This window comes from Cetorhinus maximus, chromosome 21 (genome assembly GCF_964194155.1).
Source record: "Cetorhinus maximus chromosome 21, sCetMax3.hap1.1, whole genome shotgun sequence".
Taxonomy (NCBI): domain Eukaryota; kingdom Metazoa; phylum Chordata; class Chondrichthyes; order Lamniformes; family Cetorhinidae; genus Cetorhinus; species Cetorhinus maximus.
This window is the reverse complement of record NC_135899.1, coordinates 29,789,716-29,861,804: the sequence shown is the minus strand read 5'-3', so window position 1 is coordinate 29,861,804 and position 72,089 is coordinate 29,789,716. Positions and strand designations below refer to the sequence as shown.

Sequence of the window (72,089 nt, the reverse complement as noted above, 5' to 3'; positions counted from 1 at the left end):
TGACCAGCTGAATATTCTCATCATTTTCCGGTTTTTTATGATTAGATTCTCTCTTGGGTTCAGAGGAGAGATTTAGTAAAACGGTTCAATACTTTCTGGAGTTTAGAATAATAACTGATGAGGAGGAATTTCTTCATTCAGAACTTTATGAATCTTTGAAATTCTCTACCCCAGCGTGCTGGGAGCACTCAATATATTCAAAGTTGAGACCCATGGACTATTGAACACTGAGGAGTTTACAGGATATGGGAACAGTCTTTGGTTGATTCATCAGCCCGATTGGATGAATATTTAATTACACAGCGAGATAAAGAAGAGGGAAACAAAGAGAAAAACAGATAGACATTCAAAAAGCGTCAGATAAAGAATGCGAGACAGGGATACGCAACACAATTCTATCACTTCGTTAGGCGAAAGTGGCAAAGAGAAAATCTTCCTGAGAAATTAAGATCCAATCGGAAAGGAGGTCAGAAAGTAAAGAGCACACATAATAATAACACGCTAAAATAGATAAATTTCAATACAAGGAAATATGAGGTGAAGTTATGAGCTTTGGGAGGACTAATATGGGGAGTTAGTATACTATAGATGCGAGATTTTTGTAAAGTGGATATGATTATAGAGGCCTTGGTCTCCTTATACACGAAATTCATAATGTAGGCCGAAAATCATATTGGTTTATTGAGTTTGTAAATCTAGAAATAATGTATGAAAACAACGAGATCATGATCGAGCTTTAACATCTGTAGTTCGACCTTAGTAAGGAGTCTTGTGGTTAATGCTGGTCATCATTCTTCAGCAAAGACATTAGAAAGGACACTGAGGACGCTCAGTGGAAGGTTTTCAAGGATGAAATACTTCAGTTATGAGTAGTTGCTGGGGAAGTTAAAGTTGTTGTACTTCGAACATAGAAGATTAGAAGATGACCTACTACTGTTTTTCCATATGATGCGAGGTTTGGAGAGAGTAAACAGGGAAAATAGTCTTTCGGCGTGTAGGTCAATAACTATGGGTCGTGGATTCAAATTCATTGACAAAGAACAGGAGCAGAGATATCATTTTCACTCAGAGTTAGTGGGACCTAGAAGGCTGTACCTCAAAAGGGGAATACAACAATATCATTAATAATTTTAAAAGGGAATTGGAAATGTACTTGAAGACGACCAGCTAACAGCAGGACCAATAAATAAGCACAAACACACCAGCATGCACAAATGTGCCCGCACATACAGCCAGGCACATATAATTAGAGTGACTCAGACAAAGGGAGAGAGGACCAGAAAGAAGATTGCCATTAATTTGGCTGATTGTTGTTGTATACCTTGCAGAAAATCAGTTAAAAGACACAGATGAATAAGAATGAGAAGAACAAACGTTGTCAATTGAAATATCATTCAGCGTAAGGTATGATTAGCCCCAAAGGAACTTGATTTTTTTTGAAGAAGTAACCAGGAGTGTTGATGAGGGTAATGCGTTTGATGTGGCCTGCATGGGTTTTAGCAAGGCTTTTGATAAGGTCCACAATGGCAGGCTGATCAAGAAATTAAGAGCCCATGGGATCCAAGGCAAAGTGGCACGTTGAATGCAAAATTGGCTGAGAGGCAGGAAGCAGAGGGTGATGGTAGAGGGATATTTCTGTGACTTGAAATCTGTTTCCAGTGGGGTTCTGCACGGTTCGGTGCTGGAGTCCTTGCTGTTTGTGGTGTACATAAATGATTTGGATTTAAATGATAAAGAAGTTCTCGGATGACACGAAAATTGGTAGCCTGGTAAACAGTGAGGAGGATAGCCATAAACTGCAGGAGGATATCAATGGACTGGTCAGTTGGGCAGAGCAGTGGCAAATGGAATTCTACCTGGAAAATTGTGAGGTAATGCACTTGGGGAGGGCTAACATGGCAAGGGATTACCCTATGAATGCTAGGAACCTGGGAAATACTGAAGACCAGGGGGACGTTGGTGTGCATATCCACAGATCCCTGAAGGTAGCAGGGCAGGTAGATACGATGGTTAAGAAGGCATTCGGGACACTTGCCTTTCTTAGCCAAGGCATAGAATCCAAGAGCAGGGACATTATGCTGAAACAGCATAAAACGCTGGTTAGGCCACAACTGGAGTACTGCGTGCATTTCTGGTCGCCACATTATAGGAAGAATGCGATCGTACTGGAGAAGGTGCAGAGGAGATTTACCAGGATGGTGCCTGGGCCGTAGGGGTCTGAGCTATGAGGAAAGATTGGATAGGCCGGAACAAAAACAAAAATTGCTGGAAAAACTCAGCAGGTCCGACAGCATCTGTGGAGAGGAAGACAGAGTTAACCTTTCGAGTCCGAATGACTCTTCAGCGGAACATATTGTTATCAGAACGATTGTTTGAGTCAAAAACTCTGGTAACATTTAAGACGTATGTATATGTTCACTTGGATAGGCTGGGGTTGTTTTCTTTGGAGCAGCAAAGGTTGAGAGGCGACCTGATGGAGGCGTATAGGATTTCGAGGGGCATAGATAGGGTGGATAGGAAAGCACTTTTTTCATTAGTAGAGGGATCAATAATCAGGGGGCTTAAGGCAAAAGTTAGAGGGCTAAGAGGGGAGTTGAGGATACATTTTTTCACCGACAGGGTGGTGAGAGTCTGGAACTCACTGCCTGAAAGGGTGTTTGACTCAGAAACTCTCGTAACATTTAAGAAGTTTCTTATATATTCACTTGCGTTACCATAACCTCCAGGGCTCAGGGTGAAGCGCTGAAAAATAGGATTAGTGTAGTCAGATCTTTGTTGACCGGCGCGGGAACGATGGGCCGAATGGCCTCCATCTGTGCTGTAAACGCCTGTGAGCCTTGATTGAATTTGAAAAAGGAGACGCGTAGTCGGCAGGACTCGAACCTGCGCGGGGAGACCCCAATGGATTTCTAGTCCATCGCCTTAACCACTCGGCCACGACTACATGCTGCACATTAGCAAAATCATACTGCTCTTCACTCAAACCAACTCTCAGAAAGAGTTTTTTTTTCTTGATGCGATTTTGATTTCTTCGCTGGATATAACTGCATTTCGTCACTGCTGGTTACATCGATCTGTATTCTTTCATCATTTCGGCTAAATCTGATTTGATCCGAAAAGTTTTTTTTTCCCCTTCACTTCTAAATACGTTTATACACACCGCAGGTACACATAAATGCATTGGGAGATAACACATACACACACACACATATTACTTAACTTTCACATTGATACACGCAAGATCCATTTGCAAACATTACAACATTAATCATAAATATGTATATATATTGAGAACCTGCTGTAATCCAATCCCGAGATGCCACAATAGCTCGTTCGTGGCGCTGTGAGATGCAAGTTTTTGTTGATAGAAATTCTGAGGCAATCGATTTATATTATTCTATCATTACCGTATTCATTCCACAATTTGGATTTGAGAAACTGCCAACAAAAAGAGCTGGTGGATTTGATCCGATGGATCGAAAGAAACTGCTTCCTCAGACTGTGTGTGTATGTAGAACACAGGATGGGAATGCAATAAAAAGTAGATACAGAGCCAGCGAGTAATTATATGGGGAGTTGGAAAAAATAACATATATTCCAGGCACCAAATCAGGAATGGGCGTATTGTCTAGGTGATGCGACACGAGGAGCAAAGCGATTTGGGTCTCCAAGCATAAAACACACTAATTGCCAGTGCACATGCACGAAAAATCATTTTAAGATCTCAGTTTCCAGGCTGTCATATTCGAGGCACCACTTATTCCTACTAATAGATATTTAGACAACTCTCTCGAATAAGCTGCTGCAATTATGTAACCAAAATAGGGAAGATCAATGGCCAATAACTGTGGCAGAAGGACCCGGACCGTGTGACAGCTGTTTATGACTTCTTTTTAAAAATTGTTTATATTTCAGACTGCTGTACTTAATGTTTTTTTTGCCTTTTTTCTGTCTGTTTATGTTTTAATTCAAGATTAGTTCATTTACAATTTTTCTCCTTTTCGCAATTTTTTTCATATTTCAGCATATTGCAGTTTGTGCATTTAAAGGAAATTCTGGAAATCTTCACTGACAACGGCTCCTTTAATTGACAGCTCCCTCCCTCTCTCTCTCCCTCACTCTCTGTGCATCCCATAACACCACACGCCCCTCAAATGGTAGGCTCTTGCCGTCACTGAGCAGCGTTACCATAGCAACAAGCATTTGCCTTAGGGCCGATGATGATGGCGGCGGATTCGGTGCCAGGGCACTGTTTTGTGAAGGGGCGAAGCCAACAAAAGGGTTGGTGAAGACTGTTGAGAGAGTATTAAGAAGTATTTCAGCCCATTCTTCAGTTCCTCTCTGAATTTTCTTTGTGTCAGTGTATAGATGCAAGTGTTTGTTCAGGAACTTTGAAGCTGCAGCATAAATCCAACTTCTTTGGTGGAATCTTTCGGATTGTTGTAATATTTATCTCTGAGATAAATTATTGCCATCGGCCAGTTTGCTGAATGCACAACATACGTCATCCAGGCGAGGAAAATTGGGAAAAAGTATTCGCTTCAACACCAGTATATGGGGAAGCCCGGTATCGATTTGCGTTGATGTGCAAGCGTACGTGAGTTTCGACAGAAGAAAACGATCGGATGCTCTAAAGTTTAGTGGTAATGAATTTTACGAATTTGTTGTTGGAGGTGATGGAGGACAAGGCGGCGGGGTGGAGGGCGGGGGGGTGGGGGTGGGGCGGGGTGGGGGGGTGGGTGGCGGGCGGTGGTGGTGCAGTCTTTAAGAAGATTGCTGACAGTGGCAGATGAATGCTTTTGAGTTCAACATGTAAACCCGCGGAAATTGACGCTCAGGGGAATCTGAGTCTGGTTTCATGTTGCCCAGCACGAGCCACTTTTGCAGCGGTTATGCTCAAGCATGTTTCCTTTAGCCTTGTTAGGCAAATATCGGTCCAAAGCGTGACATTTAGTCGCTTGTGGGGTTGTAGAGATACCAGCGACGAACAGATGTTTCCCTGACATTTGATACTGTTTTGGCCTCTTTTGTGAGGAGTATATTTTCCCGCAACTTTAACTTTCTTTAACAATGTGAATTTGTTGTGGATTTTTTAAAAAATCATGTAGTGATCCAACCGTGAACTACAATGCATGTCCCAATGGGGATTTTACTTTATCGCTCTTAGATGGGGAAATAATGTGTGCTGGTGGTGTGTTCTCAGTCCATCAACCCAATGGCAAATTAAGTAGAGTAGATCATGTTATACATATGTTACTCGATTCTACATGCATTTTCCTCCTTTCCCCCCACATTTAAATTCAACTTTAATATTCTGTATGTCATACAAAATTATATATAATGTCGGTGACGATAATTTATATTTTACAGCCCTTCACTGGCCCACAAAGCTTCCAAGAATAAGGAAATCTGGGAATCTATAAACCCCTTTCCAGAAAGATTCCACTTACCGGCTGTTGACGTAGCTTCCCATTTAGAATCAAGAAATATGTTTTTCTTTCATTTATTCGCGGGATGTGGCGGGGCCAGCACGTCCCTAGTTGCCCTTGAGAAGGTGGTGGTGATCTGCCTGCTTGAACCGCTGCAGTCCACGTGGAGTAGGTACACCCACAGTGCTGTTAGGAAGGGGGTTCCAGGATTTTGACCCAGTGACAGTGAAGGAACGGTGACATATTCCCAAGTCAAAGTGATGAGTGACCTGGAGGAGAAATTCCAGCTGGTGGTGTTCCCATCTATCTGCTGCCCTTGTCTTTCTACGTGGTAGTGGTCGTGGGTTTGGAAGGTGCTGTCGAAGGAGCCTTGGTGAATTCCTGCAGTGCATCTTGCAGATGGTACACACTGCTACGACTGTGCGTCGGTGGTAGAGGGAGTGAACGTTTGTCATTGTGGTGCCAGTCAAGCGGGCTGCTTTGTCCTGGACAGTGTCAAGCTTCTTGAGTGTTGTGGGAGCTGCACGCATCCAGGCAAATGGGGAGCATTCCAACACACTCCTGACTTGTGCCTTGTAGATGGTGGGCAGGCTTTGGAGAGTCAGGAAGTGAGTTACTTGTCGCACGATTCCTAGCCTCTGACCTGTTCTTGTAGCCACAGTATTTATATGGCTAGTCCAGTTCAGTTTCTGGTCAATGGTACCCCCAGGATATTGAAAGTGGGGGTTTCAGTGATGGTAATGTCATTACCGGATGGTGACATAGCTTTCCATTTAGAATCAATAAATATGTTTTTTTATTCATTTACGGGATGCAGCTGCTCTCTGAATTTCCTTTGTGTCAGTCCATAGATACAACTCCGAAACTGCGCCATAAACCGAACTTCTTGGGTGAGGTATTTCAGATAGTTGTAACATTATTGCGTGTAATAAATATTTATCGCCTCCCAGTTTACCGAATGCGCAACATCCGTCATCCACAAGATTATGAAATTGGCAGAGTGAAAAGTAAAATAATGGATTTCCTCCGATACTTCATCTCTGAATCATTCTGATATTCACTGTTTCTCTGCAGCCCCTTACTGATTCTATCTGCCACTGTAATAGGACTAACAGTCAGAGTATTGAACAAAATAATTAAAATGATTCGCAATAGAGGTGTCATGAGGCTGTCGACCCACTCAAATGCCTTCGACCAGGGGGAAGTAAGGTAATCCGATTTTGGAACACAATGCCATGGCACACTGTCAATTATAAATGCTGCTTCATTAATGTAGTAAAATGGGACGTTTCTCAGGCAGCTCACCACAAGCACAACGACAATAACTATAGCCGCTGTTTTCTCGATGCAATATTTTGATTGTAGCTTCTGACAACAAATTGCTACATATCGATTAAAAGTGGAGGCGACAGTAAACCAGACAGAACAGACCAGGGCAACAAAGTACGCAGCACAATTTACAGTACACACAGGAGTCATGAACATGAAACTAATTGTCAAGTACATACTATTAATCTTCCGTAGTATCACATGGATGATAACAACGGTTAGATCGGCCGTTGCCATTGCGGCCAGATAGCGGTTGATGCATGTAGCGTGACCATATCTTCCCCGTGACAGGATCAGAATCGCCACGAGAAAACTAAAATATGCTTTGGGGCAATTGCAAAACATGTTTTTCAAAGGATCATCGAAAGTTAATTAAGAATGTTTTGAAATACCTGTTTTATCATTAATTAAATGTAAGTGTTACTTTGCAATGAACTGCTGATTGGTTTGCAGGGAAGTCCATGGAAAATTTAGAAATTTAAGTTGCAGGATTATGGAGATGCAAATAAAGTTAATACCAGATAGAGGCAAATGTGCAAAGCTAACAAATATTGTGGCATACGGGGTAATTTGTACATTCAAAGCAAAGGGATATCCTTTGATACTTGGTCAGCTTCACTCATACGGGCAAATCAACTCCGCCATCTTTGGTCCGTAAAACATGGAGAGCACTCTCATGCACCATTGAGTTGTGACCTGTGCAAGATGGAATGCGCATTCTCCCATTCTATTGGCATCATAGAATCAAAGATTAGCTACAGCACATAGCAGGCCATTTGGCTTGTCATGCTCATTCTAGCTCACTGTGAGGGCAGCCTATCTCGTCCCAGTTCCGACCTTTTCTCAATAACACTGCAAATCTTTTCTCTTCAGGCCATTGTCCGACTCCCTTTGAAAGCCGCATTTGAATTTGCCTCCACCGCACTCTCAGGCAATGAATTCCAAAACCTAAAGTGTGGTGCCTAGAATTGGACGCATACTCCAATTGAGGCTGAAAGATTTTTAGTAAAGGTGCACCATAACTTCCTTGCTTTTGTACTCTATCAAATACTTTCTCAACCTGCTCTGCCATCTCCAACGATTGGTGAGCAAGATCCCTTTGTTCCCGTCCATTTACAGAATTGTGGCATTCATTTCATGTTGTCTTCTCTCGTTCTTCCCACAGAAATCTATTTCTTCAAACGTTTCTACATGAAATTTTACCTGCCACGTGTTCGCCCTACCACGAGCCTGTATATGTCCCTGTGACGTCTATCCTTCTATCCTTCTTGTAAACCACAATGCGTCCAAGCTTTGTGCCATCTGAAAAAAATGTAATTGTGCCCTGCACATCCAAATCTAGGTCATACATATTTAACTGAAACTCCTTACGGGCCCTTGTTCTATAGCGCTCTCCACTTCGAAACACAACTGTTCAACTCAGCTCACTAATTCCTGTCACTCAGCCAAGTTCATATCAATGCTTCCACTGTCCCTTTTATTCCATGGGCTTCAACTTTTCCGTCAAGCCTAATACGTTGCACTTCACCACACGCCTTCTCGAAATCAATGTGTACCACATTAACCACTTAACACTCATCATCCTCCCTGTTACTTTAACAGGTTAGTTAAACACGAATTGCCTCTAACAAATCGCGATGGCTTTCATTAATTAATTCGCATTTGTCCAAATGATTTTTAATGCTATCCAGAGTTATCGTTCCTAAAAGCTTTCCCAATACCGAGGTTGAAGTGAATGGTATGTATTTGCTGTGCTTATCTTTTCATAAATCAAAACAGCAAGTGCTGGAAATACTCAGCAGTTCTGGCTGTATTTGTGGAGAGAGAATCAGTGTTTACACTTCCAGTCAAATATGTCTCATTTTCATGAAGAGATCTGTCATATTTGACTCAAAACATTAACTCTGTTGCCCTGCCCACAGATTTTGCCAGGCCTGCTGAGTATTTCCAACACTTTCAGTTGTTAGTTTTAGATTTTCAGCATCCAAAGTATGTTGCTTTCATTTTAGGGCTTATCCTTTCACACTCCCTTGTTGAACAAGGGATTACATTTGCAACTTTCCAGGCTTCAGGTACAAATCCTGTATCTAACGAGCATTGGAAGATCATGGTCAATGCCTCCAAAGTTTCCACCCCTATTTCCCTCAGTACTGTCTGAAAAACCTGATCCGGTCCTGGTGAACGAACAACTTTACATGCAGCCACCCTTTGTAATGTCTCCCCTTTATCAATTTGTAGTCCATGCAATTGTGGCAAAATTACCTTATTTTTCATGACAGCTTTCGCACCTTCGCCTCCCATTGTAAAGGCAAGCGTAACATACCCATTTAATGTTGCAGCCTTGCCCTCTGCCTCCATGAATAAATCCCCTTTTTGGTACCTAAGCAACCTTACCCCTCATTTTACCACCCTCTTACTATGAAACGACTTCATGATTATCTTTAAAATTGGCTGCTAGTCTGTCCTTGTGCACACTCTTTGCTGCTTTTACTTTCTTCGCATCCACTCTGAAATTTGAATATTCAGCCTTGTTCTCTTTTGTACCATCAATCTGACATCTATCCTTCGCCTTGTTTGTCGATTTCATCTTACTCTCTATCTCTTCCATAACCCTGGGAGATCTGGCTCCCCCCCCCCACCCCCCCCCCCCCACCCCCCACCCCCCACCACCCCACTGCCTTTCGCCCTCGTGGTAACTATACCCATGCTATTTCCGCATTAAAGGCATCATATTGCTCAATTGCAGTTCTTGCCTGCCATTTCTTTGATTCCAATTTTCCTGGACTAGTTGCTTTCTCACTCCCTTGAATCTGGCTCTTCCCCAAGATTTCAATATCCTGCAACAGCGTGAGCCCGGAGCCCGGACATACTATCACCCGATTTGCGCTGTCACTCAATGCCATAATTTAGACTTGCATGAACCAGAAATCAGAAACCTATTCACAGGAGAAAAGAGCACGTCAATCTCCCGCCACAAATGTATGCATTCAGTGGAATTAATTCAAACTTTTCCACAAGAGTGACAACTCGATTCGGAACCCTCTGGAATTTTCAAAGAAAATGAGGCAAGTTTCCTTCATACCACCTATGTATTAATCATTAAGTGGGTGAAGGAAGTAATGGAATATCTGGCGGGTATGACCACGTCGGATTGTACATCCACTTGAACCAGCTGCAAACAAAATCTAAGCTGGAATCAGGTCTAAGCAAGAAGCAAGATTTATGCAGTGACAGCAGATTTGAACAGGAAATAGTCTTAAAAAAACAATAATTATTAAACCCCCCGGCGGACACTGGTAGCTCACTGTACAACATCGGGACTTCAAACGTTACGAATTTATTTCAGATCTGATATCGGCACCACGTCTGTGGAGGAGTTGCTGCTATAAACATCGAACGGAGTATTGTTTAAAATTTGTTAGCAGTAACAATTAGAGGAACCATTGCTATTTCGATTGAGGAATCTCATTCAGAAAGCAACAGAATTACGTTATACTAAATTGATATCAACAGGGGAAAATACGATGAATGATCGCACATTAATATTCAATTTCTATTGCCTCGTTTCACTGTCTTACCGGGAATGCCAACTGCTGCAAGAACCGGGTAGTAAATTAGGCCGACCTGGTAAATGGCAGGGTATTCCATTTTTCCTGCAAAGCACTGATGTCGATTCTGCCAGGCAGAAGGCCATGGCCCTATGAATGTAAGAAGGTATTCAGAGGTAGTTATTATCGAGGGCCCTCCAAGGGTTGTCACCAGGGAATGTAAGCTTATTAGTTATATCTCACTTAGCAACCTGATTTAATGAATCGCTTTAACTCAAAGGATTTGTGTATTATTTTAATCATTCACGGGACATGGGCTTCGCTGGCTGGGCCAGCATTTATTGCCCATCCCTCGTTGCCCTTGCGCAGGTGGTGGTGAGCTGCCTTCTTGAACCGCTGCAGCCCATGTGGTGTAGGTACACCCACAATGTGGTTAGGAAGGGAGTTCCAGGATCTTGACCCAGAGACAGCGAAGGAATAGCGATATATTTCCAAGTCAGGATGATGAGTGACTTGGAGGGGAAATTCGAGGTCGTGGTGTTCCCATCTTTCTGCTGCCGATGTCTTCCTGGATGGTAGTGGTCGTGGGTTTGGAAGGTGCTGTTGAAGGAGCCTTGATGAATTCCTGCAGTGCACCTTGTAGATGGTACACAATGCTGCTACTGTGCGTCGGTGGTAGAGGGAGTGAATGTGTGTAGATGGGATGCCAATCAAGCGGGCTGCTTTGCCCTGGAAGGTGTCAAACTTCTTGAGTGTTGTGGGACCTGCACTCATCCAGGCAAGTGAGGAACATTACACTACACTCATGACTTGTGCCTTGTAGATAGTGGACAGGCTTTGGGGAGCCAGGAAGTGAGTTACTCGTCGCACGATTCCTTGCCTCTGACCTGCTCTCGTAGCCATAGTATTTATATGGCTAGTCCAGTTCAGCTTCTGGTCAGTGGTAACCCACAGGATATTGATAGTGGGGGATTCAGTGATGGTAATGCCATCGAACACCAGGGGGCGATGATTAGATTCTCTCTTGTTGGAGATGGTCATTGCCTGACACTTGTGTGGCGCGAACGTTACTTGCCAATTGTCAGGCCAAGCCTGGATATTGTCCAGATTTTGCTGCATTTGGAGATGGACTGCTTCAGGATCTGAGGAGTCGTGAACAGTGCTGAACATTGTGCAATCATCAGCGACATTCCCCTCTTCTGACCTTATGATGAGAGGACTGCCATTCATGAAGCTGCATAAGATGGCTGGGCCGAGGGCACGACCCCGAGGAGCTCCTGCTGTGCGGCCCTGGCGCTGAGATGACTGACTACCAACAACCACCACCATTTTCCTTTGTGCTAGATATGACTGCAACCAGAAGAGAGTTTTGCCCCTGATTCCTATTGACTCCAGTTTTGTTTGGGCTCCTTGATGCCACACTCAGTCAAATGCGGACTTGATGTCAAGTGCATTGATGTCATTCTCACCTCACCTCGGGTGTTCAGCATGTTTGAACCAAGGCTGTAATGAGGTCAGGAGCTGTGTAACCCTGGCGGAACCCAAACCCGGCGTCCGTGAGCAGGGTATTGCTAAGCAAGTGCCGCTTGATAGCACTGTTGATGACCCCTTCCATCACTTTACTGATGATCTAGAGTAGAGTGATAGTAGGTCGGGTTGGATTTGTGCTGTTTTTTTTTTATTACGTACAGGACATATCTGAGCAATTTTCCACATAGCCTGGTAGATGTCAGTGTTGTAGCTGTACTGGAGCATCTTAGCTAGGGGCACGGCAAATTCTGAAGCACAAGTCTTCAGTACTATTCCCGGAGTTATTGTCAGGCCCATAGCCCTTGCACTATCCAGTGCCGTCAGCCGTTTCTTGGTATCACGTGGAGTGAATCGAATTGGCTGACGACTGGCATTTGTGATGCAGAGAAACTCTGGAGGAGGCCGAGATGGATCATCCAGTCGGCACTTCTGGTTGAAGATTGTTGCATATTCTTCAGCCTTATCTTTTGCAATGATATGCTGGGCTCCTCCATCATTGAGGATGACGATACTTGTGGAGCGTCCTCCTCCAGTGAGTTGATTGATTGTCCACCACCATTCACAGGTGAATGTGGCAGGGTTGCAGAGCTTAGATCTGATCCCTTGATTGTGGGATCGCTTAGCTCTGTGTACCACTTGCTACTTATGCTGTTTGGCACACAAGTAGTCCTGGGTTATTGCTTCACCAGGTTGACACCTCATTTTTTGGTATGCCTGGTGATACACCTGGCAGCCACAGTGCGCGTGGGGAAGATATGAGGGTCAGGGGCGATGGGGAAAGAGGCACTGAATGGTGAAGGAGGCACTGCCTTTTCCAGCCAGAAGTCCGAGCAGGGCCGTCTGTGGGATTCACCCCAACGCCCAGGCCCCCGCCCCCGCTGCCAACCATGAACACTCCCACAGGCCCCTAAATTGAGGCCGGGCAGGACCTCCCTGCTAAATTACCCACCTTTTAGGGACAGGCGTGCTTCGGGACGGTAGAGGAAAGGTCACGCGGAAAATTCCACGGCTCCTCCCGCCTGTAAAGTGGCCGTAGCTCGCAGGCGACTGAATCATTGGTCGGGATTGTATTGGGTATCGGGGCAACTGGCTGGGAAAGAGATAGGCCGGGATCGGGATAATGCTGAATAATGAAAGGTGAAATTAAGGACCCCCTGCTGCTGGCCTTTGCCCTTCTTCCATCGCCCCCCCACCCCCCACCGCCGTCCCCCTCCCTCCCCCGCCGTGCGGAATGTCGTTACCTGCTTGGAAGCGGCCTCCCAGCGACTTTTAGGGATTCATTGGATTCGCAGTTTCCGTGTCCTTTAGATGGAGCTACAGCTCCGAAAGACTGACCCACAGCCCGAAGATATGGTTGGGCCTATCATCCGCGACTTAATTTTAAAATTCATCTTCGCTTCTCAAGGGCGCCTCCGTACTGAAGAGCCTCATGTTATCCATCCTTTCTCATGTACACACACCGCTCCGAGCGGAAATGCTTGAGATTTCAGAGCTGCCGGCTCAGCTTAGGGCCCAGCGGCAACAATGAACGATGCTCCTCCAGAGAAAAAAGAAACGTCGATATGATCGGCTGCCCATCAGTGCTGCATCGGGACGCGTATATACGGCCGAATTTCATGCACGCGACTGGATCGGAAATAGTGGTTGGGCGGGCGGGGTGGTGGTGGTGGTGGTGTTGGGGCAGATGCGTGGGTGCAGTGGACTCACGAGGGAGGACTCAACTCAGAATCCCGACGGCAGGAAGTAAGGAAGGAAGGAACGTAGCATTGCCTCTTAGAAGTATTGGGAAGTAGGTAGGTAAAAGTCTTATAAACCTGTATTCACATATCGCCGACTTGTATTAAATGTAGCCATTCAAATTAAATGAATGGCGCACGGGAATCCGTGCAGTCAGAAACCCAACCATTGAAAGGTGGCGGTTTTGAGCTGAGATCTTTGACTTTGAGAGCAAGGGTGGACAAAGTCTACCACCCTTCCATTACAGTGCGTTCTTCGTTCGAAAAGAGAGAGAATGAAGCTTTTTGACAAAGGAGAGGATCAATCTGAGGAGCTGAGGGACGGAGCCTTCAGTAGAATGTGAGGAGCTGAGAGGCGGAGACTTAACGGGAACGGCCAGCTCCGAGGAGCTGAGGAGAAAGTTCGGTAGTTTCCTTCCAAGGCAGCAGCCGAAAAGGGGGTGAACTCCATTTAACGCCTCCTGACTTCCATTTCAATCGCAGGTTTTTTTCCCCCTGCTATCACTTGCCTTGGTGCTTTTCTAACTTTTGCTGGTTGTGTTGAAAGGTCGTCGACTTGAAACGTGAACCCTATTTTTATCTCCATTGCTGCCGTCTGATCTCTAAGTATTTGCAGCCTTTTCTACTTTTATTATCGCGGTCTGAAAGGATGGCTGATCGTCTCTGGATGATTCAGCTATTGGCTGAATACCTACCGTACTGCTCCTTGGGCCATTGGCATGATTCCCATTTGGGAACTTATATTGGAATGGTTATGCGAGTGGTTTTAGATTGAAATCCCAGGCGAGCCCTCTGTGTTGTTTTTATTACCCCCAAGCCATAAATTGCTTTCGCTGAAATTTTTTGCTTTGTAAAAGTCGGATTGATTTATATCGGGAGTGGTTTGAGCCAGAGTACACAATGTAGGAGGTTTGCCAATGCAACACACGTGCAGAAATTGATTAATAGTTCTCAAGAATTTTTCACTCTTTATCTGTCCCTCTTTGTCACCTTAAACATGCAACTGCCAATCTCAACTGAATCATTTGTCACAACACAAGTGTTCTTATGACGCTTTCTGTGGGCAATGCAGTGTGCTGTTTCTTGTCGTTTCCTCGTTAGTATAGTGGTCAGTATCCCCGCCTGTCACGCGGGAGACCGGGGTTCAATTCCCCGACGGGGAGTTTGGGTGCCATTTTGTTAGAGTTGTGTTCGTATTTTTTTGCACCTTTATTTTAAAACAGCTGCCAAGAAAAGCACAGCATTATACAAATGCAAGAGGGGAACCTTGCTTTCTGAGATATGTGAGCAGAGATCAGTGCCATTTTAATGGATCAGGTTTGTCAACATGCAGCAGGCTGTAGTCGCGGCCGAGTGCTCAAGACGATGAAATGAAAATCCAGTCGAGTTTCACCACGCTGGTTCAAATTCTGTTAATTACATCCTTTTTTCGGATCAACTTGAAAATTCACTAAGTTCCTTTGGAATTAACCATGCCTGAACACACATTTCAAAAACGTCAGTTGCTTTCTCAATTTTATTCAGCCGCATGTTTCACGAAACTTCACAACACAAGAAATAAATCAGCCAAATTGATAACAGGCTTATTTTCTCTCTCTCTCTCCCCCGCTCTCTCTTTCCCTTTATTTATAAGTCACTCTATGTGTGCTTGCGTTTTTGTGTCTGCCTTGTGTGCACTGGATTTCTTTATGTTTGTGTGGGAATGTGCGATCCTGGCTGTGTGCATTGATTTTGTTTGTTGTTCGGCCGTGTGTTTGCAAGCTGCTAATCCTTTCCAACTCCGATTTAAATTTATTTATGAAATCGGCTTCCAGCATCTTTTCAAGTTGAGCGTTCCAGATCCCAGCAATTCTCCAACGGGAAATAAAAGGTTTGCCCCCATCCTCTCCAAAGCGTTTGCTGATGGCTTTGAATCTGTGACACTGACCTCCAGTTATTAACTGATTCGCCACATTTTCCCCCTATTTACTTGCTTTAAATCTCCTATTATCTAGAAAACCTCCATTAGGTCACCTCCTAATCTTTTCTGTTGGACGTACAACTGACCAAACGTTTCCAGCATTTCTTTATTACTTAAGTCCGTCATGCTTTCCCACCTTCCCAGCAAACACACTCTGTGCCTATTCCAATGTCTTCACATGTTTGTTGAAGAGTGGTGACCAGGATTAACTAAGGTCCAAATACAGATATTAATGTTCCAGCGTGATCCCTTTTCTTTTATATGGATTGCTCGACTTATCACGCCAAGTAACCGAGATGATTTTCCACATTATGAACTTTATGGATACGGACACTGTACGATCATTGTACTAAACCGTCCCATTTACAAGACACTGTATTTCTATATTAATCCTCTCTGAGTTTACGATTTCATACTTTCCGCATTGAATTCTATCTAATTTTTTATATGTTATATTTCTGTATATGTCTCATTCCTGAACTCCTTTCTGAGCGATTCGTTGTTTTTTATTCGGTTTCAGAAACGTACGGAACAAAGAGTGTGACGAGGGCTGAGTGCTCTGGGGAACGTGTCAACTCGAGAATTCGGTTCACAGGGGAAGGACTTGCACTTTTTAATACGTTTTCCAGCTTCCAGTGTCAGGTGAGGTTCTTCTTTTGTCCCCAAATTATTCCTTTAGGATGAAAAAATGTATGGCTCATTGAACAAGTAACTGGTTACGCTTAGAAAGGCATGATAGTGATGGTGGTGCACCGTCACCGCAGCATGCGGTGATTTGTGGAATCCATCATCGTCTCGAACAACCATACCTGCGTTAAATGTCTGCAGTTTGAGCAAATTCGGCTCAGAGTTGCTGAGCTCGAGTCTGAGTTGCAGACATGGAAGAGCATGAGGGAGGAGGGCGGGTGGAGACATGAACATTTTGTTCCGGGTGCCCCCATTTTTCTGAAGTCAGGTAAAGCTCCATAATGAGGCAATGGTCAGGGACAGCAGTTTGTGACTGCCAGTCTGACAGATTTCGGGAATCAGCATCTGGCAGATGCAGTAATGAGTGAGCCTTGGCCCTTGACTTTGACCAACACATACGAGGGGCTTTGTACCTTTGTGGGTGAGTTGATGGGGTACAGAGTGGATGAGCAACTGTCCATGCCACCATAGAGCTCGATGCTGTTCAATTGGGGGAAGCAAGAAGGAATGTGTTAGTAATAGGTTAGTGTACAGTCAGGGGGATAGATACCATTCTCTCAGCCACGATCGGAAGCACTGAAGGTTGTGTTTCCTGCCCAATGCCAGGGTTAAGGACTTCTCCTCGCGACTAGAGACGAACTTGGAGCGGTAGGGGGAGAATGTAATTGCTGTGGTCCAGATTGGAGCCAATGACATGGGTAGAAACAGGAATTATGTTCTGTTGCGAGATATTGAGAAATTCACATGGAAATTAAACTAACTGGGCCACGAGACAATTAACACAGGGTCAAACCGATTAGAAAATTGAACGTGCGGCTCAAAGAGTGGTGTGGGAAATAGAAAGGTTTCGATACATGGGCAACGGCACCAGCGTTCAGGGAAGAGTGAGATGTTCCATTATGATGGGCTCCGCTTAAATCGGGCTGGCACCATTGTCCTGGCGAATAAAAAGCCAAGTTGTTGAGATCTAATTACCGTTACAAAGGCATAATTACATGGTGTCAAAGGTTGGGAAATACATATTCCAGTGTACACGAGCTGTCAAAAAGACAGACATAACTACAAAGAATGAGGGGTAGCCATGATAGTAAAGAATGACGTAAGAACATTAGTGAGAAAAAAACTTGGCCCAGAACGTCAAGAAGTAGAAGCAGCATGATTGGAGATTAAGAATAACACGAGTAAGAAAACTCTGGTGAGAGTAGTTGGGTATAGCAACTTGAATAGTAGTTGTACAGTTGGATAGAACATTACACGAGAAATTATTAGAGCTTGTAAGAAAGGCAATGTAATGATTGTGTTGTGAACAACCGCAGCAGAAATCTGTCAAACTGCCCTTCGCATGGCCCAGATTTACATTATAAAGGGACACAGGCTTTTACAACAGCCATCCCTGTCTTGGAAGGGCACATGCTTTTACAAATCACAGCGCTGCATTGTAGGAAAAAATATTTACAAGTTCAAGCACTAAACCACATATAATCGGAACAACATTTCAGTACACAGATCTGTACAACACCAGGCACTCTCCTGTAAAGACAAAGACAGGCAAAACACCGAGCACTGCAACATTCAGCCTTGACCTGTAAGGACAAAGACATTTACAAACGCCAGCTCTGCACTGTAAAAACAGAATCCTGCTCAATTCCCTGAACTATTAGGACACAGATATTAACAGTACCTCAAGGCACTGTAACGACACTTTTGTAAAAAAAAATGCACCACACTCGAATGACCCAGCTATTTAAAGCCTCAGTACTGCACTGGGAGGATTCAGACCTGTAAATCTCCCAAGTGCTATGTTGTAAAAGTGCAAACTTTACAGCTTCCAGCAGTGTGCTGTAAGGGCACAGGGTCTCCAATGTAAAGGAAACCGCATTGGGTCTCTTCAATGAGAGACCAAACGCAGACTTCGGTCTGTCTGCAAGCATTACCCAGACCTCCCTGTCGCTTGCCATTTTAACACTCCACCCTGCTTTCTTGCCCACATGTCCGTCCTTGGCTTGCTGCATTGTTCCAGTGAAGCTCAACGCAAACTGAGGGAACAGCACCTCATCTTCTGACTAGGCACTTTACAGCCTTCCGGACTGAATATTGAATACAACAATTTTAGATCTTGACCTCCCTCCTCCATCCCCACCCCCCTTCCGTTTCTTCCCCCTCCTTTTTGTTTTTTTCCAATAATTTATATAGATTTTTCTTTTCCCACCTACTTGCATTATTTTTAAATGTATTCCACCCATCGTTTATTTCACCCCACCCTCACTAGAGCTACCTTGCTTGTCCTGCTCTCCACTCTTAATTAGCACATTCTTTTAGAAAATATCACCACCTTCAACACCTTTTTGTTCTTTTGTCTGTGACATCTTTTGGTTATCTCCTCCTATCACTGCTTGCATGTCCCAACAACCACGCCCCCCCCCTTCTCCCCCCCGCCTTCTCCCCCCTCCCCCCCCCCCCCCCCCCCCCCTTCTAAACCAGCTTATATTTCACCCCTTTCCTATTTTACTTAGTTCTGTTGAAGGGTCATGAGGACTCGAAACGTCAACTTTGCTCTTCTCCGCCGATGCTGCCAGACCTGCTGAGTTTTTCCAGGTATTTCTGTTTTTGTTTTGGATTTCCAGCATCCGCAGTTTTTTGTTTTTATATCTGAGTTAAAATACAGATCAGCCGTGACGTCTCAAAGGGCCGAATGGCTTACTGCTCTGTTTGTAACAACAACAGCAACATGGATTTATAACGCGCTTTTAACGCAGTAATGCATTTCAAGGCATTTCACAAAATATGACCCCAATTCACTAGGGCAGATGACCAAAATCATTTTTTATTATTATTCTTTCATGGGAAGTGGGCGTTGTCGGGAAGACCAGGGTTTGTTGTCTATCCCCAAATGCCCTTGAGAAGGAGTTGGTGAGCCCCATTTTCTACCGCTGCAGACCATCTGCTGCGGGCACACCTGCAATGATGTTAGGAAGTGAGTTCAAGGATTTTGATCCAGTGACAATGAAGGAGCGGCGATATTGTTCCAAGACAGGATTGTGTGTGTCTTTGTGGGGAACTTGTTGATGTTGGTGTTCCCATGCATCTGTTGTACCTGTCCTGCTCGATGGTAGAGGTTGCAGGTTTGGAAGGTGTTGAGGGGAAGCCTTGGTGAGTTCCTGCATCGGGTATTTAGCACTCACCACTCCTGGTGTACGACGGTGGTGAAGACAGTGAATGTTTGTGTTCGTGAGTGGGGAGCTGAGCAAGCGGACTGTTTCGTCCTGAATGGTGTCCAGCGTCCTGAGTGTTGTTTGAACTGTGTTATGTTGTGAACGGCGCTTTGGGTCACCCCGAAGTCGAATTCTTTTACTTTCTGAATTAACAATGGAATCACCTTGTCTCTACCTCTGTGCGTGTATTTGTGTGTGTCTAGTTCTGCCTCTCTCACCTTCTATTTATCGCTCGGCACTTGCTTGTCTGTTTGTCCATCCCTCTGTCTGCATGATCTTACCCACTCTCGGTAATAGAAATCGTCCATCTGGGGTTAGTGAATGAGCCCAAATCTTTTCACTGACCGGATACTTCTGCAGGAACTTCGGAGCAGCAACAGCGACCAATTCTCGTTAGTGAGTAACACGGAGGTCGTCACTTTAAGGTGACGAATTGTCCTCTCATTTCTTTTGCAGCTTCCTGTATTTCTTTAAAGCTGCCGAGAATTGAACGGAAGAGTGAAAAAAAGCCAGAGGAAATGCTCTGCCTGAGAATTTTCTTGAGCGGAAATTAATGAGATTGCATACACAGAGCGCAGTGTAGTTGTGGCCGAGTGGTTAAGTCGCTGAGCTGCAAATTAATTAGTGTTTCCCTGCGTAGGTTCAAGTTCTGCAGGGTACGTTTCTCCTTTCTCCAACCGCCCCCACCCCCGCCCCCAAAATTATAGCCGTGTTCCTTTGCGACCAAGCACGCTTTACCGAGTTATTTTCCTCATTCTTGTTCACCTACGCCTATTCATTAAATTTCCTCAGGAAATGCAACCAAATTACCGAAGGTATTCTTCCCTGGCACTCTCCTATCTTCTAAGTCACTCGATGTGTAATAATATATTTGTCTGCATGAGAGTGCAGGCTCATTTATCTCTCTTTTTGCGTGAATTCGTATCTGTCGTTGTGTGCAATGTTTTTGTTTGCTCTTCGTTTGTTCGTCTGTAAGTTGTCCTCCTCAAATGAGCTTTCCAGGTCCCAACAACCCTGAGTGAAAAGCATGTCTGCTCCCGTCCTCTCTCGATCTTTACCTTCACCACTGAAGTTCATTCCTTTGAAAAGGCTTCATGCCAATCCTTATTCAACAATCTGTTCTGAAAACTCTGCTCACATTTTGACAGTTGTAACAAATTCCACCTCAGCAGCTCAGAAAACCCAAACATTCTAAAAGAAGCAACAACATTCCAAATAAAACAACCCACGAAGTTCTAAAAAAAAGTCAATTCCCCCTATCTGTCAATGTAAAAAAGATCCGGGATCCGAATTTGCATCATCCCAAAACAAAATAATCACTTCTTCCTAGGGGAACACTCTATTTGTGTACCAAGTTTCGTTGCAATCCGTCGGTTAATTTGTGAGATTTTTATTTACAAACAGGGTAACAATCAGGAGAGAAAGCATCATCCACGACCCCGATTTATAAATCTACTTGTCGGAAGGAGTTTTTACTTCCCCGTTTACCATCTCGAAGCCTCGCACCGTCTGGAAAATGTCTATTAGGTCATTTTCCAATCTTCTCTGTTTGAAGTATAACAGCACTAGCTTCCCCAACAACTCTCATGAGTATAAGAGTAAAAATTGCAGGACATTGGTAAAAGCAGCAAAGTGGAATTAATTGGATCGCTTTTTCACAAAAGCCAACACAGGGAACAATTAGTTTAAGAGCCTCTTTATGTGGTGTGTGAGCCTATAGTTCAACGTACCATCATTGTCCCACCGGAAGGGCTTCGCTACATCTCCCATTTTCCTAACATTGCCTCGGAAGTCTATAACCTTATCCTCAAATTTCCGTCCAGGGTGTTGAAACGGCAATTTTAAAAATCTCGATCTCAGTGAGGTTTTCCGCAATAAACGAGACACTTTCAGAATGTGAACAAAGTCAAACACAGTCTAACAATGGGAGAGGACACTCAGTAGCGCATGTGTTAACTTAACGTTATTACAATTACGCTGCTCTTCCTTTAAGCATTTTATCTGTCTGGCTGTTGCTCTGTAACTACAAAGCTTAAAAAAAGAAATGTTTTTATTCAGAGTTCCATATCACTGAAAATGCTTCATGCCAATCCTTATTCAACAACCTGTTCTGAAAACTCTGCTCATATTTTGACAGATGTAACAAATTCCACCTCAGCAGCTGAGACAAACTAAACATTCTAAAAGAAGCAACAACATTAAAAATAAAACAACCCAAGAAGTTCTATAAAAAAAGTCAATTCCCCCTATCTGTCAATGTTAAGAGATCCTTTAAAAAAGATCCAGGTTCCGGATTTGCATCTTTCCAAAACAAAATAATCACTTCTTCCTTGGGGCACACCCTATTTGTGTACCAGGTTTCGTTGCAATCCATCGGTTAATTTAATAGATTTTTTATTTACAAGCAGACTAACAAGCAGGAGAGAAAACATTACAGCCCCCACCTTCAGTGGTGAAGGTAACTTGGACATACCAAGGAGAAAGGAACCCAGAAGGCAAGGGAACAAACGTTGGTAAATGAGTTAGCGTATAGGTCAGCCGTGACCTAACTGAATAGAGGAACAGGTACAAGGCGCACAGTGATCTAGAGTGCGGCACTTCGGCAAACAGGTAAAAAAGAGAAGATCACGTCTGTTTTCATACCAAAAGTTTTACTTTGCAAGAATGACATTGGCATGGATTGATTATGGTTAGATCCTAACTGCCAGCGACTGTCGGTAATCGCACATACTAGCGGGCGTATTGGGCTTGGTGTATGACTCTCGCTGTTAGTAGGAAATGGCTGAGAAATCTCGGGTTCCAATCCAACACTAACCCTCACTTCAAAGTTTGGACCTTGAACTTTGTTTGGGGCCTTTAAAAAATGGCAGCACTCTCGTGCAAATAAAATGGAGTAGACGAGGGAAAATAATTTCAAGTCGTTTCAGTGACTTACACGCCTTCTGGGCGATCTTGTCTTCATGCGGCTCTGGGCTCTCATTTCATTGAAGCAGACCGTAATCGCTTTGTCTTTGCAACCGGATGGAGGAATTGATGGATCACTTTCACTTCTTGAAATTTCTCCAAGCGTTGTTGAAAATAACTGTAGAATCAAATTATTTTGGTAATCGGTGAGTTCAAAGGAACCGATATGGAAATGCCTCAATGCAGCTGCTTCTAACAACTCGGTAACCACTTACTGAATTCTGCCACCCTGCTAAAATCCCGGCCTTGTCCGGGACAATTTTCCTCACAACGCATTTGCTGACTTGAGAATGATAGCTGCGCTGCTCTTCACGGTAAATGCGGTGATGTGTCACTTTGTAGACACACATCGCAGGCCAGCTCGTTTAGCCCGCTCGTTTCATCCCACTTCACTCTCAGTTACAAGGAAACTTACTGAAACAGAGGATGGCGAATCATGGATGGAAGAAAAAACGCTCAAAACCCTGGTGGGCCGAGCCTTCCAATTGACATTTCAATAATATTGCAGCACAGGAACTATGGGAGTCCTTGCACCAGGTTTACTGCAGTGGTTCAAGAGGGCAGCTCCGCACCACCTTCTCAAGAACAATGGGAGTATGGCAATAAATGTTTGCCTTGCCAGGGAAGCGCAAATGCCATGAAAGATTAGAAATAAAACCTCAGCCACTTGTGTTACCCTTTAAGTTGCTCCACGCATCCACGGTGCTAATTCACTCTGAGACCTTTCGTGCTGCTGAAGGAGATCAGTTTCATTCTCGTGATCGTCTCACTCAGACACAGAGTGCGAGCACTGAGCTGTGGCTAGTTAGAATCCGACTTCTGTTACTGTCTTAGTTTGGATTATTTCATTTTCTTATGTTCCATCATCTGCTCAAGAAAGTTCTGAAGCTCAGTTATTATCTGCATAAAATTATCACAAATCTCCAACTTCCAATAGCGGCAGCTTTCTCTCTTTCTTCACCTCCTTTACCGAAGTTTTAACCTGGGGGCACCCTCCCATCTAATAATACGATGATTTGAGCCTCGCGAGGTTATGGCCGTCAGCGACTGTCTCCCACCTCGCCTGTCTCCTGTTGCCAGTATCAATATCTGCCATATTCATATCTCGACTTGTAGTCGAGGTATGGGCGCCCAGAGGTCAGTTCAACATGCAGCAAGTCTTTTTTATAGAAATTCGGCCGCATTCATCCGATGAAGATGGTCAAGCTCGTGCATATCTCGTTAGTTTAGCAATGAGAATGCGCTGATCGAATTAGGAGGCTCCAGAACCTCTCAGTTGGTGATCTAGACCTGCCAAGTAGTTACGGCTGAGATAACGAAGGTCGAAACAATTCAACATTTCCTCCTGTCTGGCATTGTTATCCAAGTCTTATTACTGTAAAGGAGTGCGCCGAGGTCACAGCTTTGGCAATCGGGCAAATTTGTGTTCTCAGTCAGTTTCCTGCTGTAAAACACTTTGAATCGGCTTGAACAAAACAACTGCGACTTTTGTTATATGTGTGTTGATTTAAGCATCAAGTGATAAATTACTGGTGATTATACAGCCTAGACATGTGAGGCTATCCACAAGCAGTGGGGCACATTGTCAAAGCTGATAGGTGGCCTACTGCAACGTACTGGAACATGACTTTTTTTCTACCTGGTGTTGATTGTCAACCCAAGCTCTTTATAAGCGAGAGAGAGTCTGTTCCTCAATATGAAATGTTACAATGCATCGAAAGTTGATAAGAACTTGGCGCACTTTTGTCTTGGATTTTAGGCAAGCAAGGCTGAACAGCTTTCCATCAGTTCTGGTTTGTAAGTAGACACCCTCGGTAGATGACCTGAAGGCATGTGACAGCATAAAAGAGAAGAATATGCCAAAGAGTGTTAGTGCCAGAACACGACGCAGTTTGACCGCACTACAGATCTCAAAGTGCTCCGATGGTTTGCCCATCATGTTGCCATGGAAAGAGGGAATGGCATTTATCAACTTCAGCGGACAGCCAATTCTCACCAGCAGCTTAAATTCACTGCCTCTGCTCACGTGGCCGGATGTTTTGGTGACATCGCTGAAGGCAATGCAGAGTGGTCTCCTTTATCCACGACATTTTGCTTACAGGCTCTGGACTGAGTAGATCATGTCAATTGTAGATCTTCCAGGTCTGAAGCCACACTTATATTCGGGATAGTTGTGTTCATCCACGATCTGCAGTCTGACAAGGGCAACATAGCAAATAATTTTTCCATGATGCTCAGCAGGGCGATACCTTGCTATTTGTTTCAATCACTGTGGTCGCCCTTGTTCTTGTACATATTTGCATTGTGCATTTCCTGGAGCACTGTCCCTCCCTCCAGCAGAGACTGAGAACTACGTGCAGTTGCTTCAGTAATGCGAATTTATTCCGCTAGTTGAGTACAGGAGGGAGAGCATCAACACCTGGAGCTTTGCCCTTGCCAAGTGGGTGCATACCTTTGCTAAACTCCTCCACTTCGGATCTGATGTCCAGCTCGACTAAGACAGGTAGATTTTATCTGGTGTCTAGATCTTCCTAGGTGACAATGTTCTCCCTAAAACCCCTTTCAAGGTAGTGTTCCACCATCTCTCCAATTGTTTATTGCAGTCAGTAATAATTCCCACTGGTTTTGCTTTCAATTGAGTTATTATTATTGATTTGTTGATGGACCTGTTGCCTTTTGACCCCTTCATAAATGCGTCCTCTCACCCACACACACACCACACACACTGCGCACCCCACCTCCTGACATTAGCTGTTTCAAAGGACATCTAAATACTGTGGCAGCGTTGTCACCAGTATTTATTGGTGCTCGCCTAGCAGTATGTTGGACTTTACTTCAAACTGTTCTTAGGGCATTCAGGCTGGAACGATTGATTTCAATGACAGGTTCCACCACAGTGATGTTAGCTTCGAAGGAATCAGCCTTCTCCCGCTCTTGCTTCGCATATGTTGAGAGTGCGGCATTGTAGGTGGTGTCTCTAAGTGTCTTCCATTTTGCTTCTGTGCTCTAGAAACAACTGTAATGACGTATTATGAGCTTCTTTATCTGGCCTCTGTCTTATTCAACCTTCCTGCATTGCACCACTTTACTGATACACTGCTACTATCGAACCAGGGTATATCTGCATCCCTTTACAGAGCAGTGACAAGTTCCACTCTGCCCAGAAGTTTTGGTTTCCAAATGACAGTTTTACTTTTTGTTTCCTTAGAAAATGGGAGGGTTAGTTTCCTTTCTCTGTTTGTTTTTTATAGTTTGGGTCTACAAAACAATAAAACAGACTTTGAAATCGCAGATTCCATCAGAAGAACGAATCAGGAAAACAGGGTCTGCCCCAGTTGTGGAGCGTTCTATCATGAAGAGTAGCAAGTCCCTTGCAGAAAAGCATAGTTCCTTGTTCACACGTTTCTGCAGAACACTTTCACTACAAGGTGAACGTGTAAAGCTTTTCTTTCAGTGATCCACTCTCGGCGAGCCTGGTCTCTTGTTTGGACGCCATATTGATATTCAGTCTATCAGGTTCCATGTTGATCACAGCTATGTTGCATGTGTCACTAACCGACTCTAAGTTGTCTGTCAGATCATGCAGATGGTCCTGACATTCAAAACTGCCAACCGAAGAGTTGGCATCTCCTACCTTTTAGTTGTTTAGTGTTTGTTCCTTTGCCTGGTGCAATGGACTCTGTCTACTTGTTGAAGAGGGACTCCAATCCATAAAAGCCCATTGAAGCAGCTGAACTGTGGTGGGTCAGCACTTTAGTAGTCAGTTGCTGCCCAAAGTGAGGTGAATGGCGACTGACCAGAGGGATACGATGGTCCATCCCACTGCGGAGACTTCCGTGGCACTCGTTCTCTATGCCAATCGAGTTGGGTTTCTCATTCATAATTGTTGTTTTTCGTCTGCCCTGAAAACGGAGTGTCCTCTTTCCAGGACTCAAAACCTCTGCATAATTGATGTAGATCCCGGGCTGCCCAAACGACAAGATGCCATTCTTGACCTTCCTGTTTGAGTCAAAAGCAACATAAAGCACTATGTTTGGCACCAGCTTGGTTGCAGGCGTTGTCGGAAATATGATATATTTAGACATCAGTCTGCTTTTGAGCTCCAGTCATGAATTTTTTGACAAGTTGTGCCGTCATAGGTTTCAACTCTTCCAAGGTATCCCCATGGCAGTGAATCTATTTGCCAGTTTGGCCTGCGCACTGCCTGTCTGGGGGGCCCAACCTGCTCTGCGTTACCCTGCGTTCAGCATGGGGCTGTAATGGGCCCAGCTTCCATGTTCACTGCGAGGAAGCACAGCTGAGGACTTGCCAATGGAGAGGCTTCACACTGACAGGGGAAGATTTACACATTTGGCTCTCTTTTTCCCATTGCTGCAAGCCAGCAGTGTGGACAGAAAATGAGAAGCAATCTAGCGCACAAAAACAGAAAGCTTTTCAGCCACGCACTAGATGCATGGCATCAACCTGTTGGACACAGTAATTTCAAATGAAATGAGAGAAAGAAAAAACGATGTTTCATGCACCTACATCCAAGCCATGAGAAATATGTTGTTATTTTGTTCAAATAAGCTAATGGAAATTGTCTGTGTCTACATATAAAGAACTGGAATATACCTTCGTACTGTGTGAATCTCCGTTTATTGTGGATATTGCGGTGATGCTTTCGTGCAGGCAAAGCATTTCTGCAGATGTTGGACAATTGTAATGGGTTTTGCCTGCATCTTATAATTACCTTTTGTTTATAAAAATCAGAAATTCAGGTCCCTAGGTATCCCTCTCCAAATTATACTAATACCTGAATACTCCCGCCAGCTATGCTGGTATTTGCGTCTAGTTTGCTGTTCCTGTGTATACCTGTCCAGGTCGGCGTAGGTAGCTGTTGGTGGCACGACGTATCCGTACTCAACTGCGCTCTCCCTGTGAATGCCTGCCCAAATGTGCTAGCTAGTTCCTGGGTGTGCCTGTCAGAGCTGTAGCATGTTGAATTTGTCCATGATTGTTGCTTTCTGGGAACGTGATTTTGAGATTTATGTTGCTATGGAAACGCGAAACACACTGAACAAAGTTTTCCCGCTTCACAGAATTGGAATGGTGTTTCCCTGAGGCGAGGGGCGGCCGGTTTCCATCCAAATGCATCTAAGAGAGGGATATCACTCCAAAGATTCAGGAAAGGAAATTGAGAAGCTCCTTCAGGAGTTTTAAAAAATTGATTTTGATTTTTTTTTTCCGTGTGACTTGTATGGCGTTGATCGGCGAAACATTTGTTGAAGTAAGTGAAAGGATTCAGCATTTTACTTTCTCCCTGAACGCTTCCTTTGGCCTGAGGCCAAAATGTTAGGCGCTCACATCATGTAAAGTTTATCAGCTTCGCTTGACAATCGAAAGGCCCCACAATCATTTGCTTCCGCGGAGAGGGATTATTCAGAGCGTGAAATACGGCACCGACAAATATGATGCAACTTGTATATAAAATTTAACTTCCCTGACCGGGAATCGAACCCGGGCCGCGGCGGTGAAAGCGCCGAATCCTAACCACTAGACCACCAGGGAAAACTGCTGACGATTGCCACCATTGTCAACACGATTGTATAGATCAGCGTTCATTTGGATATGTTTTTGACTCTGTGATTGAAGCAAGTTCATTTCAGAACTCTGCTGTTTACAGCTCTGTTTACATGCATCTCTATTTTTTGTTCGGCTGGAACAGATTCCATTTGGAAAGTTTTTTTTAAATTTCTCGCTGAAGTTTCAATACCCCTAAAAACACAAATACATTGAGAAATAACACACAGGTATACACACACATCTCTCCAGAATAACACATTGATACATCCAAAATCCGTTTGCAAATATCACAATATTACTCATAAATACATGGTGCGAAACTGATCTAACCCAATACCGGGACGCCACATCAGCTATGTTAAAAAGCGCTATATAAATGCCAGTTATTGTTTTTTTCAGAAACACGAAGAGGATCCATTTATATTCTTCCACAATATTCCGCGTTCTTTCTGTCACCTCGATTTGAAAGGCTACCAATAAAAAAAGGTGGAGGATTCGATAGGTTGGAATGAAATAATCTACTTCCACGAACTGCGTGTGTACAGAACACAGGGGGCATAAAAGGCAGGGCAGGAAACAGGCAGAGCAAAGCCCGTCAGTAAGAATGTGAGGAGGGTTCCACTAAGAGCATATGTTACAGGCACCAGGTGAGAAAGCAGCATAATATTTTCTCATTATTTTTCGTATATGTCTTTCAGTATTTAGTGAGATTTGTACTTGGGGCCAAATTCCCGTCGATTCTCTGCTCACCGGTCCCTCACCGGTAGTACAAATCTCACTAAATACTAATTGACATGTACGAAAAATAATTTTTAAATGCCAATTTCTAGAGGGGCAAACCTATTGCTGCTATTAAGGAATTAAACAGCTCTTTCGAATTTTGTACAACGGTCAAAGTTCCACTGCCCCCTTTATTGCTCCGGTGCATACACCCAGTACCGTCTTCTTGAAACAAATCACCACAATCATATTGCTCATTTTGTTGTAATTAGGAATCCTCGTGCATGAATCCCAAAAAGCTAACATACAAGTACAGCAAGTAATGGGGAAGGCAAATTGAATGTTAGCCTTTATTTCACAGGGAATAGAGCATAGAAATAGGGAAGTCTTGCTAAAACTATACAACTATATGCAGAGGTATAGAATATAAAAATAAGGATATAATGTTGGAGTTGTATAAAACACTGGTGAGGCTACAACTGGACTATTGTGTGCAGTTCTGGTCACCGCATTACAGGAAGGACGTAATAGCTCTGGAGAGAGTGCAGAGGAGGTTTACAAGAATGTTGCCAGGGTTAGAAAAGTGTAGCTACGAGGAGAGATTGGATAGGTTGGGGTTATTTTCCTTAGAACAAAGAAGGCTAAGAGGTGACTTGATTAAGGTGTACAAAATTATGAGGGGAATAGATAGAGTGGACAGGATAAAATTGTTTCCTTTGGTGGAGAATTCTAGAAGCAGGGGACATAGATTCAATATAAGTGGCCAAAGGTGTAGGGGGGACATGAGGAAGAACTTTTTTACGAAGAGGGTAGTGGGTGTCTGGAATTCGCTGCCCAAGTTGGTGGTAGAGGCAGAAACTCTAAACTCTTTTAAAAAGAACCTGGATCTGCACCTTAAGTGCTGTAAGCTGCAGGGCTATGGGCCGGGTGCAGGAAGGTGGGATTAGAAAGGGCACCTGGGTGTCCGTGGGCTGGCATGGACAAGATGGGCCGAATGGCCTCCTTCTGTGCTGTGATTTTTCTATGGTTTTTGGTTCTAATGCACCAGTTAGGCCACACCTAGAACACTGTGAACAGTTTTGGCCCCCTTATCTAATGAAAGATACGTTGGCATTGGAGGCAGTCCAGAGAAGGTTCACTCGGTTGATCTAGAATATGGAGGGATATTCTTATGGGGAGAGGTTGAGTAGGTTGGGCCTGTACTCATGGGAGTTTAAAAGAATGAGAGGCGACCTTATTGAAACATATAAGATTCTTAGGGCGCTTGACATGGTAGATGTTGAGAGGTTGTTTTCCCTTGTGGGAGAGTCTCGAACCAGAGGGCACAATACCAGGGTAAGACGTCATTCATTTAAGACAGAGATGAGTAGGAATTTCTTCTCTCAGAGGATGGGGAATCCGCGGAACTCTTTACCGCAGATGGCTGTAGAGACTGGGCCATGAAGTATCTTCAAGGCTGAGATAGACAAGTTTTTCATCAGTAAGGGGACCAAAGGCTATGGGGAAACGGCAGGAAAGTGGAATTGAGGATTATCAGATCAGAAATGATCTGATTGATAGGCGGAGCAGACTCAACGGTCCGAATGGCCTCCTTCTGCTCCTACGTCTTATTGTCTTATACTCAAGGTCGGGAGGATCATCGGCCTCTGATAGTGGAAGGAAGACACTGTTTGGGGGGGGGCGGGGGGGGCGGGGGGGTGGCGGGGAGTTATGTGGGGGAATATCGAACTAGGGGACATAATTACAGCATAAGGGGACACTCCTTTAAAACTGAGATGCGAATGAATTTTTCTCTCAGCGGGTAGTGAATATTTGGAAATCTCTACCTCAGAGATTTGTGGTTACTGAAAATATTTAAAGTATTTAAATCATTGCTGAGATTTATGAAATATCTGTTTAAATGTCTAGCACTGCTCTGCTCATCCACTGACCTTCCCCTTAGTCTATTTTTCCAGCCTACTTTAGACAACTCTTTCTTCATACCTTTGTAATTGCCCTCATTTAAGTTGAGGACAGTGGGCCTGAGTTGCTCGCCCTCAAACTGAATTTAAATTTCTACACTGTTGTGATCGCCATCCCCTAAAGGATCCTTAACTACAAGATCTCTTATTAATCTACACATTACTAGATCTAAAATAGCCTGTTCCCGGGTAGATTCTGCAACATGTTGCTCTAAGAAACAATCTCTGATGCACTCTGCAAATTCATCTTCCATGTTACCCCTGCCAGCCTGATTTGTCCAGTCAATATTCAGATAAAATCGCCCATGACAATTGCAGCACCCTTCTTACACACTTCCATGATTTCCCGATTTATACTTTGTCCCGACAGCGAAACAACTCTTCGGGGACATATAGACGTCTCCCACCCGTGACATTTTCCCCTTGCTAATCCTTATTTCCACCCAAACAGATCGCACATCAGGATTTGTTGCACACATATCACGACTCACCACCGCACTGATACCTTCCCTTATTAACAAAGCTACCTTCGTTCGGTGAAATTGGCAAACAGAAAGGCTTCCTGAGAAACAAAGATCCGCTCAGGAAGGAGGTCAGAAAGTAAGGCGCACACATAATAATAACACGTTAAAATAAATTAAAATTCATACGAGGAAGTAAGAGGTGAAATTATATACATTGGGAGGGTTAAAATGGAAAGTCAAAACACTATAAGGTGAGATTTTTATAAGTGTGAATGGGTGTAGAGGCCTTGGTCTCTATTTACACATAGTTCATAATGTAGGTCGAAAATCATATTGGTTACTTGGGTTTATAAGTCGAGAAATAATATATGAAAGCAACGGCATCATGCTCGAACTTTAACATCTGTAATTCGACCTTGGTAAGGAGTCTTGTGATCACTCTTGAGCAAAGACATTAGAAAGGGCACTGAGGGCGCTTACTGGGAACTTTTGAAGCATGGAATACTTTGGATATGAAGAGTTGTTGGGGAAGTTAAGGTTGTTGTACTTCGAACACAGATGATTAGAAGATGACCTAATAGTGCTTTTCCAGATGATGCGATGTTTGGAGAGAGTAAACAGGGAAAAGAGTCCCTCTGCGTGAAGGCCAATAACTAGGGGTCGTAGATTCAAAGCCATTGACAAAAGATATAGATAGGACAGGAGCAGAGATATTTTCACTCAGAGTTAGTGGGATCTAGAACGCTCTAACTGAAAACGTATTAGAAGGCAATGTAAAGAATAATTTTAAAAGGGAATTGGAAAGGCATTTGAAGACGAGCATCTTACAGCTACACAATGAAGAAACACAACGCAGGAACTATAAACAAAATCAATGCACGCTAGTGTAAGCACAAACTCAATGCACAAATGCGCCCGCGCACACAACCAGACTCAAAGGGAGAGAGGACCAGAAAGAACTGTTATTAATTTGGCTGCTTTTTGTTGTATTTCCTGCAGGAATGTAGTGAATACACGCAAATGAGTAAGAATGAGAAAATCAACTCCTGTTGAAAGGTGTATGATATCATTCCGCGTAATGCATAGGAACTTAAATTAAAAAAGGGAGACGCGTAGTCTACAGGATTCGAACCTTCGCGGTGAGACCCTAATGAATTTCTAGTCCATCGATTTAACCACTCGGCCACGACTACATACTTAGCACTACGAAAATCACACTACTCCTCACTCAAAACAATTCTCAGAAAGAATCTTTTTGTTTCGTTGTGATTTTGATTTCTTGTGCTGGATATTACTGCATTTAATCACTCTGCTGGTTACATCGACCGCTATTCTTTCTTCATTTCGACTGAATGTGATTTAATCCGAAAAGTTGTTTCTGTCTTTTCTTTGAATCACTCCTAAATACATTTATATACAACGCAGATACACATAAATGCATTGAGAGATAACACACGTAGACACATATATTCTGAATTATTACACTACAATAAAATCCATTTGCAAGCATCACAACATTAATGATAAATATTTATATATTTGTAACCTGCTGTACTCCAATCCCGAGATGCAACGATAGCTCTTTAGTGGCGCTGTGGAATGCAAGTTTTTGTTGACAGAAACACTAAGAGAATCCATTTATATTATTCTTTCATTTTCCTTATTCATTCTGCAATTTAGATTTGAGAAACTACCAATCAAAAAATGACTGTGGATTTGATAGGATGGATCGAAAGAAACTGCTTCCTCGGGCTGTGTGTATACAGAAGACAGGGAGGGAATCCAAACAGTAGATGCAGAGCCAGCCAGTAAGAATGTGGGAAGTTACACAAATAACATATATTGCAGGCACCAAATGAAAAATGGGCGTATTTTCTAGGTGACGCGACCCAAGGAGCAAAGCGATTTGGGTCTCCAGGCACAGAACACATGTACGAAGTATACATGTACGAAATGTCATTTTAAGAACTCAACTTCTAGGCTGTCATATTCGAGGTACAACATATTCCTACTATTAGATATTTAGACAACTCTCTCTAATTTGCTGCTACAGTTATGCAACCAAACTGGCGAAGATCAAAGGCCAATAATTGCGGCAGGAAGGCCCTTGGCAGTGTGACAGCTGCTGTGTGGCTTTTGTTGCACTTGTTTATATTTCAGATTGCAGTATTTGATGTTTTTTGCCTTTTTTCTGTAAGTTTATGTTTTAATTTAAGGTTAGTGCATTTACAACTTTCATCTTTTCGCCATTTTGTTCATATTTAATAATATTGCAGTTTGTGCATTTAAAATAAATTCTGGAAATCTGGTGCACACTAACTGCGGCTCCTTTGATTGACAGCTCTCTCTCTCTCTCTCCATGCATCCCACAAAATCACACGCCGCTCATAAGAAGAAATGCAGGCGCTAAGCCGTCACTAAGCTGCGTTACCATAGCAACAGGCCGAGCCTTTGTCTCAGGGCCGATGATGTTGGCGGCGGATTCGGTGGCTGGGCGCTGCTTTGTGCGTTGGGGTGGGGGGCTGTGGGGGGTTGGTGATGGCAACAGAAGGAGTGGTGAAGAAAAGTTTCTCACTCCAGAGATGCTGGCAGGTCTGCTGAGCGTTTCCAACATTCGGAAATTGCCTGGGACTGGCGCCACGAGGGCAGTTCCTCCGACTCCAGGTCCCGGGGGCGGCGGTGACCCCGAGCTCTGTGAGGCCACAATGGCTAAGGGCTGTGACGTGGGCGCTGTCAGCAGGAGCACAGGAACAGCAGGAGGACAGTACAACCCCTGAGCGTGTTCCCACCATTCAGTTAACAATGCCTAATCCATATCCTAAGTTCATTAACCGGCATTGGCTCCAAAAACTTAATAGACTTAGGTCATAAAAATACCAGTTTTGAAAGTTTAAATTCACCCTCAATCTCGAGCTTTTCGAGGGAGTGTATTGACGATTTCCATTCCCCTTTGCATGACGACGTGCTTCCTGACATCACGCTGGATGGCTAGGTTTTAATTATTGAAGTTACACGCGGATGAATAATGTTCCTTTGCATTTATCCTATCAGTTCCATTAATTATATTGCAGTTCAGTGCTGTGTTATGTAGGACTGTGTACTTACAGTGTCCTCTTTTGCTTGTACAGGTCTTATTTCTGCACACCATAGTTATGGGGGTTCTGCAGGTCTATGTTCTTTCAGTATTGAAGTTTGTGATGGTCTGTGTCCATAAATTGCTGAGGGTATTTACAGGTCCTATATCCCCTCATGTCCTCGGGGAGTTCATTTCCATGATTCCCATCTTTTGCTACCTAAACCCTATTCCCAGTAAGCAGTTGACCACACAACAACTATCTGGGCCCCAGGCTGACATTGTTAAAGGTTCTCTCTCTGTACTCTCACTGTCTCCATCAAAATTGCCACCATCAGCCATGCCATGCCACGAATAAAAGAAGACTTGATCCGACCATCCTTGCAGGCCACTACCTCACCTCCAACATTCCTTTCCTTTCCAAACTCACTTCCTAGAAATTTATGTTTGAATCGCTCCAATCCGGTTTATGCCCTTGCCACAGTACAAACACAGCTCTTCTCAAAGTAAAATGTGACATCCTATTTGACTGTTCTCCTTCTTGGCTGTCTGTTCATCACACCATCCTCCTCCATTGCCTCTCCACCGTCTTCCAGCTGGATGAGACTGTTCTCACCTGCTTTCAGCCTTATATATCTATTCATAGCCAGATAATGACTTGCAATGGCTTCTCTTCCCATTCCAGGTTTGTTACCTTAATGTTCCCCAAGGATCAATTCTTGACCCTCTTCTATTTCTTATCTATTTGCTCTCCCTTGGCAATATCATCACAGCATTAATTTTGACATGTATGCTGATGAATTCCATCTCACCTCTCCTGACTCCTCCACTTTTGCTAAATTATAAAACTGCTTATCCAATATCCAGTATATATCATAAGACCAGGAGTGGGGACGTTCACTGATGATTGCCCAATGTTCAGCAACGTTCATGACTCCTCAGATACTGAAGCACTTCATGTCCAAATGCAGCAAGATCTAGACAATATCCAGGACTGGGCTGATGTGAGGTGCTAATGTTACTTGCCACGTAAGTGTCAGGCAATAGCCATCTCCAACAAGAGAGCGAACCTAACAATCACCCCTTGACGTTCAATGATATTACCATCACTGAATTCTCCATTATCAACATTCTGGGATTTACCATTGACCAGAAGCCGAACTGAACTAGCCATATAAATATTGTGACTTCAAGGGCATATCAGAGGCTAGGGATCCTGTGGCGAGTAACTCACCCCCTGACTCCCCAAAGCCTCTCCACCATCTACAAGGCACAGGTCAGGAGTGTGATGGAATACTCTCCACTTGCCTGGATGAGTGCAGCTTCAACAACACTCAAGAAACTTGACACCATCCAGCACAAAGCTTGATTGTCACACGATCCACAAACATTTACTCCCTCCACCACCGACAGACATTGGCAACAGTGTGTACCATCTACAAGATGTGCTGCAGGAACTCACCGAGGCTTCTTAGACATTATCTTCCAAATCCACAACTGCCACCATCTAGAAGGACAATGGCAGCAGACACATGGGAGCACTACTAGCTGGAAGTTCCCCTCCAAGCCACTTGCCATTCTGACTTGGAAAGATATCTCCGTTCCTTCACTGTCACTGGGTCAAAATCCTGGAACTCCTTCCCTAGCAGCACTGTGGGTCTACTTGCACCACATGGACTGCAGCGGTTCAAGAAGGCGGCTCACCACATTCTCAAGGGCAACTAGAAATAGGCAATAAATGCTGGCCTAATCTACGATGCCCACATCCCATGAATGAATAAAAATAAAAGTACTGTATGAGCAGAAATGTTGTTCAATTAAGTATGTGGAGCACTGAATCCATTGCTTTTGGTCCCCGCTCCAGACTTTGTCCCAGAACTACTGTCTTTGTCCCTCTCCCTGGCAACACTCTGAGACTAAACCTGACTTTTAGCAATTTTGGTGTCCTATTTCATAAGGAGCTTCTAACCACATATCTGCCTATTTCAACTTCTGCCTGACTCCACCCCTGCCTCAGATCATCAGCTGCTAAATCCCCCACCCATGCTTTGTTACTTACAGACTTGACTATTAATAGCAGTAATATTGTTGGATCATCCCCAACTATAAAATCTGAATTCACTGGTGTGTAAGCAGGTGGACTGACCGAGTGAATCATTTCCCACACACATAGAACAGTGCCTCTCTCCAGTATGAATGTGCTGACTGTGCATCATATCTTTTCACTGTGTAAATCTCTTTGTGTATGTGAAGTCACTGAATGATCCCTCTCTGGTGTGAATGTTCTGCTGTCAGTAGATGGGGTAACTAAGTGATTCGATTTCAACACTCATCTTTTCTGCAGTGTAATTGTATCCATGAATTTACAGCTCTGACAGGGAACTCAAAAATTTTGGATAGTCAACACAGCAACCTTATTTATTAAGCTTCTTAACAGATGCAAAAATCTTCTAAACCCCATTGCAGGAGTGTTTAACGGTCTGTACATTAAGATGTTTGATTCCTGAGAAAAGAGACATGCTGTCGAAGCTTTTCATCTTGAACTCATCAAGACAGCCACAAGAATACCATATCTAAAGGGAACAACAATTTATACTGCACAAGAAGAGAGTGCTGATTGGTTGGCAAATGGACCCTGATTGGTGACTATTTTTTCGGCAATACATGGTTGATTTCCAAAACTTCTGTGCTTTATCTCCAATTTAATCCTGAAAGCATGGCTAATTCCCATACGATACAAATAGGAAATGTGCATATTTTATAAATATAAATGAATAGCTCTAATGTAACCTTGTGTGATATCCTTATGGTTATAAAACAGCAGATCCTCTGGCTCAGTCTGAGCTGTGCCTTGCTCGATGTTCTAGTAATAGAATATAAACATGAATTGTTTGTGCATTTCATGCTTGCTAAATCACACACATTTATGTCAGTTAAATATCTTGCAGCTGATAGTCTCCCAGGAATATTTATTCTAACAATCTTAAGAGCTCATGTCTTCTGTCTCCCAGTTTTGCTTCTACCGCCTCTGCATCCAGGGCAGTTGTTCTTTCCTTGCATACTTTTTGCTTGTATTTCTCCTTATTTTCTTGACTATACGTTTTCTTAATTTGTTTCCCATTGCTTTAAGCCTCTTCAATCCCAAGTATTCAGTCTTTGTTCCCAAAATTAGTGAGGATGTAATATGTGCCATGCAAGATGATTCAAAATTCTACAATATTTCAGGAGGTGGGGGGAAGTTACTGAGCATAATGCAATATTTGCAATTGTTTAACATCAGAAAATGAGGTTTGGAGCTCCTAAGTTGAGGGGTAATTCCTTCCTAAGGTTTTCCACCTGAAACATTAACCATTAAAATAGTTTCTAAGGGGGAAATCATTTTCTCCGGGGCTAGGGATGATCAAACTGGTTCAGCTCTGACCCAGGTACTATCAGGCCCACATACTTGAAGCACAATTTCTGGCTACTCCTCACTCTCGCAGCACAGCTCCTGGGTCTCTCCCTGCCCTTCGATGTTCCCCATGTCATTGCTGCTTCTTACATGTTGTTGCTGCTATATCAAGTGATTAAACATAACTCCACTCTGTGCAGGAATTGTTTCCTGCAGTGTGTCATGGCATTCAGTCACTTAAAGCACATCAGCAAGGAGGCAAGGAATGGTCATTGTATTGAAGGGACAAAAGTTGTGATGGCAGCAGGGAAGTACCAGAATGATATTGGGGCATGCCGTGCCTGTATGAAACTGGAGGGTAGGGCAAGTGCCAGCATGAAATTGGGGGGAGGATGAAAGAGTGGCAGTGTGAAGTGGTAAGGTTTGGAAGGAGTGTCAGCGTGAAATTGGAGGAGGGAGGATGCCAACTTGAACTGGGGACAGAGGGTGAAGAAAAGTGCCAATGCATTAAAAGCAGATAAGGAGCTTAGGTCAGAATAACTGGATGCTGGTTATGGTGCTGATGGGTGTTGCAGTTACAGCATTTTACAGGCAGGCTATAGGTTCCATGATAAGCAGCTCAGACGCTGATGAAGCCAAAGTGTTTGGACTCCTGTCTTGTGGAAACACACAAGAACAAACCCTGGCTCTACCCTCATTGTGGGTATATCAATGAGTAGTAATGAAAATACATTGAGCCATGGCAAACACCCTTTAACAATTTCCCATTCCTTTACTAATTCTGTAATTGTCTATGAAATGCTGGAAATTGTACATGCATTTTCATTGTTCCATTGACTGCCCCTAGGCTGCACTTTAGTACGTTTAGATGAACCCTAACAGTTACTGTCACCAATCTCCTTCTGTCTGATATAAACCAACCACACAGTCAATAACACTAATCTCCTCAGTCTGATATAAACCAACCTCACACTCACTGACACCAATCGCCTACTTTTAATATGGGCAAATCCCAGTCACTGGGATGAATCTTCCCCTGCCTGATATAAATCCACAGTCACTCATATAAATCTCTTCCCATCTGATATAAAATTACTGTACAGTCACTGACATCAATCTGCTCCTGTCTGATATAAATCAATCCGACAGGTCCATAAAGATTAAACATGACCCATTACTTGTATTGGACTTGGGGTCGAAAATGGGATAAAAAGAGGGGATAAAAAGGTGATAAACAATGAATAAATGAATAAAAATGAAAATAAGTGGATTAAAAAAAATGAATTTTGAAAAAGGATAAAAAAGGGATGAAGATGGAGAAGAGAGTTCATGGTCTGAAGTTGTTGAACTCAATGTTAAGTGCAGAAGGCTGTGAAGTGCCTAATCGGAAGATGAGGTGCTGTTTCTCCAGTTTGCGTTGGGCTTCACTGGAACATTGAAGCAGGCCAAGGACAGACATGTGGGCATGAGAGCAGGATGGTGTGTTGATTTGCAAGCCACTGGAAGGTCTGGGTCATGTTTGCGGATAGACCGAAGATGTTCCACAAAGTGGAAGCAATGAATGCAGTCGACCAAATTGAAGGAGATGCAAGTGAAGCACTGCTTCACCCAAAAGGAGTGTTTGGGCCCTTGGACGATGAGGAGGGAGGAGGTAAAGGGGCAGGTGTTGCACCTTCTGCGATTGCATGGGAAGGCACGGTGGGAAGGGGATGAGGTGTTGGGTGTGATGGAGAAGTGGACCAAGTGGTCCCGGAGGGACCGATCCCTATGGAATGCTGATGTGGGGGTGAGGGGACAATGTGTTTGGTGGTGGCATCATGCTGGAGTTGGTGGAAATGGAGGAGGATGATCCTTTGAATGCGGAGGCTGGTGGGATGAAAAGTGAAAGGGGGACCCTTTGTCTGAATGAACATGGTTCAGTCCTGGGTATGATTAACAGCAGCAATGAGAGAAGAATCAAACCTCTGTAGTCTCATGTGAACTCGATGGTGTCTCTGCAAGTTAGAAGATCGATTAAATCCCTTCTCACACACGGAGCAGATAAATGGCCTCTCCTCAGTGTGAACTCGCTGGTGTGTCAGAAGCTCGGATGAACGAGTGAATCCCTTCCTACACACAGAGCAGGTGAATGGCCGTTCCCCAGTGTGAACGCGCTGGTGTGTTAGCAAGTGCGATAAGTGAGTGAATCTCTTCCCACAAACAGAGCAGGTGAATGGCCTCTCCCCAGTGTGAACTCGTTGGTGTGCGATCAGGTGGGGTGACTGCCTGAAGCCCTTCCCACAGTGAGTACAGCTGAATGGTCTCTCATCAGTGTGAACTCGCTGATGTGTCTGGAGGATGGAAGACTGAGCAAATCCCTTCCCACACACGGAGCAGGTGAACGGCTTCTCCCCAGTGTGGCTGCGTCGATGATTTCTCAGCTCAGATGGGTAATTGAAGCCCTTGCCACAAATGGAACAGGTGAATGGCCACTCCCCAGTATGGTGGCGTTGATGAATTTCGAGTTTAGATGGGTAATTGAATCCCTTTCCACATTCCCCACATTTCCACGGTTTATCCATGGTGTGGGTGTTCTTGTGTCTCTCCAGGTTTGACGATTAGTTAAAGCGTGGTCCACACACAGAGAACACATGTGTGGTTTCTCCCTGCTGTGAATAGTGCAATTTTTTTTCAGCTAGTGTAACTGGTTAAAACCCTTTCCACAGTTAGTGCACTGGAAAATCTCACTCGAGTGTGCGTGTTGCAATGCTTTTCCAGTCACATTGATGTTTGAAGTCTTTTCCCACAGATAGAACAGGAAAACGTTTTGCCTTCCATATTCAAAAGCTGATGATATTTAGGTCCTGATGAATTTAATGATGCTGTCAGATCTTGACATAATGTTTGGTTTGAGTTTCTCATCTGCAAATGCTCCTCTTCTAATCTCCTGCAAAAGTCATTCACAAAAGTCATCACTGTCACGGCAGAATGAAAATTCAAAATAGACAATTATAGTTTCTATGCTTTCTTTACTTTCCTCACTTGTTCGCTGAAAGCTGGAAATCCCCCTCCCACCCACTCTCCCTCCTCTGGTGCTGAAATCCATCACCATTGCAGGATCTAAAACATTTTTTCTTTTGGTCAACTTTTCTCCATCCCCTGAAGTTGCTGAATTTAGATGTGTTCAGTTCTACACTCATTGGTTCTCCTTCATCTCTTCCCCTGAAGGTGCTGACTTTGACTGGGTTCTGGTCTACACTGACTGGTTTCCCTTCCCCTCACTCTCCCTACTCACTTGAAGATGCCTACTTTGGATGAGTACAGTTCTACAATTAACTATTTGTCTGCAATATGAGACTCATGTTCTTAATCAACTTATGTGACCCTCAGCAGTGAGAGTCAACAGGCTATTCCACTGTCCTCACCTGATGTGTCACATGTGCACTTTCCAGCAGGGTAACTGGATCTTCCTCCCAATGGCTCAATCAGTAAAGGCACTGACAGGTTTAACTGAATAACAGGAGGGACCCAGATTTAAACCTGCCTTCTCAAGTGCAATTAGGGGTGGGAAACAAGTGCCGGCATTGCCAACAATTCCCGCCACCCCATGAAAAGTAAACCTACTCTTTTAATACCCTTGTAAAAGCTGATTACAAAAAACACCACAGTAAATATGAACACAGGAACAGAAGGAGGCCATTCAGCCATTTCAGACTATTGCACCATTTAATTTGATCCTGGCTAATTTGTTTCTTTGCAGTTTCATAGCATTTAAATGACGCCTTAATATAGTAAAATGTTTTAAGATGGTTCGCAAGATCGACATCAGATAGAAACTAACACCAAGCAGGCTTCCACCTTTCAGAATAGAATAATTTGAAAATTTGAAGGATACTGAATTTCATGTCATAAAGAAGGAGAAAATGCCGATTGGACAGCCGTACGAAGCGCCGGATGGCTCATTTCTCAGTGTTTTTGTCGCCAAAACAATGGCGAGGAAAACAACCCAGAATGCTCCACGTAGTAGAATACAACCTATCTCATTCAGAAGGACCGCAGTGCGCAGGCCCCGCCGTCGGAGTCAGCCTGTCTGCGCAGAGCATGCGCACTGCTGCTCAAGGAAGCTGGGCAGTGACGAGTTAAGCGTCAGGGACTTCGAGTGCGGGTTTCAGGCCCATACCAGAAACGCCAGATTTGGCGAAAGCCCGGGGATGAAGGCGTTGTTACTATTAAACCTATTATGCACCGCTACCGTTAACCCGATTGTGCAGCACCTCTCCATCCGGTTCGCCGCTTCCTGGTTTCTTCTCTTGGTTCCACCGATCCGACTCGAAACAAAGGACCCGTCCGGAATGCCCGCGTCTGTACCTGGTGAGCATGCGCACTGTGAACCTGGGAACTGAGCGAGTTGAATAGAGCGGTTTCTAGGGCGCAGGGAATTGTGGGACCTGTAGCCGCCATTAGTGCGTGACGATCGGTAAGTACTTTATTGCCACCTTGAGAAAGTTTGCCACATAAAGCGTTTCTCGCCCCATTGATGTTACCTGATGCGCTGAGTATTTCCAGCGTTTTCTCTCTTTATTTCATAGATACTGTACTCTGCAGCCATGTGCCTGAGTCCCGAAGGCTCTGTTGCCTGCCCGATTCCAGAGTTCAGGTCATCACCTCGGGATTGGAGAGGAATTTGGAGTGGGAGGGGAAGGATCCAGTTGTCGTGGGCCACATTGGTACCAACGACAGGTAGGACTAAGAAAGAGGTAATGCTGAGGGAGTAGTAGAGAAGTAGCTGAGACTGGTTCCTCTGTGACTGGGTCAGTTTATCTTTGTCTTAGGAGCAGATAAAGCCAGCCAACTTAGTATGACTTAGAATAGAGTGCTGGAAATTGGGTGATTAAGGGAGTTGGGAGAGGAAGGGAAAGAGGTGCTCCTTTGCATTTATTTTTGTTATTTGATAACAGGAGAGGAGCGGTGACCTTAAAGAGCGAGGGGTACCAGGTCGGAGACCAAAGTGGAACCTGGAGCCAGCACGTGAGGAGTGGTGGCCTTGGTAAGTAGGGCCTGGTGAGTATTTCTACTGTCCATTGGCCTTTAGTAGGTGTTTAAAGTATAAGAAGTCAGATCCCTCATATATATTGGGTGGCAGAGCAGACTGGGTGGGCTGAATGACCTACACATGCTCCTATTTTCTATGTCTCTATAAGTATCAGCAGCTAGGGGCTAAATTAAAAAGCAGTACCAGAATATTAATAATCTGTGCATTACTGCCTGAATCCTGAGCAAATTAGCATAGGGTAAATAAGATCAGGGCTTTCAGTGGGTTTCTCAGAGATTGGTGGGGAGAAATGGGTTTCAATTCATGGAGCACTTTCCCCAGTAATGGGGAAAGAAATAGCTATATCTGAATTGTGCTGGTTCCAGTGTCCTGGCAAGTTGTATAACTATTGCTGGTAGGGGGCTTTAACCTAAATACTGGGGGTGATGGTTCATCTGAGGGGAGGTTTGGAAATTTAAAGAGAAATGGCAATGCAGAAGTGCAGGGTACCGGTGCAGGTGATGGTAACCAGAGTGTGACAGGAAGGGACAGTGTACAAATTAAAAAGTGCACTAGAAAATATGGACAGAGTAGGGGAAAAATGGCTTTAAACTAGTAGGTGAAAGGAGGTTTTAGATGAAGGGAGATATAGAGATCCAAAGGTATAAGTTGAAACAGTTGAATAGCACATTGATTTGGGCAAAGACAAGCTGAGTGGGACAATAAGGGATAGAGAGCTTAACGATATTAGTGCATCAGAGAGTAAAGTCCATGCAGGAATCTTTGTTAAAAAAAAATGAATTCACTTTATCTGAAAGCGCAGAAGATCCACAATAAGATAGATGAATTAGTGTCACAAATAGAGATAAATGGTTTAAATCTAATTGCCATTACAGAGTCATGGTTACTAGGTGATCAAGATTGGGAACTAAATATCCCAGGGCATACAACATTTTGAAAAGACAGTCAGAATGGAAACAGTGAAGGGTAGACCTGATAACAAAGGATTTTACAAGGACACCAGTGAGAAAGGATCATGACTCAGAGAATCAGGAAGTGGAATCAGTATGGGTCCAGATTAGGAATAGCAGGGGCCCAGAAAACGCTGGTGGGAATAGTTTATGGTCTGCTTGCTGTAGTTATACAATTGGATAGAGCATTAATCAAGAAATTATTGGACCTTGTAACAAAGGCATTGAAATAGTTGTGCAGGACCTTAATCTTCATATTGATTGGACCAATCAAATTGGCAAAGGTGGTCTGGGAGATTAGTTTGTAGAATGCTTTTGTGACAGTTTCCTGGAGCGGCAAGTTGTGCAACCAATTATGGATAAATCTATTTTAGGCTGAGTATTGAGCAATGAGGCAGGATTGGTTATTATTGTCATAGGAAAAGATCCATTGGTAAATAGTGATCATAATACAATTGAATTCCACATTCAATTTGAAAATGACATACTCCAATTACAAACCAGAATCTTAAACTTAAACAAAGACTTAAACATAGGTATGGGGGAGAGCTGGCTATGGTCGAGCGGGAAAATAGACTTAAAGGGATGACAGTTAATTAAAGTTGGAAACATTTAAAGAAACAATTAACAAAATTCAACAAAAATACATTGTGTTGAAAACAACAGCTACAGCAGGGAGAAAGGTCCATCTGGTTAAGGACAGCATTGGATTAAAAGAAGAGACTTATTATGTTGAAAAGCATGGTAATGAGTCAGAAGATTGGGAGTGATTTAGAAACTGACCAAATGCCACTAGAAAGTCAATAAAAAGAGAAAAATAGTATATGAGAGTAAACTAGCCAAGAATTTACAAACTGAGCTTAGAGCTGTTACAAGTATATGAAAAGGAAGAAAATAGCTAAAGTAAATGTTAGTCCCTTAGAAGCAGAGACAGGAAAAATTATCATGCAGAATAAGGAAATAGCGAGGCATTACACAAATATTTTGTACCTGTCTTCACAGGTGAAGACAAAAGTTACTTGCCAGAAATAGAGGGCTAATAAGAGTGAAGAAATTAAGGTAATTAATACCAGTAGAGAATAAGTACTGAAGAAACTCAAGGGATCAAAATCAAACAAATAGCTAGGACCTGATGGCCTGCATCCTATGGGTCTAAAAGAGATAGCTGCAGAAGCAGTGGTTGCACTGGCTATTTGACGTTCCAAAATTCATTAGATTCTGCAATGATTCCAGCAATTAGCAAATGTAACACTGCTATTCAAGGAAAGAGGTGGGGGGAGAAATCAGGAAAGTTCAGACCAGTTAGCCTCACATAAGCCATCGGGTAAATGCTGGAATCTCTTATTAAGGAAGTCTTAACAATACACAGTCCTAACAATAGACAGCACCTTCCAAACCCCTGACCACTACCATCTAGAAGGACAAGGGCAGCAGATAGATGGGAACACCACCACTGTTAACTTCCAATAGTTGTTTAGAAATGGAGACCGAAACCAAGACAGACTCCTGCCGACAGAGTTTTATTGCTTGTCATAAAACTCTCCACAGGTGGAACTAGTCTCAGCCGTTCTCCCTCTTATATAACCAAAAGGGTACTTAGTTAAACAACCTAATAATTAGCTATTGAACTTCTTTAACTGTTTCCTTCCCTAACAGATTCCCCTCTTTTTAAAAAGAAAGTAACCATTAAGTTTATTAATCACACAAAAAAAGGTAATAACAAACATCAATGTACATTTTTTCATTCAATAAATTGACCTTATTTCCCTCCTTAAAAAAAACACATGTATAGATATGTTCACACAAAAGCAGTATTATTCTTTAAAGAAAAAGACATCCCTCTTTGAGGATCTCTAGTAACTTCTTGGAGCTTGCTCCTTTTTTTGGTGAAGCAGTCATAATTGGTAGCTGCTTTCAATCCGTTTGATCTTGGCATTCTCCTTATTCTCGAGCATCTGTTTTAAGCTTGCATTGTCTATCAGCAATCTCTTCTCTTTGACTCACTTCGTAGAATGAACATTTTCCCAAAATGACTTATTGTCTATAAGACATTCGGTAGGTACTGTTCCTGAATACCCTTTTCCATTTAAAATTTCTGCCAGTGTCTTTGATATAAAGAATGCCATATCTACCACCTCAATAATGGTGAGAGTCTCCACTACTAACGTACTTTTTACAACTCTGTATCTTTTTAGATTCCCATGCCAAAGGGCAGCATTTGCCTTTTCCTCCATGAGAAATATTATAAATCCTCATGCACTCTAAATCCATTACATAGATTTGCATAACATGCATCATGAACACAATTTCATCACCCAAAGATGGGAATTTCAAAACATACTGCTCCATTTTTAATTTTGTCAATGTTTTGTTTACCCGAATGATTTCTTCAACCTTGGGACTGTTCATTTTAGTGCTCCATTCCAAAACGTCAAAACTGACGTCTGGCCTTGTTTGTTTGCCTAGCCAATGGAGCTGCCCAATTAGACTTCTGAGTTCCTCTTTTTTCTGTTTCAGAAGCTGCTGTATCTTCCTGGGAGGCCCTACCACGACTGATTGCAATAGGATTGATATTCTCTAAATAGGATTGCGAATGTAAACAGACGTGTGATCCACTCTGCCTGTTAAGGACATAAGAAATAGGAGCAGGAATAGGCCATTTGGCCCCTCAAGCCAGCCCCGCCATTCAATAAGATCTTGGCTGATCTGCCCCAGGCCTCAACACCTCTTTTGTGCCTGCTACTCTTAACCCTCAACTTCCCGATATTTCAAAAACCTGTCCACCTCCTCTTTAAATGCTTTCAGTGACCTAGCCTCCACAACTCCCTGGGGTAGAGAATTCCAGGCATTCACTACCTTCTGAGAGAAGAAATTCCTTCGTATCTCAATTTTAAATGAGTGCCCCCTTATTCTGTAACTATGTCCCAGATTTTGAGATTCCCCCTGTAGTGGAAACATCTTCTCAATCTGTCAAGCCCCCTCAGAATCTTGTACATTTCATATAAGATCAACCTTCATTCTTCTAAATTCTAATGAATAAAGACCAAACCTGTTAAGCCGTTCTTATTAAGTCAACCATTTCATGCCAGGAATCAGCCTAGTGAATCTCTTTTGAACTGCCAGAATATAGTTTCTTAAATACAGGGACCAAAACTGTAAACAGTACTCCAGATGCGGCCTCACTATACAGTTGTAACAAGACACCCCTATTTTTAAGCTCCAACCCCCTAGCAATACAGGCCAAAATTCCATTTGCCTTATTAATTACTTGCTACATCTGCATGCTAACTTTTTGTGTTTCATGCACAAGAACACCCAGATCCTTCTGAGCTGCACTTTTTTGTAGTCTCTCTCCATTTAAATAATAGCCTGCATTTTGATTTTTCCTACCAAAGTGCATGACCTCACAATTTCCTACATTAAACTCCATCTGCCAAGTTTTTGCCCACTCACTCGAACTGTCTACATCTGCTTGTAAATTCCTTATGTCCTCATCACAACATGCCCTCCCACCTATTTTTGTATCATCAGCAAATTTGGATACATTACACTCTGCCCCCTCCTCCAAGTCATTAACGTAGATAGTAAATAATTGAGGCCCTAGGCACTGATCCTTGTAGCACTTCACTAGTTACGTCTTTCCAACCTGAAAAAGACCCGTTAATTCCGACACTCTTTCTCTTGTGTGTTAACCAACCCTCAATCCATGCTAATACATTACCCCCAATACCTTGAGCTCCAATGTTATGCAATAACCTTTTATGTGGCACCTTTTCGAATGCTTTCTGGAAATCCAAATATACCATTATCAACTCTGCTTGTTATATCCTCAAAGAGCTCTTGCAAATTTATCAAACATTATTTCCCTTTCACAAAACCATGTTGACTCTGTTTGATTGCATTAAGTTTTTCTATATGCCCTGCTATTTCTTCCTTAATCATGGACTCCAGCATTTTCCCAACAAAAAATGTTAGGCTAACTGGCCTATAGTTTCCAGCTTTTTGTCTCCTTCCCTTCTTGAACGGGGCGTCACATTAGCAGTTTTGCAATCCGCTGGGACCCTCCCAGAATCCAGTGAGTTCTGGAATATTTCGACCAATGCCCCCACTATTTCTGCAGCCACTTCCTTTAAAACAGGTCACCAGGCTCTGGTGACTTGCCTGCCTTTAGTCCCATTAGTTTGTCAAATACTTTGTACCTCGTGATAGTGACTGTTACAAGATCTTTCCTCCCATTAGCTCCTTGCTTATTTGATATCTTTGGAATGTATATAGTGCCCTCCACCATGAAGACTGATGTAAAGTATTGCTTTAAATTTTCTGCCATTTCCCTATTCCCCGTTATCAATTCTCCAGTCGCATCCTCCAAGGGTTTCACGCTCACTTTAGCTCGTCTCTTTTTATATACCCGTAGAAACTCTTGCTTTTTGTTTTTATATTTCTTGCCACTTTACTTTCATGATCAATTTTTTTCCCTCTTTATTAACTTTTTAGTCATCTGCTGCTGGTTCCTAAAAAAAATTCCCAATCCTCTGGCCTACCACGGGTTTTCGTCACTTTGTATGCCTTACTTTTTGGTTGGATGTGCTCCTTGACTGAATTTGTTAACCACAGGTAGTGCATCCTTTCATCGAGTCCTTCTTTTTGACCAGACCAGGATAAATGTTTGCTGAGCATTGTGAAATATCTGGTTAAATGTCTGCCACTGCTCATCACTGACCTTCCCCTTAGTCTATTTTCCCAGCCCGCTTTAGACAACTCTTTCTTCACACTTCTGTAATTGCCCTTATTTAAGTTGAGGACGCTGGTTTGAGACCCGAGTTGCTCGCCCTCAAACTGAATTTGAAATTCCACCATGTTGCGATCACTATCCCATAAAGGATCCTAAACTGCGAGATCTCTTATTAATCCTACCTCATTATGCCTCACTATACAGTTGTAACAAGACACCCCTATTTTTAAGCTCCAACCCCCTAGCAATACAGGCCAAAATTCCATTTGCCTTCTTAATTACTTGCTACACCTGCATGCTAACCTTTTGTGTTTCATGCACAAGAACACCCAGATCCTTCTGAGCTGCACTTTTTTGGAGTCTCTCTCCATTTAAATAATAGCCTGCATGCTAACTAGATCTAAAATAGCCTGTTCCCGGATAGGTTCTGCGACGTATTGCTCTAAGAGACAATCCCTGATTTCCAACCCAATGTGCTTAAAAGCACCAGAAGCCTGTCTTCCAATTTTAAACTCCATCCTGAGCCCACTAATGACAACTGTTTCAAATTCGCTACGACCACTCCACAATAAATCATCTACATGCATCATAAAGATGCCTGCAAATTTTCCTGCATGGTGGCAATAAAACATTGCCAGGCCTGCTTCCAACTGGAGAGAGCCCAACTTTAACAAAACTGATCTCACTGAGAAATACGTAACTCTGGAGGCATAATTTAAACCATATATGCATTTATTTAGCTTTTAGAGAGCCTCTTCTGCATTTGGCTCCTCTTTTGATGGAGGGAGAAAAACTTCCCTTTGAAGTTGGTGTCCCTGCAAAAAAGCAGATTTAATATCAATGGACTTACATTCCCAGGCATTTGTAGCTAATAGAGTTAAAAAGACCTTCAGCATTGCTTTCCCTGCTGTAGGTGAATCTGCACTATCCTGGTCACCAAATTTTTCTTCAAACCTTTGTGCCACTTGCCTGGCTTTAGCTATATAAGTCACGTCAAGAAGCGCCTTTTCTGTGCATATCCATCTTTGAGACAGAGCTGGTTGTCCCCTATCTGGCACCTATGTGTACACCCAAAATTCTTTCCAACTATGTAGTTCCTGCTGTTTGGCACCCATTTTTAATTTATCATTGAATTTTTTTGAAGCTACTAAGACTTCTCGATCACATGGACCTCTGCTCCTTGTAACATTACCAATCAATGCCATATCTTTGACCTTGTTAAGCTACGCCCTCTATCCTGCCTTCTATCACGCGCCGGACTGTTACTGTTTGATCTCCCTTTCCCATTTATAGATGTTCTTTCTATATGCGATCTCTTCCTAGAGGCATGTTCACACCCAGACCCACTGTCCGAACTGACACTACGTTTTCATGCCTTCCGTTTTTGTACTTCATGTTTCCAATCCATAGACCTAACCTTCTGTCCTTTATATTGTCCATTTAACCAGTTTTTATATTTTCCAGTGGCCTTCCCTGCTCTACCTACAATCTTCACACCCCGCCATTGACTGGCCTTTCCTGGCAAGTACGTAACTTTAGTGCCAGCATTCAGCAGTTGTCCTCTGGGACAAATTGCCTCATCTTCTTCATCAGAATTACTGTCTCCAAGTTCAGATACCCTGTCAACTTCAGCTACCTGATCCTCACAATCATACAACATATGGGTGTGAGAAGTACATGGTTCCTTGTCCGTTACTGTTTCTGAACCTGCAAATTTGTAGTCCATGCCAACTAACCTTGATGAGTGTACCCGAATAGTCTGGTTCCCATGTTGTAAAATTAGTGTTTTATCATCTTTACCTATAATCTTTCCCAGGTCTTTCCACTCAATAAGTCCTCTTTTATAGTTTACCATGTCTCCCCGATTGAAAATAGTTTCCGATGGACATACATTGTGTCTTAGAGCTTGCCAAATTCTTTCTGAAACTTCGGCTTTAAGAAACTCTCTTCTACCCACATGTAGTGCATTTAAATGCTCAGAAAAGGTAGCATTATCGTAGTTCTCTCCCAGGCTGGGGGATGATCATTCAGCACTGAAGGAATTTTTGGGTTTCTACCAAAAACCAACTGATATGGACTATAAACCCCTAACCACCTGCAATGAAATATTGGCATGGAGCCCATGCTAGAGCTGATGTTAACTTACATCTTGGTCTATCTGCCAATATTTTACGAAGCATCTCATATATACCTGCGTGATTCCTTTCACACACTCCATTACTAAAGTGGCTTTCAGCTGCAGTATTCATAACTATTATATTCATATTTTCGCACATATCCCGGAACTCATTGTTAGCAATCTCCCCACTATTGTCAGTGAGGAATTTCGCTGGTGGTCCCAAACCGGCCCCTATCCATTACCTAATCCATAATTATTTTCTTCTCTTTACTCTATACGATTGTCGACGAGCTAAACCTTGTCCCCAGATCTAAGAAATGTAAAACAGAAATATGTTCTTTTCTTTATCCCACACCTTTAAATCCATCACCACAACTTCATTGAAATTCCTCGCTGAAGATAGACTCGCTATCAGCCATGATGTTGTCCTTCTGTATTTCTTACATATATCGCATCCATCGCTCATCTCCTCTATATGTGTAGCGTACTCTCCATCCCTTATTCCTGCATCCCTTAGCAAAATTTTTAGTCTTTGCGAAGAAGGGTGGGCATACTGCCAATGCAATGTTAACACAATTTGCTTTTTGTCTTCCAAATTCCTATCCTCTGATGCAAATAACATTTCTTCAATCTCCTTAGTAGAAAAGTTAGGTTTCATAAAAGGAATACAGTAGAGTCCAGATTGCATAAATTGTAAATCCACAGATTTTCCAAATACAATGGTCTTGTCATTTTCCATGTCCAGCTTCATTTACGCTTTCTTCATCGATGGTTTGCTCAACAGTACTGGTATTTCACTCGACACTACATCCGTGCTGATGAAATGATAGACTCCAGCTATCTTACAAGGAATCATTACCCTATTTCAAGATTTTAGGCTATTATCTCCAAATCTAAAACTGGTGGAACTCTCAAATTCTTTAACCTTATTCCATACCTTGCAATTTAAGGAGTCCGGATAGCATTTTAACCAGTCTATTCCACAGACTGTAGATTTGCATCTGCTATCTAGCACCACACAGTTGAAGGACTCTGCCACCAAGACATTCATCACTGAGCTGAAACCTCTTGTAACTAATACAATACCCTCTCTTTGGTTAATATCTCCATCTTCTTCTGAGTCTTCTAACTCATGTTTAACTTCGAACACCTTATTATATCGTTTAGGACAGTTCATTGCATAACGGTATTTTGAATCGCATTTAAAACACCGATTGATGACACCCTGGGATTTCTGGGGTTCATTCTTTTGTCGTAAATCCCTAATTCTTCTCTCCTGCCGTAATTGTCAAAGCTGTTTCTGTCCCCATTGTTTCTAGTTACAAATCTCCTTTCATACTGATGCCTACGTCCTGTTTCTAAGCGATCTCGCCATCCCGTTATCATTGTATCCTTCATTTTCTGTCTTACCACCAAATGGCTCATTTGTGCCATGAATGCTGCCGGAACGGAATGTTTTCCAAGGAATTTTTTTAGAGCTTCTAACATCTGTTATAGCAGTGTGCGTCTTTCTACAAACGTAATTCCTGTTAGAACTAGAAGCCTGTCCATATTGGATACTTCGGCACAGTCTAGTAACTTGAATGCCAGCAATTTGGGGAATTTCTAGATGGAACTTTTGCAATCCTGCATTTAGTCAACTGAATTCCATTATGTAATCTTCTATGGAACTTTCTTCCAACTTTCTAAATTTGTCAAAATCGGACCATGCTTCATAAGCACTTAATAAATCACCTTTTTGATAGATCTTATCCATAAAACCTGATAATGTTTCCAAACCTTCATCCATGCCCAAATGCTCAGGCTCCAACTCTGAAAATACTTTGCACCTTATTTAGTTTTTGTGTGGTAATGAACGTGCCAAGACCATTCCCTGTTTTTTTCTCTTTGGCAAGGACGTGTCCACATAGTTACTTCATTCTTCCATTACTCATAGGGTTCACTCTCAGAAAACATTGGTGGGTAATCATACCCCAAAACTCGACATTTTGATTCAGCCATTCTCCTTTTTTATTTTGAATGACTCCAAACCACTCAGCTCTTAAAGTTAACTCCAAATACGATCATTTGTCTGAAGATTGCTTAGTTTCCAATCTTTAACTTACAAGCAGCAACCATTCTCTGCTGCCACTGTTAAGGTCCAATAGTTGTTTGGAAATGAAGACTGAAACAAAGACAGCCTCCTTCAGACAGTGTTTTATTGCTCGTCATAAAACTCTCCACAGACACAACTAGTCTCAGTTGCTGTCTCTCTTATACAACCAAATTGCTACTTGGTTAAACAACCTAATAATTAGCAATTGAACTTCTTTAACTGCTTCCTTCCCTAACAACCACCTGGAAGTTCGACTCCAAGTCATTCACCATGTTGACTAGGAAATATATCACCATTCTTTCACTGTCACTTTGTCAAAATCCTGGAACTCCTTTCCTAACAGCACTGTGGGTGTACCTACACCACATTGACTGCAGCGGTTCAAGAGGGCAGCCCACCACCACCTTCTCAAGGGCAACTAGGGATGGGCAATAAATGCTAGCCCAGCAAGCGAAGCCCTCATCCCGTGAATGAATAATAAACTTAGAAAAGCAGAAAATGATTAGAACAAGACAACATGGTTTTCTGAAAGGGAATCCTGTTTGACAGATTTATTCAATTTTTTGAGGATGTACTTAGTCGGGTAGATAAAGGAAAACAAGTAGATGTAGTATACCAGGTTTTCCAAAAGGCATTGGATAAGGCACCACACAATAAGTTAATCGGCAAGATAAGAACTCATGACGTTGGGGGTGAAAGATTAGCATGTGCAGAGGATTGGTTAATACACAGAAAGCGCAGAGTAGGGATAAATGGAACTTTTTCCAAGTCTGCAGGCTGTGACTATTGGAGTGCCACAATGATCAGCACTGAGACCCCAGCTATTTACAGCCTATATTAATGGCTTAGACAAAGATACATAGAGTAATCTATCTAAGTTCACAGATGATACAAATCTAGGTGAGAATGAAAGCCCTGAGGAGGACACAAAGAGGCTGACAAAAAATGCAGACAGGTTAAGTGAGCGGGCAACAAAGTTGGCAAAGGAGTATAATGCAGGGAAATGAGAGGTTATTCATTTTCATTTTGGTTGTAAGAATAGAAAAGCAAAATATTTTTTAAAGGCTTGAAACTTGTAAATTTTAATGTTCATAGAGACCTCGGCGTACTCGTACAAGGATTGCAAAAAGTTAGCATACAGGTACAGCAAGTAATTCAGAAAGTGATTGGAATGTTGGATTTTACTGCAAGGGGATTGGAGTACAAAAATAAAGAAGTCTTACGACAGTTGTTCAGGACTTTGTTGAGACGATACCTAGCATACTGTGTGTAATATGGAGAATATGGTCTCCATATTCAAGCAAGGATATACTTACACTCAAGGTTCACTAGAATGGCTTCTGTGATGAGAGGTTTGCCCTATGATGAGAGGCTGAATAAATTGGGTTTATGTTCTCTGGCATTTAGAAGAATGTGAGGTGATTTCATTGAAACTTTTGAGATTGTGAAGAGGCTTGTCAGGGTTTCCCTGGCTGGGGAACCTAGAACACATGATCACAGAATTTTTACAGCGCAGAAGGAGGCCATTTGGGCCATCATGTCTGCACTGGCGCTCCAAATGAACAATTCGCCGAGTGCCATTACCCCACTTTCTCTTTGCAACCCTGCATATTCTTCCTTTTCAGAAAACAATATAATTTCATTTTAAATGCTTCAATTGAACCTGCCTCCACTACACTCTCAAGTACTACATTCCAGACCTTAGCCACTAGCTGCGTGAAAAAGTTTTTTCTCACCTCGTCTTTGCTTCTTTTGCCAATTACTTTAAAACTGCCCACTCATTCTCAATCCTTTCACGAGTGGCAACAGTTTCTCCATATCTACTCTGTCCAGACCCCTTATTCTTTGAATACCTCTATTAAATCTCATCTCAACCTTCTCTACTCCAATGAAAGCAGCCCAACTTCTTCAATCTATCTTCATAACTAAAGTTCCTCATCCCTGAAACCATTCTCATGAATCTTTTCTTCCCTCTCTCCAATGCCTTCATATCTTTCCTAAAGTGCAGCGCCCAGAACTGGGCGCAATACTCCAGCTGAAGCTGAACTAATGTCTTATGCATGTTCAACATAACCTCCTTGCCCTTGTAATCGATAGCCCTATTAATAGAGCCCAAGACACTGTATGCTTTATTAGCTGCTTTCTCAACCTATCCTGCCACCTTCAATGACTAATGCACATATACACCCATGTTTTTACTTTATCATATCTCTTCATGTTCTTTCTACTAAAATGAATCACTTTGGATTTCTCAGTATTGAAGTTAACCTGCCACTTTTCCACCCATGCCACCAACCTGTCTATATCTATTTGAAACTCTACACTGTCCTGGCTCACAATCACGATGCTTCCAAGGTTTCAATATGTGCCTTGTTCGTCAAGGCCTAGGTCATTAATATATGTCAGGAAGGGCAAGACTCCCAACTCTGATCCCTGGGAAACTCCACTACTAACCTTCCTCCAGTGCAAAAGCCACACATTAACCATTCATCTCTGTTTCCTGTCACTCAGCCCATTTTGTATTCATGTTGCTCCTGTCCATTTTGTTTCATGGGCTACAACTTTGCTCACAAGCCTTGTGTGGCACTCTAATACGCCTTTTGGAAGTCCTTATACCCGTATCAACAGTATTACACTCATCAACCCTCTGTTACCTCTTGAAAAAACTCCAGCAAGTTTGTTAAACACAATTTTACCTTAGGAAATCCATGCTGGCTTTCCTCAATTAACCTGTATTTGTCCATATGATTAATAATGTCCTAAATTATTGTTTCTAGAAATTTCCTCAACATCTAACTTAAACTTGACTGGCCTGTAGTTGCTGGGCTTGCCTTTACACCCTTGTTTTGAATAAGGGTGTAACATTTGGTCACCTGGCACCACCCGAGTTGAAGGAAGACTGGAAGATTATGGCCAGTGCCATCACAATTTCCACTCTCACTTCCCTTAGTATCCTTGGATGCATTTCATCCAGCCCTGGTACCTTATCAGCTTTAAATGTGCACAGCCTATCTAATAACTCCTCCTTATCAATTCTAATTCTTTTCAGTGTATCAATTACCCACTCTTTCAACATTTTCTGGATGGTATTTTCTTCCTTGATAAAGATAGATACAAAGTATCTCAGTTATGTTACCTGCCACCATGCATAAATGCTCTTTTTGGTCACTAATAAGCCCTACTTCCTCTTTTTACCACCCTTTTTACTTTTTTATGCCTATAGAGGACTTTGGGATTCCCTTTAATGTTAGCTGCCAGTATATTTTCATACTCCCTCTTTGCTTCCTTTATTTCCTTTTTCACTTCCCCTCTGAACCTTCTAAGTTCAGCCTGGTTCTCCATTGTATTATCCACCTGGCATCTGTCATAAGCACACTTTTTCTTCTTCATCTGAATCTCTGTCATCCAAGGAGCTCTGGATTTGTTTGTCCTACCTTTCCCCTTCATCGGAATATACTTTGATCGTACCCAAACTACCTCTTCTTTGAAAGAAGCCATTCAGGCACCACTTTTGCTGCCAACTTTTGAATCCAATTTATTTGGCCGTATCTATTCTTACCCCACTTAAGTAGGCTTTCCCCTAGTTAATTATTCTTATGCTAGGTTGTTCTTTGTCCTTTTCCATTGTCAATCTAAAGCTTGTGATATCATGATCACTGTCACCTACATGTTCTTCAACAGACAGGAAGCAAAGCCAACCATTTAGGACTGAGATTAGAAATTTCTTTGTTCCAAGGGTTGTGAATGTTTGGAATTCTGTAACCCAGAGGGTTGTGGATGTGCCATAATTAAATATATTTAAGGCTGAGTTGGACAGATTTCTGGTCCCTGAGGAAATGAAGGGATATGGGGAGTGGGAAAGAAAGTGGAGTTAAGGCTGAAGATCAGCCATGATCATATTCAATGATAGGTTTGGCTCAATAGGCTGTATGGTCTTGCCCTTTTCCTTATCTTCATAGTTCAGATTTTCAGCACACTAAATATTTATCTTTTGTTCTGTTGTAGGCTTTGCTCACAGGACCCAGTCAAGAAGCACAATTAAGAGCCACTTTCTGGCAGGGTGGATATTGGTTGTGGAAGTTGGTCCTCCTAACCTCACTATTTTTTTTTTCCCTTCAGGTGCTTATCCAATTTCTTTCTGAAAGACTTTGTTGCATCAGTTTGAGCTGGAGTCGAGATGAAGGTGAAGCTGCTGCTTCCTTTAAGACACTCCTTAAAACCTACCTCTTTGACCAAGCTTTCCATCATCTGACACAATATCTCCTCGTGGCTCACTGTCATATTTTGTTTCATAATGTTCCTGTGAGGTACCTCAAGCTGTTTCTTTTTGTTAAAAGCCATATGTAAAGTACTCTCCTGTTCTTGCGGAGTACTTTGGAACACAGTCGTGCTTGATAATTTCCAATATTAGATTAATAAGGCAAGTTCCCCTCCAAGCCACACAACTTCCTGACTTGGAAATACACTGCCATTCCTTCACTGTCGCTGGGTCAAAATCCAGGAACTCCTTCCCTAATAGCACTGTGGGTGTACTTACACCACATGGACTGTAGCGGTTCAAGAAGTTGGCTCACCACCACCTTCTCAAGGGCAATTAAGGATGGACAATAAATATTGGCCTAACCAGTGACACCCACATCCCATGAACAAATATAAAAAATGTTGGGCCTTCTTGAACCTTTGCAGTCCATGTAGTGAAGATGCTCGCATTTGCTGTTAGCTAATGAGTTACAGGATTTTCACCCAGCAAGCCCCTGATGAAGAACGGCGATTATTGTTTGTGTCAACAGCCAGTTTCTATTTATGTAGTGCCTTTCATGTATTGAAAGATCCAAAGGCTTTTAATTGAGGATTATAAAGTGAATTTTGACACCAAGCTACTGAAAGAGACATTAGGACATGTAATCAAAAGCTTGGTCAGAGCACTACATTTTAAAAGAGAGTCTTAAAGGAGGAGAAAGAGGCAGAGTCATTTAGAGAGGCAAGCAACAGAGGAAGTTTTATACGGCGTTAGTGTAACTTCCTAACATCTGTACACATAGTCTCTAGTTATAAACCCCAAGATCCCACTTACTTTATTGACTTTATTAGCCTGTCCTGTCACCTTCAAATAACCCAAGTTTTGTCCTTTTTGCACCACCTTTAAGTTCTACCAGCCAGGTTGTTTTGCTGCTTCTCATTCTTCCTGCTACTTACTGATACATCTTGTGGCAAGTCTAAAGTATTTTGTATCTTTTTTTAAAAAAAGAATGATGATAAATACCATTAGTAGGAAAGATGGTAGAGAAAATGGATGGGTGAACATTTATATCAGAATGCACTGCAAAGTTGATTATTTTCGAGTGGATAACTCTGGCCTGGATGACTTCCATCCAGGATTGCTAAGGGAATTGCGAGTGAAGATAATGGAGGGGCTTGCCACAATCTTCCAATCTGCCCTGGGTACTAGAAGATTTGAGAATGGTAAATGTGACTTCCGTTTTTCAAGAAAGCATGTAAGGACATCCCTAATAGCCAGAGGGTGGTCAGCTTGACATCAGTGTTGGGTAAAGTTTTAGAAACAGTAATCAGGGGAAAAAAATAATAGACACTTGGGGAGGTTTGTGTTATTAAGGAGACTCTATTTGACAAATCTTATTTAATTTTTTGATGAAGTAACAGAGAGATTTGATGAAGGGAATACAGTGGATGTTGTCGAAATGAATTTTTAAGTAAGTATTTGGCAAAGTATCAGATAAAAGGCTGGTTATAGGTAGGTTGGTGTCAGCCTATATGAAAAATCATTTAAGGGCAGAAAACAGCATGTCATGTTGGATGGTTGTTTCTCAAATTGGAGGATGATAGGCAGTGGTGTTCCACAAGAGCCTGTGCTCAAAATACTGCCTTTAACTAGGAGATGTAGTAGACATTGAGGATGATATTATCAACTGCAACAGGACATATAAAGGCTAACGGATTTGACAGGCAGTTGGCCAATGGAATTTAATACAGAGATGTGTGAGGTGATGCATTTTGACTGAAGGAATAGAGAGAGGCAACGTAGACTAAATGGCACAGTTATGAAAAAGTATCCTGGGGCAGAGGTACCTGAGGGTTCATGAAGATGAATCTTTGCAGGAGGGAGGTCATATCGAGAGAGTAGTTGGCAAAGCGTGTGACATTTTGGGTTTCAGAAATCAAGGTATTGAGTACAAAATTTTTGAAGTTCAGCTGAACATTCATAAAACTCTGATTAAACCAGATTAAACTAGAATATTGCATCCAGTTGTGATCACACTTTAGGAGTCTAGAGGAGATGCAGAGCAATTTTACCAGGATGATCCCAGGGATGACGGAATTTAATTACAAAGTTACATTGGATTTATTCCACTTGAAACAAAGGAGACCGAGGGGAGATTTGACAGAGTTGCATGAGATTATGACACACTTAGATAAGATAGACAAAGAAAAGCTATTCTCTTAGCAGCCAGAACTAGGGGACAGAAATGTCAGGATTTGGGTAAGAAACAGGGAGAAAATGTGAAGAGGAAATACCTAGGGTAGGCCTCAGTCCCCAAGAAGAGCCCACAACCCCATGCTTGCCCCATGGTAACAGGCTGGGATTAGCAGGGTCACTGGCCACCATCTTGGACAGGACAAGGCCATGGGAATGTATAGCCATCTTGGTAATGGAACAGAGTGGGCAGGGCTTCAGGGCCCCTGTAACCAGGAGAGAAAATTATTGACTGGTCGATTTTATGCTCACTCTGCAACTGAGGTCAGAGAACTAAACCCAAACAGAGGAGAAGGAGGAAGAAAACTGGGACTGGAGGAAAGACATTTTGTACATGGTGTGATGGATTTGAATTTCAGCACAGCGAGGAGGGAGAGTGTGTGGGACAGGGATTTGCAACTTTGGGGGGAAGAATATTCCTTAGAAACTAGAAATGTCTTTTCTGAATTTCTATCCTACATTTGTTTGGTGAATTTGGTTAACTCCTTTTCCAGGGTATTTGAAGGGGAGGATTTGAGGGCAGGAACCTCAAACCAAGCATCACATTCATGTCTTTCAGAGCCATTTGATTTATCAGCACCTGAATATCAACAGCCTTTGGATATGAAAAGAAATATGTTTGTTTGTTCTGCCTGTGGGAAAAGATTTCAAACATCAATGTGACTGGAAAAACACTGAGACACAGATACCCAAGTGAGCGTGTTCCAGTGCACTGACTTTACCCAGCTTTAACCAGTTAAGCCAGTTAACCAGAGCTTTTACCAGTTACACAGGCTAAAGAAACCACATCATTCATAACGGAGAGAAACTATACACGTGTTGTGTGTATGGATGAGGCTTCAATTGATCTTCCAAATTGAAGAGACACAGGGACACCCACACCATGGAGAAACCATGGAAATGTGGGGACTGTGGGAAGGGATTCAATTACCCATCTCAGCTGGAGATTCATCAACGTAGTCACACTGGGGAGAGACCATTCAGTTGCTCACAATGTGGGAAAACTTTCAGAGAATCGTCCAACCTGCTGAAACACCAGCAACTTCACACTGGGGAGAAGCCGTTCACCTGTTCCGTGTGTGGGAAAGGCTTCACTCAGTCCTCCCATCTGCTGACACACCAGCGAGTTCACACTGGGGAGAGGCCGTACAGCTGTTCCCACTGTATGAAGACATTCACTCGTTCATCCAACCTTCTGAAACACCAGCTAGTTCACACAGGGGAGAGGCCGTTCACCTGCTACATTTGTGGGAAGGGATTTACTCAGTCCTCTAACCTACTGACACATCAGCGGGTACACACTGGGGAGAAGCCATTCACCTGCTCTGTGTGTGGGAAGGGATTCTCTCAGTCCTTCCATCTGCTGACACATCAACGAGTTCACACTAATGAGAGACCTTTTAAGTGCTCTGGCTGTGTGAAGACCTTTGCTCGTTTATCAAACCTGAAGACACACCAGCGAGTTCACACTGGGGAGAGGCCATTCACTTGCTCCCTGTGCGGGAAGGGATTCACCCAGTCTTCCAACCTACTAAAACATCAGCAAATCCACAAGTGACTGTAGGGATTGGACTTTGATGTTACTGCTGCTGTTAATTGCAATCACATACAGGCCAGAACCATGTTCATTTTGATAGTTGGACTTTGCCTCTGCTGATGTTAATATTCCCTATAACGGGACTGGCATTTAAAAAGCTAAATAAACATTTGATCAATCAGGTTTGTTTATTCAATTCACAAATATATTTCACCAAAGACAAAGCCATCAGGACCCAATAACCCCATGCCAAGTTCACTGGAGAAAGTCAGTCATCTAAATCCTTGAATAAAGAGAGTTTACAATTCCATGTATCCTGTAGCTCTTTTTCTCAACGCCTTTCAAAATTGCTTCTTTTAGGTCTCCAGTTAATTTTCTTTTATTGATTTATGATTACAAGCTGCCCAACCTGTGTGTCATATTTGGCCCAAGACAAGCTTCCAACAACATAATTGCACCTTCACTAAGGCTGCCTTATTTCTTACTCCTGCCCAAATTCCACTCTGGAGCCACTAACTCCACCCATCCCCCTAGAAACTGGCTGAGATTCCCCCTGCCTAGTCCTATTTCACCCTGAAAAGAGTTCCTAACCGCATGCCCCTGGTTCCAACTCTCTAGCATCACCTGAAAATACACCAGCCTCAGCTCATCTGCTGTGAAATTCTCCTCCATGCATTCGTAGCCTCCAGAATTGAATGAATTTCTGGCTGACCTCCCATTCTCCACCCTCCATAAACTTGAATGCATAAAAAATCTGCTATCTGTGTCCTAACCCGCATTAAATCCTCTTCACCCATCCACCATGTTCATTGGCACTGACACCCGGATAAGCAACGTAACAAGTTTTAAATTCTCATGCATGTTTTTAAATCCCTCCATGGCCTCGTCCCTCCCTATCTCTGTGTTCTCCTCTAGCGCCACACCCTCCAAGATGTATGTGCTGTTCAAATTCTGGTCCTGTGTGTATTCCCAATTATAATCATTCCAGAATTGGTAGCCATGCCTTCAGCTGTATGGGCCCCAAGCTTTAGATTTTCCTCCCTAAACCTCCCTGCCTTGCTCCCTCAATTTCCTATTTAAGATGCTACTGAAAACCCAACCATCTTGATCTGGCTGTGTGAAGACCTTTGCCTATTTATCTAAAATGAAGACAGACCAACAGGTTCAAACTGGGCAGAGGCCATTCACTTGCTCGCGGTGCAGGAGGGCATTCATTCAGTCATCAAGACTGCATGAGGCCTTGCCAGGAGCAGCAACAGGCACACCTTAAAATGAGCTGTCAACCTGGTGAAACTGCAACACATCACTTTTTGCATGCCAAACAGTACAAGCAGCAAGCAACAGACAGAGCTGAGCAATTTCACAGCCAATGGATCAGATCTAAGTTCTGCAGTCCTGCCACATCCAATCATAAATGGTGGTGGGCAATTTAACAACCCATGAGAGGAGGGAACTCCACAAATACTCCCAACCTCAGTGTAAGAACTCTGTACCATCCAGAAGATGCACTGCAGGAACATACCAAGGCTACTTAGATAGTAGCTTCCAAACCCATGACTGCTGCCATCTAGATGGACAAGGGCAGCAGACACATAGGAGCAGCACCACCTGGAAGTCTCCCTCCAAGCCACTGACCATCCTGAGTTGGAAATACATCACCGTTCCTTCACTGTCATTGGATCAAAATGCTGGAACTCCCTCCTTAACTGCACTGTGGGTGCACCTACATCGCAGTGACTGCAGCGCGTCAAGAAGGCAGATCACTGCTATCTCCTCATGGGTAATTAGGGAGGGGTAATTAGGGAGGGGCAATAAATGATGGCCTAGTCAGCGATGCCCAACATCCCATGAATGAATAATTAAAAAAAATCCAATTTATGAAAACACCAGCAAATCCACAAGTGACTGTGTGGTTTGGAATTTACTGTTATTGCAGCTGTTAATCACATCCATGATTGAGCTATGTTTATTTTGACTGTTGGACTTTGTCTCTGCTGATATTAATCACCCCTATAACCACTCTATATTTATTGGAGAAATTCAGTTTTCTAAGTCCCTGAGTGGACAAACTAAAGACAAATTCCAATTCCATGAATTCTGTGATTTTTTTTCTCAATATTTTTCAAAGCTGATTCTTTCAGATTTCTAGCGTTTTTTGTTCTCTTTTAGAGTTTCAAGCTGAAAAATTTAGTTTCTTTGAGAATCTCCAAGGAGACCCTTTAAGTTAAACATAAATGTCAATTCAATTATATGCTGGATTACATTTACTTGGGATTGCTTTCCCTGACGCTTGATTTTAACAAAACTAAGCAGTCTTATTCAGACTGAGCTAAACACACAGCTCAGTGTCAGCTTTGACTTTCATCTTTCCAGCCTGTTGTTGATGAAACTTGTAACATTTCGACTGAAATTCCATTTCTATGCAACGGGGGTGCAGGCAACCCTGGACGCTGAGGGACCAGCAGAGTGGACGCTGTGATGCTTTCCCGCTGCGTCTTCTGATGACCATGTGCGTGGGCTCAGTGGGCTTTCACTGCTCCAGTGTAAGTCTGGTAATAGCCCTGCTGCCTCTGGAAATACAACTCATTGCCCAGTTGTTGCAGTGCATCTTGTAGATGGTACCTCCTGAGCGCTGGTGGTGGAGTGAATGAAAGCTTACATATTCCATGGGGCGCCGATCAAATTGGTTACTTTGCCCTTGATAAGTTGAGCGTATGCTATCACTCTTCTGACTCGTTTCTTGTAGATGATGGACAGGCATTAGGGAGTCAGGGAGTGAGTTACCACAGAATTCACAGCTTCTGACCTGCTTTTGTAGCCATAAAATTAGTAAGGCTAGTCCAAATAAGATTCTGGATGAGCCCTTAAGACACTGCCACTTAGACACTTGTTGAGCCATTAGTTTTAGCCTTGCCCGACTTTCCGGGTCCTTAGTTCCTACTGAATTGGATCGCTGAACTGAAACAACCCCTATAATTCAATAAAATAAGGTCAACTCGAACCAGTGAGGCTCCAGCTCTGTCGGACTGGATATTCTTTCAGCCGGGTTCTGTGTGGTTTAACTGGCAAATGTTACACTTTTTCAACTTGCTCTCAATAGCTTCACTCAATTATGCTGATTCCGACTCTGCATGTATAATTCTCACCATCAGGTTTATTTTTAGCTGAGGTCTAGGCACATACTGTAGATCCGTCTATAATCTATCGGGACTGTCAGAGAACTTCCTACACTTATCTTTGCAAGAAGCCTGCATTCTCACAATCAGAAAATCTCCTCTGGCTGCTTCAAATAAACCTGCTGGAGGTACAGATAGATATCGGACGATGTTTTCGAGCTCAACAAATGAGAACTCTGCACAAATACAGTCTTGTATTTCCAGTGCATATTGTTCCCTCTGTTCTTACCTTTCAATATGTCATTCATTGATTGAATGGCGTCTCGAAATGAATGGCAGTTTCTCCTTTTAAGGCAAAACCTTGAAGCCCGTGGAAAATAAGGAAGAACGACAGTTCTGCAGAATCTTAGCAAGGTTCCTTAGTCAGCAACTTCCAAACCCAGGACCACTACCATTTGCAGGACAAGGGCAGCAGATACACAGGGATATCACCACCTGGAAGTTCCCCTCCAAGCCACTCACCATCCTGACCTGGAAAGATATCGCCGTTCCTTCACTGTTGCTGGGTCAAAATCCTGGATCTCCCTCCCTTATGGCACTGCGGGTGTAACTAAACCACTTGGACTGCAGCGGTTCAAGAAGGCAGCTCAACACCACCTTCTCAAAGGCAAGTAGGGATGGACAATAAATGCTGGGCCTAGCCAGCGACTCCCACATCCCGGTAATGAATAGAAAATACATTTTCAGTATTTATTTCAGACTTCCATGATCAGCAGGATTTTCCTTTTGGATGTGGGAAGCTGGAGGATATCTGACGATGTTGTGGGACAAATTCCGACTCAGGTTCGGAGCCACACTCTTTGAACAACCGTATCAAGAACAAAAAAAATATCACTTCATTGCGCGACAAAGCCAGATGTTCGGAAAAGGTTTTTATTCCGCCTGTTCTTGGAGGAGGCGGGCAATCAAGAGAAAAGCCAGCTCTTTATGTAATATAAATAAAAGCAGGAAATGCTGGAAATACTGAGGAAGACTGGGAGCATCTGCAGAGCGAGAGAAAAATGACCTTCCATCAGGAGGATTCATCATTTAGCCAGACTTGTAATCAGCACTCATCAGCTTCGAAGCTCAAATCATACTTTTCTGATAGCCTGGCCAAGCGTCCTAGTTTTACAGCTGCTCGACTGTGATTGTGTGCTACTTTCCTGCAGCCAGGGATAATACAGCCACTCACATTTGGCGCCGTGGTCGTATAGTACTCTGCATTATGGCCACTGCAATATCTGCTCAAATCCAAGACATAGCCTAGGTTATTTTGTTTTTTCCGACTTCTGCTAAAAAGAGCGCAGCTAAATAATTTAACGGCAAAACACAAATCTAGCCCCGTCACATGTCTCTGTCCAGAGCTCCAGAATTCAATCTGCATCTCCCCAATACTTTTCTCACTTCCACAATCAGTGACCTCCTTGACTTCCCTCTTTCCGTTTAACTGTCACTTGACTGCGGCAAAGCCATATCTGACACTCACTTTCACACCTGCACCCTTGACTTTGTTTTGCTGCCATCCCTGTTCCTGGCGGTATATACCCCATTCGCACCAATGTTTTCTGAAAACAATGGATACGCGTAGATCTGTGTGACTCCACACAGCCAAGCGCTGCTGTAAGCAGGACTACAATCGGAAAATCCGCGACCCGATTGCTCGCGACATTTTCTTGGGAAACCTCCTGATAGTCAATGCTGTCTGAAGTGAAAACAGAAAGTGTTGGGGGGGAAAAAAGCGTAGCAGCTCTGGCAGCGCCTGTGAAGAGAAAAATAGAGTTAACGTTTCCAGTCTAAATTTTCTCAGTTCTGTCTATTTTAATTTCTGATTACCAGAATCCGCAATGTTTTGCCTTTATTCTAATGCTAATTGAAGGGCTGGGTTATGTTTGCATAAATTTTGGCGACTTTCTCTCAGTAGTGGGCAGTTGAGGTGCGTGTGCGATGGGCTGGAAACTGGGGAGATGAGTAAGATCGAACGTATTCCAAATTCACCTTAGCTGTTGGACTGTGGAACCAAACGAATGAAAGATAAATGAAAAAGCCACGAATGAAGGAAAAGGAGCGATTTAGAGTAGGTTGGTGAGAGACGAAATACACATGGCGCATGACGTTGTTTTGGGAAACTGCAGGTGACATTTTCTATTGTTGTTTCAACATTCGATCAGTTCAACCCTCAAACTTCATCTCGACTCAGAAATAATGGAACGTGATCGAAGTGAACCAGTAAAATTATACCTAGGAACGGGCCTTGAAACAAGAATACCCGAGCACGGAGCAGTAGCTGTGACCCATTTGAGAGCACAAAGTCACAAGGGTGGCTCAGACCTCAGTCTACAGTTTGAGTACAAAAGTGAAGGCAGGGAATCAACGCAGCAATTATTGAGTGCTGGCTGTTGGAGGTGTTGGCTTCCAGTTAAAGCGTTAAACTACCCGCAACCCTGTTATCCATCAAACGACGTCACAAAAGACGATTATCCTGTCATCGTTATGCGGTTTTTTGTGAGAGCTTGTTGTGCGCACCAGTGACTGCATTTCAACAGTGTTTTATTGATTTTAATGTCAGTGTTCTCGACCACCTTAACGCCTTAAAGCGTTATTACATTCGAATCTTTTTTTTAAAGATCTGCAGCATAAGCAAAAGAGGGAGAAAGCGAAGTGTCACTGCTAAGATTACCTTGGGGACTGCACCCGCTTTAAATTCTCCTGGCCAATAAATAAGGTGTATTGCTTTGTATATATAAACTAGCTTATATAATTGCATTCACCCGCGATCTTTTACCTCTATCATGAAGGTTTCACTCTAACCTAGATTCAGTTTCACATCTGGTAGGTAATAGAGGGTAAGGTTGGTCCATGCTGTGTTGGAGAAGAAAACAACATTGCTGTTGCTTCTAGTCATCATTCTACAGAATATTCGGTACACACTACTGCAATGATCGCTGCGACATTATTTCGATCTGAGAATTTTGAAGCGATTTGAACACAATGAATCCAGCTTAACAACCGTAATCGAAATTAAACACGACAGTGCACAGTTAGCGATATGAGAGAGGTCATTACATAAAAACGTTACTCCTCCCATGGCCACCAAATCCAGCATGATGTCACCACCAACATACATCTTCGCCTCACCTCCCTGTCAGCATTCCATAGGGACTGTTCCTTCCCTGGCATCTGGTCCTCTCAAATATCACCCCAAACACCTCATCACATTCCCAGTTCACCTTCCTATGCAACGCAGGAGGTGTAACAACTTTACCCCCTCCCTCTCACCGTCCAAGGCCCCAAACACTCCTTACAGGTGAAGCAGCGATTCACTTGCACTTCGTTCAGTTTAGACCACTGCATTCGCTGCTCACAATCCGGACTGCTCTGCAATGGGGAGACTAAACAAAGACTGGGTGACAGCTTTGTGGAACACTTTAGCTCAGTCCACAAGCATGACACTGATCTTACTGTCCCTTCAGATTAATCTTCAGCAAATGCTCACATTTATGTCCTCGGTCAGCTATAATAGAGTCATAGAGTTTTTACAGCACATTAAATCTATGCCCCCTGGTTATTGACCCCTCCACTAACGGGAAAAAGTCTATTTCTATCTACCCGATCTATGCCCTTCACAATTTTGTACACTTTAAACCTGTTCCCCCTCAGCTTTCTCTGATCTAAGGAACACAGCCACAGATGATCCAGTTTCTCTTTATAGCTGAAACACTCCAGCCCAGGCAACTTCCTCGTGAATCTCCTCTGCACCCTCTGTAGAGCGATGCTCCAGTTAAGCCCAACGCGAGCTGATGGAACAACACCTCTGAACTTCACACTGAGTTCAACAAGTTCAGGTTATGAATTCTGTCCTCCATTTTGACCTTTTCTGCTCTCCTTCCCCACACACCACCGCCCCCCACCCCACACCCCCACCCCCCCGCCTTACTCCCAATCAAGTCTGTGTCTTGTACTCATGTTTTTCTTTCAGAAAGCGCTGACCCTTGTTATGCTATTTACACTTTCTGCAATCTAGCTTCCAGACAGGGTTGACTTTTGTACAGCTATTAACCCCTGCTTTAGAATCTGGTACTCTTATTACCATTCCCTTTGTCTTGTGACCATGATATCTTTATCACTTAACCTCTCCTGACCTATAACCTATCTCTGGCTTTCTGTTTTGCCCTACCCCCAGCCCCTTTCAACAGCGTGAAGCCGATTGCCTTTCTACCTCTCTTTAGCTCTGAAGCAGTTAGGTGGTCTCGAAACGTTAACTCCATTTATCTCTTTATAGTTATTTTCCCAACATTTTCTGTTTTTATTTCAGGTTTCCAGCTTCTGCAGTCCTTAGTGCTGGGCCATCATTTTTATTGACCATTGCTAATTGCTCTTGAGAAGTTGGCGGTGAGCCCTCTTCTTGAACGCTTCATTCCATATGGGCTAGGTATATCGACAGTGCTGTTAGAGAGGGGTTTCCAGGATTTTGACCCAACAGCGGTGAAGGGACTGTGATATGGCAACGGACTGTTATCGTGTCTGTGGAGTTGGGTATGGTGTTGAACATTTTGCATTAATTAGCCATCATCCCCACTGCTGACCTTATAATCGAGGGTCATTGGTGAAGCAGCTGAGGATGGTTGGATCGAGGACACGACCCTGAGGACCTCCTGCAATGATATTGTGGGACTGCAATCATTTAACTCCAACAACTGCAACCATCTTCCTTTGTACTAGGTATGACTCCAAGCGCAAAATTTACCCCATTCGTTCCCATTGACTCCAATTGCCAGGGCTCCTTGATGCCAAAGTGAGTCAAATGCAGCCTTGATGTTAAGGGCAGTCACTTTCACCTCACCTCTTGAGTTCAGATCTTTTGCCCATGCTTGGACTAAGGCTGGTATAAGATCAGCAGCTCAGGGCCATGGTAAAACCCAAACTGCTTGTTTCTGATTAAGTGCCGCATGATAGAAGGGTCGACGACACCTTCCATCACTCTGTTGATGATCCAGAGTACACTGATGGGGCGGTAATTAGCCGGGGCTGGATTTGTCCTGCCTTTTGTGGACAGGCAGTTTTCCACATTGTCTGGTAGATGCCAGTGTTGTCGCTGTACTTGAGCAGCTTGGCTAAGGACGCAGCTAGTTATGGAGCACAGGTTCAGTACTATGGCCGGGATAAAGTCAAGGCCTCTGGCCTTTGCAGTATCCAGTGCTTTCTGTCATTTCCTGACATCATGTGGAGTGAAGGAAATTGGTCGAAGACTGGTACCTGTGTTGCCGGGCACCTCAGGAGGAGGAAGAGATTGCTCATGCACTTGGTATTTCTGACTGGAGATTGTTGTAAATTTTCCACCTTCCATTTTGCCGAAGTGACTCAGATCCTAATGTCTCCATAATTAATACTACTCATATTTATTTTACTGGCCTACTGTGAGTCTCTGTGGCGCAATCGGTTAGCGCGTTCGGCTGTTGACCGAGAGGTTGGTGGTTCGATCCCACCCAGGGACGGTGGCGTTTAACGTTTGCCCTCTTTACAGCGTTCCCTGACACAGTTTCGCGGTATGTGTTTTCATTTTGAGAAAATATTCACCGAACATTGTCAACTCTGTCACCATACCCGGACATCTTATTAATATTTCTTTCCAATGTAATGAGAGAGAAAAGAAAAAAAGATAGATTCCTAAGTATCCCTCTCCAGCTGTGCAAATTCAAGAAAATTCCCGTCAAGCTGTGCTGGTTCCTGAATATCCATGTCCGGCTGAGAACTCCTGTATACACCTGCCCAACGTTGCTATATCCTGTGTGTACCTAACCCACTCCCTTCTCAGAGCTTAAGCATGTTTAATTGGTCCATGAATGGCGCACACCCTGTAAACGTGATGTTGAGAATATGAGGTTGTGACAGCGCAGAACCCACTGTCGGAACAAAACAGAAATGGAATGTTGTTTCCCGGAGGCGGAGAGCGGCGTGTTTCAACCCAGTTAGGTCAGTAAGACAATGATCTGATTCCGAAGGTTCAAGGAAGGAAATTCGAAATTAAATCAAAAGGTGCTGGAAATACGCAGTAGATCTAGCAGCATCTGCGGGGAGCCTAAGTTTGGAGTCGGATCTGACTCTTCACTGGAACCGAAATTCGGAAGCTCCTTTCGGAGTTTAAGGGCTTTGCAATGGATACTTTCCCGTGTGACTTGTGCGGCATGGAGTGGTGAAATGTTTGTTAAAGTGACTGAGTGCAGAGGACACAACATTTTACCTGCTTCCTGCACACTTTCTCTGAGCTGATCGATGTTTACATCATGCATTGGTTACCAGCTTCAGGTGACACGCGAGGTCACTTGGCTGGCCTTTGCTTCCGTGTGCAAAAAAAAATGTTTGTGGTTCATCAATAGTGTGAACGCAATTATCCGTCAAATATGATCTAGCCGATTGACAAATTTATAAAACACATTTGTCTGATTGGGAAACGACACTAACGTGTGGCATTGGAAGCCAACAGAAGAACAAACAACGCAGGAAGGGGAAATGTTACTATTTCTGGCTCAGCCTTTCAATCTCTAAGTCACAGAATCACATAATCACACAGTGCAGAAGAAGCCCATCGAGTCTGCACCGTTGATTGCATGGAGTTTTGAAATGAATCGCACTTTCTCCTTTTAATGCGAAACCTTTGAGTCAGTGCAGAATGAGCAAGAAATACAGTTTTCAATGAGCAGTCCTTAGTTTCAAAGCTGGCAATAGCGTTACATGACAATCTGTCGAAACACTGTGAGTTGGATTCAAACTCTAGTTCTTGTGGGGACGGGTCCGGTGCAAAATTTTTCTGTGAGTTTCTATTGAAGCTTAATTTGGTTTCTTCAACAACATCCACCTTTCCCGAATAATGCCTTGCACGATATTCCCGTAGTCATAGCAGAGTTTCAGCTTTTGTATCTGTATCTGATCGTACATGGGCTAATGCTTTGCATTGGGGCTCGGTTCTCAGGGAATGTAATATGCTTGAAACTATTAAATCCATTCCTCTTTCCAGAACTTCTGCTAGGTCTTCAGTGTGCCTACAATATATTCATTTTAAAAAAAATTTCAGACGTCCAGCATCTGCAGTATGTTGTTCTTGCGCGCGTGAAGCTGAGCACTTGAAACGCAATAGCATTCAGGGCTACGGGTTAAGTGCTGGAAAATGGGGTTAGAATAGATGGGTGCTTGATGGCCGGCGTGGACACGACGGGCCGAAGTGCTATACAACTCAATGTATGATATAACGCTATTACTATGACTCTATATCTGCCGATGTTCTTCGGCAAATTCCGACTTTGATTAGAACCTACAGCCTTTGAAAAGCCGTATGAAGAACATAAGTTTCTAACAAATGCACACTTCATTGCATGACAAAGCCAAATGTTTGGAAAAGGTTTTTATTCCCTCAATTCAATGCAAAGCCATGCAGTCGGCCGGCAATCGGGTGGAAAGCCAACTTGTTATGTAGTACACAATAAAAAAAACAGAAACTTCTAGAAATACCGAGCAAGACTGGAAGCATCTGTAGAGGGAGAAAAAATGACGTTTCATCCGAGCGGTTCATCGTTCGTTCAGATTTTTAGTCAGCTGTCCCCAGCTTGGAAGCTTAACTCCTTCTGTGATAGCCTGGCCGAGCGATAGAGGGCGCGGTTTTCAAGCTGCTCTTTTGTGAGTGTGTACTGCTACGCTGCAGCTGAATTTGCAATGCAGCCACGCGAATGGAGACCTAGGGCCGGCGCTTTACGCTGTGACTGCAGTAAGCTCAGTTCGCGTCGCAGTCGTGGTGGAGGTTGTTATGCTGTCCCCGACTTCTGCTAGAAGGACGCAGTTAAAGTGTCAATTGCGATAAGAAGTATTTTTAATGGCAAAGCACATTACTTCCTTGGAAACCTAGCCCCCTCACATGCCTGTGTTTGATGTCCCGGAGCTGAAACCCACCTCTTCCCTTAGATTTTTCGACCTTCCGAACTCACTGATCTCCTTTCCTTTCTTCCTTCCATTTCACTGTCACTTTACTGCAGCATTGCCTCATCTAAAATTCACTTGCACAATTACAACGTTGAGTTTGATTTCCTACCATCGCAACTCCTGGCGGTACATGCCCGACTCGTACCAATGGTACATATGTGCTTCGAAAGTAGGATTGCAAACGAAAAAATCGCGACCCGGTTGCTGGCGAAATTTTCTTGGGGATCTAGTGATCCAGTCAATATCTGAATAAAACACAGCAAAGTGTGTAGAAAACATAGCAGTTCTGGCTGCATCTGTGGAGAGAGAAACAAAGTTAACGTATCCAGTCAATGTTTTGCAAGCACTTTCTGTTTTTACTTCATATTTCCAAAATCCGCAATATTTTATTTTTATTTCAATGCTAACTGAGGTAGTGGGTTATGTTTGCATTATA

At 43.2% G+C, this 72,089-nt stretch overlaps 2 protein-coding genes and 4 non-coding genes across 15 annotated transcripts; 3 read left to right on the top strand and 3 right to left on the bottom strand.

Moving 5' to 3' along the window:
* Window positions 1-2,862: 2,862 nt before the first annotated feature.
* On the bottom strand, window positions 2,863-2,944 carry trnas-aga (transfer RNA serine (anticodon AGA)). The gene has a single exon. It is a non-coding gene; the product is annotated as a tRNA-Ser (tRNA).
* An 11,719-nt stretch (window positions 2,945-14,663) lies between these two features.
* Window positions 14,664-14,735, top strand: trnad-guc (transfer RNA aspartic acid (anticodon GUC)). Its single transcript has one exon. It is a non-coding gene; the product is annotated as a tRNA-Asp (tRNA).
* A 13,138-nt stretch (window positions 14,736-27,873) lies between these two features.
* On the bottom strand, window positions 27,874-27,945 carry trnae-uuc (transfer RNA glutamic acid (anticodon UUC)). The gene has a single exon. It is a non-coding gene; the product is annotated as a tRNA-Glu (tRNA).
* An 8,629-nt stretch (window positions 27,946-36,574) lies between these two features.
* On the bottom strand, window positions 36,575-41,926 carry LOC144695810 (uncharacterized). Of its 2 annotated transcripts, none has more exons than XM_078566815.1 (2): window positions 41,823-41,926; window positions 36,575-40,495 (listed from the first exon to the last, which is right to left on the bottom strand). In XM_078566815.1, the coding sequence occupies exon 2, from the start codon at window positions 40,128-40,130 to the stop codon at window positions 39,486-39,488; it is 645 nt and encodes a 214-aa protein (XP_078422941.1). In that variant the 5' UTR covers window positions 40,131-40,495; window positions 41,823-41,926; the 3' UTR covers window positions 36,575-39,485. The 2 variants fall into 2 exon arrangements, with proteins under 2 accessions (XP_078422941.1, XP_078422942.1); XM_078566816.1 differs by having other exon boundaries at window positions 41,801-41,913.
* Window positions 41,659-60,709, top strand: LOC144695809 (uncharacterized). Of its 9 annotated transcripts, XM_078566810.1 has the most exons (4): window positions 41,675-42,025; window positions 42,507-42,595; window positions 58,153-58,208; window positions 59,485-60,709. In XM_078566810.1, exon 4 carries the CDS (start codon window positions 59,874-59,876, stop codon window positions 60,546-60,548), a length of 675 nt encoding a protein of 224 aa, XP_078422936.1. In that variant the 5' UTR covers window positions 41,675-42,025; window positions 42,507-42,595; window positions 58,153-58,208; window positions 59,485-59,873; the 3' UTR covers window positions 60,549-60,709. The 9 variants fall into 9 exon arrangements, with proteins under 9 accessions (XP_078422940.1, XP_078422936.1, XP_078422939.1 ...); XM_078566814.1 differs by lacking the exon at window positions 58,153-58,208 and having other exon boundaries at window positions 41,659-41,919; window positions 59,550-60,709; XM_078566813.1 differs by lacking the exon at window positions 58,153-58,208 and having other exon boundaries at window positions 41,675-41,919.
* Window positions 60,710-69,103: 8,394 nt separating this feature from the next.
* Window positions 69,104-69,177, top strand: trnan-guu (transfer RNA asparagine (anticodon GUU)). Its single transcript has one exon. It is a non-coding gene; the product is annotated as a tRNA-Asn (tRNA).
* Window positions 69,178-72,089: the final 2,912 nt, after the last annotated feature.

Excerpts from the sequence above, each read along its gene's own strand:
- LOC144695809 (XM_078566814.1), top strand. The coding sequence starts at position 59,874 with ATGGAGAAACCATGGAAATGTGGGGACTGTGGGAAGGGATTCAATTAC.
- LOC144695810 (XM_078566815.1), bottom strand. The coding sequence starts at position 40,130 with ATGGATAAACCGTGGAAATGTGGGGAATGTGGAAAGGGATTCAATTAC.